The 72089-nt window shown below is 36.4% G+C and overlaps 1 protein-coding gene and 2 non-coding genes across 3 annotated transcripts; 2 read left to right on the top strand and 1 right to left on the bottom strand.

The window, feature by feature from the left end:
* The first annotated feature begins 41338 nt into the window (after positions 1–41338).
* On the top strand, positions 41339–45316 carry LOC119191026. Its single transcript, XM_037444771.1, has 4 exons — positions 41339–42005; positions 43533–43685; positions 44061–44341; positions 44597–45316. The coding sequence occupies exons 1-4, from the start codon at positions 41339–41341 to the stop codon at positions 45314–45316; spliced, it is 1821 nt and encodes a 606-aa protein (XP_037300668.1).
* A 14810-nt stretch (positions 45317–60126) lies between these two features.
* Positions 60127–60208, bottom strand: Trnas-aga. The gene has a single exon. It is a non-coding gene; the product is annotated as a tRNA-Ser (tRNA).
* Positions 60209–60695: 487 nt separating this feature from the next.
* On the top strand, positions 60696–60777 carry Trnas-aga. Its single transcript has one exon. It is a non-coding gene; the product is annotated as a tRNA-Ser (tRNA).
* The last annotated feature ends 11312 nt before the right edge of the window (positions 60778–72089 follow it).

The raw sequence follows: 72089 nt of genomic DNA, 5'->3' as shown, positions 1-72089 counted from the left end.
ATTTTGTCGCCCAAAGGTCGTTGATCTTAACGTAGGATCGAAAATACTAAGCTGAATTGTTTTTGCAAAATGCGTGAAGTGTGAGCTTGCGTCTTATTAAAGGCAATTTCGAGAAAAAGAGAGAGTAGACTTACTTTTTATTAGGGCGACAAATTGCCTTTAATTGATCTTTTACTTTTCACATATATATCAGTGTTTTGTTTTTGTCATTTGTTGAAATTATCTCTTGTTTACTCTCGCTCGGTTCATTGGGCAGTAACTTTTGAGGCCGTACCGGGCGGCACAAATCCCCACTAATTTTAATACTTTTAAATGAAAAAATATTATTCAATCTCGGTATTTAATGGCAATACAAGAGCCCTCAAAATATTCGAGATAGGAAATAAAATGTAGATATTTTTATTATTCACGCGCAGACATTTTCAAAAACCGTCCAAACCTTTTTTATGCCAATTAACTTCAATTAATGGGCAAGAGATTAAACAAGCCGAGATAAACGCTTAATTCACGTTTAATAAACTACGGTTCGGGAAGTTGGGCTTAAAAATAAACTTCCCGACTCGAGAGCCTGTGTGGGACGGGGCCGCGGGATTAACGAGGTTTTTTTTAACAGAACGTTGTGACGAGCAAGTTCACGTAAAAAGTTTGCTGTTGCTGAAGCGATGCCGTCAAGATCTTAGAAATTAAAATACTGCAAGCAGCAGTGCTGACTCCGCGCTCGCCATATGCAATTGCGTAGGCCGGCATAATTGTGCCGACTGTCAAAAGATGTTTCTTTTTTGCTAATCGCCATTATTTTTGGCTATACTGCAGGTAACGCCACCTGAATTAGAGAAAATACTTATATAATAAGTATGTCAGAAGGTATATAAGAGAAGTATGCCAGAATCGTGCAAAAGGCAATCCATAGTCTCTGCCTACCCCTATGGCATAGAGGCGTGATGCTATGTATGTATGCAAATACAATAAGTGTTATGTCTCATCGTCTATTATTTATGTTAGGTACGATGATGTCACCGACCTCTTCTCATCCTTCTAAAAAAAGTAACAAGGATACTGTTATAGCAAACATTCCTGGCTGGAGGCTCACCAGCGGTTACCATCACTTATCTATTAACGAGATAAGCCGGGAAATTCTTGGGTGCTGTGGTTATCTGTGGAACTTTAAAAAAAAAATATCTTGTTAAATTTGTTTTGAATATAGCTGGTCTTTAAAGAAACATATTGGAGATAGAAGTAATAAAAGATACACAAAAACAATACAGAATTGAGTTTCATGACTAGGCTCCAAATGTCTTACGTAGTCAAAGTAATTTGACAATAGGTTTTAACGGTTGGTTATTAGTTAAAAATGTAGCTACCTATTATAATTTACATAATATGTATGTCCGATCTTATTATAAAAGTGTTGTATATGTCAGTAACTACTACTAGTATTCCAGTAACAATTTTACAGTACCGAATTTATTATGTGAGCTGTATAGCGAACAACCTGCTGGAGTATGACATAATGCTTACAATCAACCGAGCGACCTGCTCATCCTGCCATTTAAAACAGATAAAGAACATTTATTTTCAATCGAAACTCAACTCAATTCCAATATCGAATAAAAATGTTTTCTTAACAAACAAAAAGGAGAAAAAAAGTTGGAATAAGTCATCAAATCGACAGGTTAGAGAAGTTTAAAATTTCTCAGTGAAATGTTTGAGCGTTCTCTGGAACTCTCTCTGGCTGTACTCCTTTGATGAATTGGAAACAAGTTATAGATTGGTGCGAGTTATGAGTTAGCGGCGATTATCATAGATTTACTAGCCTAAAAGTTCTCTTAGGTAATGACCACCAACTTCTTATGCTTAAGGTGCCGTCGAATACTAGTTATATAAATAAATTCGGTGGTGCCTTACTCTAAGAGATATTTTGGCAATATTATTCATTCGGCATTAGATTTATGATAAGATTTTAGTGCCAAGGAAATAATGGTTTGTGTAATTAAATGAAACTGCTCTTTTTAATGTCTGACGTAAAAAGCGGGGCTTATAAACGATAATAGAAAAAATAAAAACACTTTTATTCTTGGAACCATATACAGTTACAAATACAATTAATTAATGTGCCCTGAATGGGCTGCTCATGCAACTTATGCTCCTGTAATATGCAGTGCTGATTTTCAATGCGAAACCAAGGGTTGCTCGGATGTCCACTCAGTATACAAACTGGAAGCATAAATAAAAAGATAATAAAAAACACAAACAAAAATAAACTTATAAGTCAAGAACAGAGTTTACAAAATAAAAAAAATAGTATTAATAAAAGCGGCGATAGCCTAGTTGGGTGTGAAACGAACCGCAAGACGAATGTCCGCAGGTTCAAATCCCAAGGGCACACACCTCTGATTTTTCTAAAATCATGTGTGTATTCTTTGTGAATTTATCGTTCGCTTTAACGGTGAAGGAAAACATCGTGAGGAAACCTAAGAATTTCTCTATAGGAATTTCGATGGTGTGTGAAGTCTACCAATCCGCACTAGGTCAACGTGGTGGACTAAGGCCTAATCCCTCTCAGTAGTAGAGGAGGCCCGTGCTCAGCTGTGGGCAAGTATATAATACAGAGCTGACATTATTATTATTTATTAATAATATTCGCTGTACGCTGTTCGCTTGCGCCTCTCGCAATGGTAGCGCGACGCTTCAGCTTAGAAGTTTTCAAGGAGCGCTCTTGTTAGGCTCTTTGAATGTATAAATTAAAAATAGAGTTCAATGAATTTCCTTTGCCGTTTTTCGGTAATTGTTTATGACTTTTGTTTTGAATTGTTTTTATTTATTCCGCCTGCAGCCGGCGCGATAAGTTTCCAACTGTGATTGTTAGGAACTGTTTCCAAGTGAAATACAATTTCTTTTCAGAATTTACTTCAGATCTATTAGTTTGTTTTTGCACTTTGGACCAACATCAGATATAAGTAAATCAAACTGAACATTTTCAAACATCCACAAAATAACAACGAAGAACATAATGCTCTTATGTTCTTTGTACTAACTATTGCTGGAGCCAAAAACACACGCCTCTACGAATCTTTAAAGTTTCGGCTGAAATAAAATAACTCGTTTGCTGGCGATCTAAAAAAAACATCCACAATTTATATATTTTAAATTGTATATTGGTTTGATATTTAATGTTTTGGAACATCAAAAACCTATTACAGAATAAAAATCTATTTCGCAAATCATAGCTCTAAAGCACCTATTTTATTTAGTAATAATGTCTCAACACCTATCAATGTCTCATATTTTAAAATATTTATCAAAATGTATAACAAAATTATCCCGAAATCTCTAAATGAAAAATGTATTGAATGGGCAATATTCGATAAAAGCAATTCTAGTGCGAGGTGGGCCCGTCAGACCGCAGTTTACGGGGCAACAACTTAGCAGGGTTAGATTTATCGCCGGTCCCAAGTACCCCGAAACAAGTGGGGAAAAATTGGCGCCCCACGGCTTACGGGGTGCTGATGCCCGATAGTTTCGCCGTTGCCAAAATGTTTAGTTTATAATCCTGTTACGCGGAATAGTTTTTGCAAAAACAATCTTCGGTTTGGAGAAATATTTTTTTTGAACGGACAGGAAGCGAAATGGTGATAGACAAATTAATATGATGGGTATGTCATTCACATCCTGTGAATAATAATATATAAACAGTTGAAATGGGTCATGTTGAAATGATACAATGCATAAACTTGTTAAAATTAATATATTGAGTCCTAACTTTTGTCTGCATGTCTACGTCGTTCTACCAACGGGGTAGATTATGTTGTTATGTAAGAGCATCATTTTAACCGATCATCAAAAACGGACGAGTTAGAGCCGTATTAATAGATACTCAATTTCGCCCCGAATTGCTACATCAGCTGAATTCTCTAAAATTAATCAGTATCTCAGATTGCCGCTATTCAACAGATATCAACAGTACCTCAAATGATATGACGGATTTTGATACCAAAGTTTTTATTAAAAAGGAGCCTGTGCTGGCAACACGCGCTCAAGTGACAGCACAAGTTTTGTTTATGTCTACTTAAGATCCTACTCAAGATTAAAAAATTAGTGATATCTTGAGTAAACGATAATGAAAGCTTAGTTTTGTTGATTAACAAAGAGCCGTTTGTGATATCAATACGCGCTAAAGTGACAGCACAAGTTTTGTTTATGTTTAAGATTCTAATCAAAAGTGAAATTAGTTTATTAACATGGCCCTTAATTCGTGTGTTTATATTTATTAACCGCTAATTTTTATTGACCGATTTGAGTGTTTTATGTCAATATTACAAGCTCGAGAAGTGCTTCCATTACAATATAACTTTATTTTGAGGTCATGCTTGATAGCTTGAAATAAAAAAAATATTCAGTTTTGACGAGTTGGAGCATTTCTGAACAACACGGTCCAAAAAAACTTTAAACTTAGATGCTAAGTCTCATATTTCCCTGTAGCGTCACTGGCTTCGATATTATATTGTAAATACTATTAATATTAATACGCGAACTCCATTTCCCGCCGTATCTCGAACGTGCGCAATATCTTTTACAGTATTAAGAACGGCATGAAGTGACTTATAAACGAATTCATGTAAGTAATATAAATATCCAACTCTTTGTAACGTTTATCGTTTACACGAAGTTCCGCTTAATACGCTCTTTGATGGACTAGATACAGGCAATTGTAAATTCGTTTACTACGTAAGTAAGGTTAATGTTTGCGAAGTGACAGGTGGCGGGTTTGCTTCCTGTAAAATGGGGTTGTGTGATCCGCAATAATCTGAGAATTGTTTGCTTCTTACGTTTTTGTTACATTTCCTAACCAAACGTACGTCCATACGTTTTTGCTGGTGGAAGGATATATTTTATATCCGCCCGGATAGCGACTACCGTACACAAGGTGTTAAAACCCGCCATAGTGGCCCACGTGAGTGTGTCGCGTTCCGGGTTTAGCCTGTGTATAACCGATCCCGACAGGCCGGCATGATTATGTCGACTGCCGAGGAGTAATTATCTCTCGTCAGTCGACGTTCTATTGGACCCTACTCGACTTACCATAAGGTACAGTGCGGTTGTTTCTTAAGTTTCTCTATGTATACCTTAAAAATAGGTAGATCATTGTATAAGAAATATTTGAATGAAAATAATCAACCTATTTTTAACGAGCAATATGCGAAAGTTTGTGAGATGGATGGGTGTATGTATGTTTGTTCCTCTTTCACGACAAAACTACTAAACAGATTGGGATGAAACTTTACAGTAATATGGGTTACACATCAAAATAACACATAGGCTACAATTTATAATGATTTTGTGTAATTTGGTCATAATATGACATACATATGAAGTTAGTCGAAAAAAAAGTATCTCGGAAAACTTTTTCATGCGGGTGAAGCCGCGAGCAAAAGCTAATAGATTATAAAACAACAGAAGGCATTATCTAATTTTAAAAGGAAATTGCGGATGCCGAAAAAATAAATTAATTTTCGCTTAACCCGAAAACTTTTTTCGTTGTAACCGGGTTTTGCAATACATAAAAAGTATTTCTATGGGAAAAACTCCCTGCAAGATCAAAGGCGGATAGAAAATTATTACCTTTCGTCGAATATCGTTATACATTTGCATTTTTTTAATACATTATAGAGGCTCGTAGATATTAAGTTTATTGAGGAAAGATACGTTGATATAGGCAGCCCTATTCCGTCTAGGTGGCTATATCCGTCTATTTCAATTACGGGTGCTCTTATCGAAGGATAGTTTCTTTTTTCCTTTTTATTTATTTAAAGCGTTGCATTTTTATTGAACTTTTCACAAATTTTACAAACATGAATTAGCATGTTGTTATCGGAAATATCACTAACGGGATTTATTAAGAAACCAACGGCGTTTACAAATAATAAATTCTTCTGTAAATATACATATACAAATTTTAAGGCTAAATGGGTCTCAATCTATATTTTACTAGTACTTGTATATTGTTATACTCAGACAAAATAATTCATAACGGTATTATAAACAATGTTCAATCAAAACGTCTAGAAACATCTATCAAATAATTTGAAAAAATGCTACGTCTTATTTCAAGTTTATTATAATATACATAATGGCATATATTATAGACTTCATTTACTAGTCAAATTTGAAGTAATTTGGACGTTAAAACACATGGAAAAGGTAGTAAATATACCCTAAATAACAATACTAATGGATGTTGAAAACAATAAAAAAATGGAAACGCGCCAAAGAAACTATAAGAGTTAATGTTTCCTTTAAAAATGTCAAAAAACAAGTCCATACCGAAGACTTATTTAAGCAAAAACTTCGCCGGAGTTTGAGAAACATACAATTGTAAGGCAATAACACAACCGAGGATGTTGTATGTAATTTAACCAAGTTTTGCCGTGGCTTCGCTTATAAGGTGCAAAGATATTATAGGTACAAAGTTACGGCTGAATGTACCGCATTTTCTGCGAGAAATATTAAAAATATTTAGTTTTTTTGATGAAGTCTTGTTAGTCGGTCCTTTCTTTTGCCTTCTTAAGACTTTAATGTCTCGCAAAGTTGTTTAACGTCTCAATAACTATTAATAAAAAATCTTCAAAGAAGTGAGGGACTCATTATTTTATGGTTGCTATCTTATAATTTGATATTTAAAATAATTTTATACAGTTTTATGATTAGACCAGCTAGACGCTAGCCTGTTTATAATAGTGTCAATACTACGAAGATCTATAAATTACAATGTCGCTGCGGACTCGGTTATTAACACATTAGATGTTAGGTTATTCTCGATGATTATCGGTAATCGATTATCTCGGTAATGAGCTATTTTAGTCATATTTTTTTATTAAGTTTACCAAAACTTTTCATCATTTAAAATGTAGCATACAAAGGACGAACAAAAACCGTCAAGATATAAGCCTTTTAAGAGGAGACGGAAGGATTAGATGTATGAAAAACGAACAAGAGACGCAATAGCTTTGTGACGTCACGGGGAATTACAATGCGCGCGAAAGAAGAGATGAAACGATTACCCCACTACGCGCCCATTTTTGCAAATCGCAATTTGAAATATGAATAACGGCTAAATTTGTTAACCAATTTTACTGTTTGCACCCAAGAAACCTTTTGCTATTGAGTATAAAATAATTGTTAAAATCGAACTCAGTAAAATATCCTATTGTGTTGCTTAAGAAAACTATTTAAAATGTATTCATAAAGTTTACCCGCTATACGCTATAAAGCAAGTAAAGTTTGCTCACATACAGAGCATACCTTTTCCCTCATCCACATTTCAGACAATAAGCATCATTACTATGGTTTCTATAAAACATTCTATTGTAAATAATACAGACCCCATCCCTGACCCACATAGGTTTGCAATCTCTGTCCAAATCACCGACGAAGCACTGAAACTTAATACGATTCACATAAGGTCCGAATAAAATGGTCTAAATCTAGACTATCCTGGTCAACGCGTCCCACAGGACCGAGAATCCAATGGAGACGGCATAAACGTTATACATAACGCTTGGAATAAAGTGCTAATAGCATTGGGAAAAATTTCTGGACATAGTTTCTTGTAATGGACATTTTATTTGGGCAAAATTGTGTGTTTAGGTCATTGTTGCCAGGATTCAGTATGAATTAGTCCATTAAGCTATTGTCTCACAAAAAGGTTATGAAGTGGGCTTTGGTATTAATGACCAGACACTATGAATTTTGTTTTCCAATAATCCCCTTTCTCTGACTTAATCTCCGTTCTATCTTGTTCGTTCCTTGGCTATGATCACTTAACATCAAGAAACCTTGCATTGTGATTAGCTTGTTCGCTGACCTACTATAATATGTTTTAAAAACCTTTTAATTTAACATACAGTTTAGACTACACAATACTGCTGAGTGACTAGAGCTTACATCGCAGTAGATGCATATTTGATAGCTATTTTGAATAGCCTCTTGAGTGAATATCATCAACTCATGTATAAATTGCAATAAATTATATATAAATTCTATATTCATACCTGTATATAAATTCTAAGAATCCAATATCTGAGTATTGTTACGGCTACGAAGTTATCCGATTTCGAGATTAACCTTTCTCTTGAAATAATTTTTCATCTCGACAACTGTCAGCGCAAAATCTTCACCCGAAAATAAGGAAGTGGGATATGTACGAACCCTCTTGGAATTTCGCGAGGATAAGGAATAAAATTAAATAACAAAGCGAGGAAACACAATGAGTCAAAAATCCGGCACAATTACTACATTTTGATCGCAAACAATTTGCATAACAAAGAGCCACGAGGAACCTCTTAAACAAACGAAAAAAAAAATCAAAATGAAGCAAAATGAGGAAATCCGCTTCTCAAGAAACCGAGTTTTTTTTAATCTACCGAGAATCTAGTGTACCGGCCATGATGCTAGTCTCACGACTACAAATTGGTAGACAAAATTCTTAGGAGATCATCCTGAGGTAAACTAAACCCTATTCTCTGAAACCTTGGGATCATTTTGCTATGGATGTACTGTCCATTCCGAACAGACTCATCATCGTTAAAACCTAATCGTGTACTGGCGCTCATTATGCAAAATCAAGAGATCCCCATTACAGAATCACCGCAACGTAAAAGAACATTTTATACTTTTTCCTTCGATAAATCTTTGTGATGAGATGTATTTGGCGTTTAATGTTTACGAACTACGAGACTTTAGGAGACACAAAACATTTTTATAAGAATTGTAAAATTTCAGGATTTGTAAAAATAAAATCTGCATCGTAGTCAGTTTTGGTGGCAACACTGATAGTTCTACTCGATGAGGATATGACTAAAATCGACGTTAGGTATTTATTGGTCAATAATACTGTACAACAAATTAAAACTATTCAAAAACAACCCACGATTTTTTTGACATTATAATCAGCTGGTGACTTTACTTATTTGCTCATTTGTAAGCTGGCCCCTATGAAAATGGAGATTAACGCTACCAAATATTAAAACTGCCACACACACTGCCCCAAAACATCATATATACATATTATCTAACGCTGGTCATACTGAGAATTGTTTACAAACCAAACACCGTGTGACATTAAAGAGTTTAAATTATTCATGAACAAACATCCGACCATAATTCAAAACGTTTTCCTTAAAATATACACAATAACGCCGCAAGATAAATGGCAATATAAAAATCTCGTAAATCTCACTAAAACATTGCACTGCACCGACAGTAATCCCGTCAGTGTCGACGAAGTAATCTCTCAAATTAAACCATAAATATACGGCCTGTTCGGAGCCTTCCGAACGCCCATAATGAGTTTGCTGTTCAATTTGGCTTGGGAGATTATTGGAATTTGTTTATTCCTAACAACAGAGTTTTGGCTAAGGGTCTTTGAAATGTTTGAAAATATGAATTATTAATTAGGTTTTTTTTACTACCCGTCATTTTAGATTAAAATCGATGAGGTCCCTTAAAAACCAGAACTAATCACTAAGTGATACCAATATACAATGAAAATGTAATATTTAGGTAGGTGTGTTGCAGAAAGAAATACTTATATACATGACCTTATTTGAGCTATAAAACCTGGCCGGTACCCAAAAACACAGAAACTATAATTATAATGAATGTAATACTTAAAATCTATAAATATTTCTTCCATAGTAGATCCAATAAAGAAGAAATAATTTTACATTTATTATAAATCGTTTTCTCGCAGCAGAAGCTTGCCCCCAATGGGTTGAGCGCAGGGTAACTAGAATTTAAATTACGAAATGGCAAGCTTGAGATGGTGCGGAAGCAAAAGGCAATATATAAACTTTATCTAAGTGCTCACGAATTGATCTTGATTAGGTTCTTAATGCAACTCTTCGGTTTCTTAACATCATCAATGATTATTGTAATGATAAAACATTTTAGTATTTGTTCCAGGTATTAAGACGACGTGGGATACTTTTCAGATCCATAACTTCACGCCTTCTTTAACTCGACTTGATATATTTTTGTCTTTGCCATTAAGATGATTAAGGTATCCATCATTCTGCCAGTACACGCATTCCTTTCGATAATCCTGTGACCTTAAAACGAGCTTGAACAAGCAGTTAGGCATGGCATCATTAGAGCGACGTCAATACAAAGTGTCTTGCCATTCGAAAATTGGCCAAGGCTACCTTTTAATGAGGTGCAATTAATGTGCATGGAAAAAAATATCTCAAATGTAGTTGTATGGGTAGTATTTTATTCTTCGTTAACTTTGGAAAAGGAACCCATTCTATGATGCTTAAGCTCTTTCACTACAAGACAGGCTTGACGTAAACCCGTGACGAGGTGCGAACGCGAAAACCGTAAGCGAAAGCGTATATCGGAACTGCTCGCCGCGTAATCGGGAATCTTTCACGCTCAGTTGTCATTCCGGCATAAATCCAAGGTGGGAGGGAATGAGATAAGCCGATTTATTAGAACCGAAGTGAAAGTAACAATTTTATATCGTCCCGGGAGATTTGATGCGGAATCGAATAAAGTATTTTCTACCGATGGTTTCGGCTACCATTTGCAACGGTCGAGACCTGATCGAGTGTGCTTCTTGTTATGGTAATGAAATGTTTTCGGTTCCTTATCCTTGGGTTTGGAGGTTATTCGAAGGTTGAAGCTACTGGTAAAAAATTATGTATACGAAACGAGTACAATGTGATGTTATTTCCAGTTATTTCTTTAGTTAACTACTGTTATCGTTATGTGTCTTTGTATTTATACAATACTAATAAATAAATTTTACAAAAACTCTCAAAAGGAAAATCATTCTTAAACGCTAACTCCGCTGTAAAAGAGATAGTTGAGGTATATATCTCAGCCTTATATGTGTAGCGGAGCTATTCAGCGAGATTAAAATTACAATAGAAAATTTAGATTTTCTATTGTAATTTTAATCTCGCTGAATAAAAGTAGCTCCGCTACACATATATTACCATCTCCGAATAGGAACCGTCGGAGGGGCTGCGGCCGGTCAGGCGCAACATCTGCCTGACTGGGAATCTTCCCCTTCCATAGAGGAACGCAACCATCTGTTCCTCTACAGTGGCGTCTACCTTTACGCCGCTAAATATAGTAACTAGATTATTGTGTGATCCCAAATATTGTTATAGACTAAACTTTACACTAATCGCTTGCTCCGATTGTACGACTGTTTTTAAAAACATAATATTACATTTAATTCTGACACTCTTAGATTCTATTATCCTTTCGTCTCATATTATCTTGTCACTAAAAATTACCTGGAGTGATCGACTTATGTTTCCACAATTGCTAGCTATCCATCTACTATAAACTATACGCTATGTTTGTTATTATACTAGTGGGCCCGGCAGAATTTGCCCTGCGACAGACCGCATTTTAAGAAAATTACTTCTCATCTTTTAAATCTCGTCAACAGCGCCACCTATCGGGTCCAAAATTACCCTATAATTCAAACTGGAACAAACTTAACTCTAAAAAATTTTCATTGACATCTGTTAGGTGATTTTGAAGGTGCGTGTACGAAAAAATTGTGTCATACAAAAATAAAACCCAACTTGACAACTTTTCCCGTCTTGATTTAATTTTTTAATACATACTTGGTCTCGTCTTAATTTGATTTTTCAAATTTATTTTTTAATACATATTATGTCGTACTTATAATTATTTAGGAAGACAAGTAAAAAGGAATTAGCTAAGCCGGTCGATCCGTTCTTAAGTGATGCTCTTACATATACAGTCTGATTTTTATTTACATAGATTTCGAACATTGTAGTAATTGTCTTCATAATATCGGCTAACAATAGCCTATTCTACCTTTATTCTAATAAAATCATTCCAATACTGCTGCGGAATACCGAGCTGGCCCATATTTCATTCGTAAAGGTAGTTTTAGAAATTTATATTCCGGTAATTTATATCCAAATCAGATATATTTAGCCTGTCTTTGTCTTTAATAGCGTTTAGTGTCTAGATAGAATCCTACCCATTGTTTTCCATTTCCCCAGGCTTTTGATAACTTCAGATTTCTTATTTTTTATTTATAATGTAATAATAATAATATCAGCCCTGTATAATATACTTGCCCACTGCTGAGCACGGGCCTCCTCTACTACTTTTATTTAATTTCTTTATAATATCCATTCTGCTCTTTTGAGTTTATAAGATCTTTCTTATACTACTACTGTTTCAAATCTCTTTTATCTAGTGCAAGTCCGACAGGTTATCATCTAATTATACTTTTAGTCTTTCTCTGATATATTAAAGTTGTGTTTCTTTTCTTTGAAACTTTCTTGTAAAACAATATCAGAATCTGTATTAACGATACGCCGTAAGTAGTTATATTTATGGCATAAAGTAATCGATTTACCCAAGATTAATTATGTTAAGCAAAGGGACACCATGCATTATGATCTTCAAAACTTCAGTCCATGCAACCAAAATTAATAACCATATTTCCCCTGGCTTTATATACTATGTTCCCTGACCTTGGTTATCTCGTACTGCAAGATGGCGTACCATCTTTAATCAGAACCCTCTTTATAAAATCCCCTTCATCTATATCTTTTTTAATTCTTACTATTTCCATTTGGTTCTATATCTCAAACTATTAAAAACTATATTCGAGTTGCAACAGTAGCGGCGGCCGGCACACCTCGTAAAATACGTTTTTACGACAAATTTCGTACGTAACGCGATTTTGAAATGGTGTATTTATATTTTTTTATCGGTTCAATAGTTGGGCTGCTTGTCTTACTTCTTATTAGATTGAACAATTGAAACAAAAAATATTCATATTTGGCGTTTTTATGTTCTTGAGGAAGTGATTTGCGGTATTAAGCCACCCTTGCGATTTCGACCTTAGAATCTAGCACCACATTGCCAGGGACCAGGGCCAGGACAACGCCAGAGGAATTCCCCTGGCGTTATCTATTATGCATCAGTATCCTTACCCTAATCATTATTAGCTCCTTAGTTCTTCTCCCTAGAACAATTCCCTAATATTTCCAAATTCCAAATTAAACACATTCACAAAGACTGCCGTCAAATTATTATCACACAGCATAGTTAAGCGCAAGCACGCACACACGCCAATCATGTTAAACTCGAGCAAAAACGCTGTTCGTAACATTTAATTAAACCTCTACAAACAGCGGTTCCATTAAAAAACGCCACGCTTCCTAAGCGCGTAAATAAGTTACAGGCCACAAAAACCGCTCAACGTTCTACAGCCGGTTATCAGTGACAGGCTTAGACGTACACGCCACTGGCCACTGTTATAAATCCGAGAGTTTTCCAAAGTATTTTAACCACGCCACCCTGCTGCTTACAAGGGTCCAACGACAATGAAATTTATATGGGACCACACGAGAAACACCAGCTTTAAGGAAAGAATCATAAAAATCGGTTCACCCAGTCAAAAGTTCTCAGGTAACAAATATAAAAAAAAATACAGTTGAATTGAGAAACTGCTCCTTTTTTTGAAATCGGTTAAATTTAGAAATGTACGCGCTCCCTTTTTCTTCAATGCAAGGAAAATGAATCCAGGGAAATCACCAAGTATCCTAACTAATAGTATTAAAGTGAGTTTGTTTATTTGTAACGCTTTCACCGCTTTACTACTCTACCCAATAATCACGAAATTTTGCATCTACGTTATCAGGTCATAATATTATGCTATCTTTCATCTAAAAAAAAGGAATGTTCTCGAAGGATAAAAATTGCTTTACAGAACATAAATGCCCTCCTTTACATATTGTCACGTCTTCTTAGGGGGGCGCAATCCTACTTTGAAAACCAATGTTTTAAATGATAAATTTGTTCTTGTTGAATGCTGAGAAACTTCTGTTAGTATTGAACGAATGCAATAAATATATTTATCACGTATAGTCTTGACCTTATGCGCCACATGAGGCCCTTTTCCTTTTCAGTAGTAGAGAGGGGTGCTATCAAACTAACAGTTCGTTAGGTATGTTATGTTGTATGTGATAGGAAGACAGTTACCTAAGAGAAGTAAAAAAATACTTTTATAAATGTTCTAAAATTAAATTTCGAAATAAACTGTTTTACTACATTACAAACACGTACCAAATTTGGAACCAAATGAAGTTTCAATTGCAGAGTTAAAACAAACACACAGACTATCATCAATTGAAATTGATGTGTGAAAATGTTAAAAGGAAATAGTAAATATTGGTTATTTAATTAGGTTTTGTAATATAGGATAAGCCTGTCACAGGGATAATATGTCGTCCCATAGCGTTAAAGATTAATGGGCAACTTATATTCCTTCAGTTCTATACAACTGTAGCGGCGTAAAGGTAGACACCCCTGTAGAGGAACAGATGGTTACGTTCCTCTATGGAAGGGGAAGATTTCCAGTCAGGCAGTTGTTGCGCCTGGTCGGACAAGATGGTGGTATATGCACTAACTGTACCGCCACACAACTAAAAGAATGATGTTAAAAATTCAAGGTGCATGTTCCACTGCTATGAATCTGTGACGTTTTCGTCAGCATTCCCTTCCACACACCACTAGTCGCTTTCCATAAAAAATAAAAGAGAAAATATTTTGCATAGTTCATTTTAAAATCTGAATATGATACGATGACATCACGACGGTGTAATTATAGGATCGACAGATTAATAAGCCCAACCAGACGGAAATATTAAACATTTTAACCCCAGGGAAATTATCGCGTATGCATATTATTTTTAATTAAATTAAAAAAAGTGATATAAGGACGTTGACCGCGCCAGCGTGGATATCCTGAATCTCCCTTGGGATAATTCTCTTCGATGCAACAATCACGTAGTCTAATACTGCAATAAAAAATACAATTTCATAGTCACATTATAATAGAATCATTATTATAGAAATTAAAAAAAACAACGTTTAGTTTGGAATGAATAACATTTATTTGAAATAGGAAATCTGCAGAACGAAAATGCAAAGTTTAAAGTTAACATTGTTGGAACTTTACTAATGTATTGACAATTGTCCCCATACTAGGCAAGTCTGTACTCTGTATCGTCGAGTCTAATATTAATACAAAAATGATGCAAATCACGATACAATTTACGCAGAAAAAATACATAATTTCAACAAAAAAAATTATAAATATCTTCAAGATGCCTTTGCGTATTCTCTTCGTCTAATGACTAACTCGGAGTTTAACATAAAAATTGTAATCAACATTTGTATTATAAAAAATATCCGCGACACAGTAAACCACTATAAATGCAAATAGCACGATAAGTACAAACGTACTCGATGACTTTGCCGTGGTCTGCAAAGAGTTTTTATGCTGGGGAATTGTAAATTCGCTCGCGTGATGGATTTTTTGATGGCGTCATTCAAGTGTATGAACTGCTACGTTGTTTATAGAAAATAATGTGAATAGAGACATTTGTGATAGTGTTTATATGAGATAGTACATTTTCGGTCATATCTCGTTCTCTATATTTATTCTTTGTTCCGAGATATTTTAGTTAGACACATAAGTACAACAAATTCAAAGTTTCAAACGGGCTTTAAATCGTTCTTTCTACATTAAAATAAACTTCAAATTACTTATTTTTTGGCAAAGAAAAAAGAACCATTGAAGTTAATATGCAGAAGTGTTTTGTAATAATCGATAAGTTTAATATACATTTTGTCGACGATTTCAGGAAATCCTCCTTTACAGGTATTATCGTCTCTTACAGACGAAGAACTAAGGAACGCTACTAATCAATTAATTTTCGCAATTAATTTTGCATATAGTCCAACTCAAATTCTCCGCCTTAAAGGTGGAAATAACCACAATTTCCTTGACAGTTTGGATACAGGCAGTACTAATAACTTATTATCAGTTGACTTACCTGCTTCTGCTTTAAACGCAAAATTTAGAGACATAAAAAACATACGGATGAATTTACATACTGCGTCATACGCCAATGAACTCACAGTCGCATCATCTTATATATCTCGAAGGGGTTGTACGAGACGAGGTCTGATAGTAACCATTACTCTAGTTAGACCACCCAAAACTTCTAATTTCACAAAGAAATGCAACGTACTGTATCTAGTTACTATAAATTATAAGACAACTTCTCCTTCTTTTCCCCGCCGCCCACCTATGAAGTTCCCTTCCTCTTCTCTTTCTTCCCAAGTTTTGTTCTCCACTCGCCATTGGGAACGCTGTAGTTGCTAATTTGATGATCGCGCGTATAGCGTTCGCAGAGCCCCGTAGATATCCGCAGCGGTTCAAAAATCCTAAGACATTTTCATCTATATATTATCATTCTCATGTAGTGAGAACTCTAATTATTAGGAACAGAAACTTTTATCATGATGCTACGTCTCGGGTATCAGTTGTATAAAAAAATGTTGTAAATCTTCCCTGTGCTACAGCGCAGTGGTAGCTATGCACCGATCTGCATATGAATATCCAAAAGCCATCTCAAATTACAATACATCAATACAGTTGGAATTCTATTCGACAAAAGTCAATATGGAACACTCGACAGACGATATTTGAAAAAGCCTGGGAAATGAAACAAAAGCGTGCTGGCTTCGATTGTTTGAATAGCCGAATGGTATCGGCGACCGACAGGCGACTGCTGAGCGACTCAGCGTCGATACCAGAATGCTTCGAGATGACACTTGTAAAAAAACATTGTGGTATTTAAAACACTATAAAAATTACGAAAGCAAGACTTTTTTATTGGTAAGATGAAATCCAGGGTTGACTGCTTCTATCTCTAAGCATTGCTGCTTCATCACCTATTTCCTAATTAATCTTCGTTAGGATCTTAATCAAAGATTTATGCCCTCAATCACAGATATAAAAAAATATTTTATGTTAATTCAACTACATAATGTTGTTCTAGAAATCAATTACATCATTCAAATCCAAGACAACCGCATCTTATTCTTTCTAATGGCTAATCATATGCAGTTTTCTTTATATTATACGTTCATTTGAATTTCTATGCATTGTTGAGTAAGTAATACGTCGATTCTTTTAAATTTTGTCTCTACATGTTGAAACAAAGAAATCACAGTACCAAAATTCTTTTGTAGATTGCTAGAATATTCTACGTGCGTGGAACTTTTATTTCTTAGAATTTAGTTACACTTAATAACGTTAAAAAGAATAGATGTTTTATCTAATGGTAAAAACTAAAAAGTAATGACCAATAAGGCACTTAAATTTCGATTGGATACGATTTATTTGAGTTCAGTAAATTCGTCATTGATTCAGCAACTTAATTTAGACGAATTGAATACTCAATTTGCAATTGCGTAATATCAGACAAGCACGTTCACAAAACTTCAACCAAATTGAAACAAAAGAAAATCCCAATCAGTACTGAACTGTCATAGAATGTTCCGAACATATTTCTTTCCCGAGTCGATATGTTATTCCGATCGCGGAGGAACTCCAACAGTCACGTATTAATGATTCAGTCCAATATTATTTCTATGGACGATAAATCCAGAGTGACGGTGTTGGCACCGCAGCGAGTATCGTCTTGGGTTCTTTGACATGCCTCATTGGATATCATCAAGACTTTAGAGAAGGGAAAGGGTGGGTAGGATTTATTTATTTATTGCACTTCATACAAAACATGTAGAGGCGGACTTAATGCCAGAGGCATTCTCTACCAGTCAACCTGAGGTGGTGCAGAGATAGAACATAGTAGATGCACGTCAATAAAACTGTAGATTGTGGATTATGTATTATAAAAAAACTAAATGATTAGTGATTCTGATACAATTATTGATACTGCCTTGTATTGAATGTGTGTTTTATGTTACAATATAATTATTGTAAACATAATATATTAAAATTATTATTTTCAGTTATTATATAATTTCTTCCATTAATCATAAATTCGCCGAATTTAAATATACAATTGAGGTAAATACACATGAAAATGGCAAAGCATTACCTGGAATTTTAAATTTGGATGGATAACTGACACCTTTTCCAGTAATCATAATATATTTAAAGCTAAATGTGTATTCAGAAATTCATAAAAAATATCTACTGTACCGTTGTTTACGTGATATTTTCCAGGTTTTTTTGGAACTTTGCTTCAGCAATAATATTATCATGGTGAATATTTATTTTATAAAATGTATTAACTTTATGAGTAGGACATTTGTCCGATGATTAACGCAGTGATTGTATAAATAATGGCAAAGCGTCTTCAAGAATTTGAATTATAAAAATCTGCTTGTATTTTGCACATAACCTGTATGATGATCGCGATCTCTTCCCAGTTAAAATTTTTTCACCCATCATACAAGGTCATTTTGACATTGCGTTAATAAATTACCACAAACTTATCTTGAAAATAACACTTTACAATACTCAAGCCCTTATAAAATAAAAAAAGTCTAAAATTCGACGAAATTCGATTATTTATTTTTATAAAAATATATTTTCTTTTTTCACGTCCTAATGCCACTACTACAGAGGCTGTATCACACGGTCAGAAATAAATTGACGCAAGCGCCATATTCGCATTATAGTACAAACTGATTAAAAAAAGGAAAACGAAACTGGGTTTTAGGTGTTTTAGGTGAAAATAACCGTTATTTGTGGATGATTTTTGGCAAACTGTTAGCAGAAAGACGAGTATGTGGTTTCATTTATTAACGCAATGTCAAGATTACCCTGTGGACAGACAAAACAATTGTCTCCTTAAATCAAAACAAAACTACTAAGCAAGTTAGTTTCCTCTATAATTGAGCACACGAAGAATAACCTCTTAAAATTCTGTCGTATAAAAATCTGTACCAATTCCTACCACTGAATATTATATTCCAACTTTATTTTACTAAGGCGTGGAAATCTTTGAAATCACTCGGTGAAATTCTCAAGTGAATTTTAAAGCGAGCACTTGATACGCGCGGATCGCTTGAGGAGAGAAGTCGGCGAGCCGTGCAGTGGTGACACGTGACGGAACTGGAGACCTTGGGATTGTTTTTTATATTGAGGAATTCATGTGGAGGCATACTGGATTGTTTAATCTTTTTAGTTAGAAAGAAAAATACCTTATTGAAAAAGGGATAACTTAAGAACTATAATATGGAACATATATGATGGCCTATACTTGACTTAAAAAAAAATTGAGAATTGAGTTGATACTTAGTTTTTAATTAACTGAAAATAATAGTATACTTTAAAATATACGTAATCGCAAATTGGTTTAAGCCGTTATTTGTCGCTTATCAAATATATTGTTTAGGTAGAAGTATGCGATATTTTGCTTCAATTCCAAATAAAATGAAAACTAAAAATATATTTAAATGAGACCTATATTGTGTATAACAGTCCCGTGAACTCAGACTTCCTCTACATTTCCGAGAAGCTATGTCTTTGTCCATTATGTCATCCTAATGCGAGTTGTTAAACTTTGCATATGTACCTTTGTATTCTGAGAAGTCTCTTTTATATAAGTTACTTCACGATGTTTCACAATTGAAGGGTCTCAATAAAGGCATATATGACTTCGAAAAAGTATGGACACTGAACAAGAAGTGAGGTCGGCATAATATGTTTAAGCTAATATTTTTGGCGTATAGCTCCCGACCCTCCCCCTAGAAAGTAACTAGCTACCCAATCGGTTAAAATATACTTCGTCACCCAAACAGTTTTTCTATACTAAGTCTGGTAGACCACGAAAAATCGAAGTTTTTATTCAATCTGCTTCGAGTGAGGAAGACGTTTGATAAATAGACATGTCAAGATCCAGATGTGGATGTTGTTGATATTTTTCTGGAACTAGAATTGAAATGATATTAGAATAGATGTTGAAATTTAGTAGACTATGAAGACTGCAGTTTCGCTTATATTTTCATCATAAAGCAATTGTGTACATGATCAGTTAGGTTTAGTTCTCTCGAAGACATCCACTATGAGTAAATTGTATAAAAAACTATATTACAAGTTATCATTAAACAAATATTTTGGGTTTTTTTGTGTCTCTTGTTCTTGGTTATTCCTGATATTTTGTTCATACCTGCAAAAATAAGAGATCATTCAGCGAATGTATAAAAAATAAAAATAAAAGTGGTCTTTTAGTTTCTAGACCATCACACATAACCTTTCATTTTGAAGGCGTTTATTTCTAAGGAACCAAAAGACCTGGCAATAGAGCTATGGCAAGTTATTATAAATCGGTTCAATTGAGTTATGTTAACGAACTGCCGGCCACTCTCATTAAAACTAATGAGAGGCGTTTGACGCGCGCGTCATTTGAGCGCCGCGTTTGAGAGATTAACGAACTGGCCGTCTGGAATATTGAATTATGGATAGTCGTGCGAACAATACTGAAGAATTAGTACTTCGATAAACCAATCCAAAAGTAGTATTGATATTTTTTTAATTTGGACGAAGATTCCGTATCGCTAGTCGTGTCAACTACCTAAAATATTCAGTAGATGATTGAACCAATCCAAAAAGAGAACTGATAGCAGCAGGGTAAGGTCTAGTATATTTCAATAGTCCTGCCAGTAATAGAATGAATAAAATAAATTAGAACACTAATCTAAAAGATACATTTATTGAAGATCATTCTTAGCTACGTTCGTAAAAGCTATCGCATTGATGAATCTCTGTATAGTAGCGATGATAAGTATTGACAAGACTGCCTCAGTGGCGTAAAAGTTGTATTACGGTACGACTGCAGTGCTAAGGTCTCGGGTTCGACCCCCGGGTCGGGCAAAGTGATAATGGATTTTTCTACTCAGTATCAGCCTGGGATCTCTAATTTGTGCCTGACATGGTAATAGGCTCGCTTCTGATCACATTATGGGACGGAAAATACGGCGGAAAGTAGGTGCACCAGTTTCGCTTCTGTCTACCTCTTCGGGAATGAAAGGCGTGAGTGTGTGTGTGACTAGAAGGTTTCTAATTGTGCCATTAATTAGCTCTCAATCTTCTCTTGGTGCCAGTCGCTCAACACTATATTGGTTGCATTATTGCCACAAATCCGTTCTCCAACAATACACAATATAGCGTTAGGCTAGTTTAATCACACTATACAAAGGAATTAAGGTCAGCAAACCGTTACACTACTTGCACCCAATATACTTATGCTTATAAATACATGTAAGTTTCTCTATCTGGGGAATATAATATATACAAAATAAGGATTCTGTATGACATTTTAAACGCGTAACGCGGCTGTGTCATGTTATCTTCATGAAATTTGCGTGGAATGGTATTCTGTATGCTCATTTCCTTTCTCTTAAACATGACTTAGTGCGATACGAACTCGTTACGCACTTTCAAAATAACGTGTGGCATAGAAAATAAGGCCCCTGAAGGCCTATCCACCTTTAATGTAATCCGCACGAGTCGGTCAATTCGAAACGTCCATTTTTCTTACATGGTACGCGTGTTATTTTCAATGCCACTCATACGCCATTCGGACCTTCTTTGTGTTCATGAACGTGTTCTGGTATAGTCGATTGTGTTAGTTTTGTTTTTGCCAGAATCTAAGACATGAAAAGAAAATGCACGATTGTGACACTAATTGCTTTTAGATAAATACTAAGACTAAGATCGGTGAAGATGTACCGAGTGCAAATTAAGTATAGCTGTATTATGATCCCATAATATTATGAACAATGAAATCCTGTCCGACAAATCAAACGCTTTTGTAGTTACACAAAGTATTGATTCAGAATGGAACTCACATTAATTGTTAACTCTACTTACATTTACATAGAGCACAAAAGTATCAAAACCGTAAAATCCAACATCACCTAAATCCAATCCGCTTCACCTAAAAATAAATTAACCAAGTTTAAACAATAACACAGGCATAATCCAGATATGACCAATTTAAATTGGGCCCGCCGGCCCGTCCGTAAAGCCGGATCCCATTGCTCATCTCGCCACTCTGTGAAAAAAATAAAATCCTTTTTCCCATCCAACGTGGCTGATGGCCTGTAATTGGCGCGGCCGGCGGGTGGTTTTCGTTTACGCTTCGTCTAATAATCGAATCTGTAACTTTTTTGTACTGCAAACTGTACTAAGAGTGTATTGGTGTATTTGAAATTAGAACACGAAAAATAATATTTGAAAAATATAAAAGAAACTTCTTCGTAAAATAATTCAGCCAGGGTCAAACAAAAATTCCTAAAGTTATATAAAAGATTCAGACATATGTCAGCTTCTAGTATGAATAAGTTTGTATAATCTCGGTGTAACTTCAACTATTTTTGTTTTTAATTCTTTGAATGACGAGACGAGTTTGCCGTTCGCGTGATAGTAAGCAATACGACCACCTATAAACAATAGAAACACCATCCAACACCTTAATTTACAAAGTATTATTTGGTTTTCCACTGCGCTTCTACTCTATCCTGAGACGTGAGATGTTGTCTCATTATGTCCACTAGTTACACTGGCTACAATGACCTTCGAACCGGAACACAACAGTGACTACACATTGCTGCCTGGCTGCAGACTCTCACATATGAGAGCTACCACCCGTGAAACACTACTTACTATAAACTAATTAATTGCTTACCATATTTTAGAAACAAACGTGAAGCGTGTATCTTGTGCGTGTAAAATTATTACAAGACTCTAAGATCAGACGTTATTTCTTAACTACTGTATACGCAGTAATACATATACTATTACAAATTGGTGACTAAAATATATCTCGCACATTTTCAGCAAGTTTCAAACCACAATTCCTTCTTTTATGAGCGTCTATTTATTTGTAGGTATTGAAAAATAACGTCACCGAATTCACCGTTAACAAAAATTACAAAAAGATGTCAATCTCTTTGTAAAAACCGCTACCGCTTAGGGAATTTCAAGCCCCAGGGCATGCTTTTGAAAGGTATCGATGATGCAGCAAACAAAAAATGTATAACAGAATTCCACCTAACGAAGGGAGATCAGATTTTCCTCCCAAGAGACGATGGTGTCAAAAGGGAACTCTTAATGCGACTTCCTGCCCTCATTTGGCAGTTTTTCCTCTCTGCATATGAATTATTTATAAAGGAATACATAAGCACATTAATTTAAGGCTACGTAATGAGCTTACAGAATATGGTTAGGAAAATCTTTGTGTCCGACAACCATCAACGTTCGTGTAACACGCACACATTTTAACGTACGCCGGCATAATTAATAGGCATAATAGTCAATTTGCGTTGAAAAGTTTCCGAGATGCCATCACATTCATTATCAAATGAGCAAATTTTATTCAGTATTAGTTCTAAATTTCTAAAAGTAAAAATTAAACAGCAAAATCTCGTGAGGTCGTGTTTTTTTACATTAATTACCGAACCGACTCGATCAATTAGCAGGCGACATGAAATTATTGCGAAAGTTTAAAATCTACACAGCCATTATTTAATGTGTTTGAGTTGGTTTTATAAATGACCCAAGTTGGTGCGAGGTATTTTACGAGCTGCCAATACCGTTTGAAATATGTTTTTCTTTTTAAATTATGGATACTGGCTATTTGGATTTTCAAAATAATCGCTGAACAAGGATTATGCGGGTTTTATGAAAGTATGTGAGAGCCAGTCTAAAATTCCTTGACAGAAATTTATTTATTACCGTTGTTGAATGGAGAACGAATCGTGTTACTTAAGTAATTCAATTTATTTTCTTATGTAGAATGTAATCAATTATGAAATGGACATTGATTCTTGTTTTTTTTTTGTCGAGACTCGGCAACGGGGCTGCACTGCATCTGATTTTATCAGATTTAGAACGGAAGTCACATAGGGTACGGCTTAAAAGACCATCAGCCAGATACATGTAGTCACTAGAACAGTTATTTTTTTTTATTTTAATTATTAAGTATACAAGTTTAATAGCCATTTCATCAAGAATTGCATGTTTCAAACAAAACATATTTTTTTTTTCAAGAACGAAACACCAAAAACTTTGTAATAGGAATTACAAACATCACATTAAATAAAAACCACAGACCTACTTTTTCTAAAACAACAATAAGATTAACTAAAAATTTATCAAGTCAAAATCGATTCATAGATCAAGTTTTCGAATTCACAAAACACAGACTAATTCCATAATCTGAAACGAGTCAAAAGGTATGTCAATACACCGGCAAAGATTTATCAGCGCATTTCCCATCGACACTTCCATCTCTATCACGGGAAGCTGAGTTAATTTCACGCTCAAATTGTCCAAATTTGTTCTCGAATGAACGAGGAAAAGATTCCATGACCACTTATCCATATGGGAAAAAGATGTTTGGCTGTTTCTTTGTATGATTGGGCTATTAACCAGTTGTCCTGCGAATAAGATATTCTTTTGATGGAGAATTTATGTATTGATGACCAATAAGATTAATACCCGAGGCTACAATATAAGTATACTTTTTTTGCGAATGTTGACATCGAAATAAAATATTTTTTTGGATTTCATCGCGGTTTTTTGCATTGTAATTTTCTCTCGACGTTCCGAACGCTGCAACCTGCAGTTTTCCCCGTGACCGTGAAGGCTGCAAGGTCTTCGAAACGTCGGCTTAAAATTATAAAAGAAAACACGACGATAAAATCCAAAAATTTGGTACATTTTTAGTTTGATTTTACTAGGCTTCCTACTCGACCTAAATAATTTGAAAAGATGCATTGTTTTGAGTGTACCACGGACTGAATGCATGCCCATTGTGTTAAATACGAGAATTCACCGAAATCCGAGTCCAATTAAGCCATTCGTCAAATAATATCGAATGGGAAGGTGAAAGCGCGTGAGTACACGCTGTGACGGCGCCTCCATTATTGTATCAAATGCTAAGTGGGAATTCCGTGACGCGCCTTATTACGGATTTTTGGAGTAATGTTAGTATATTTTTGTTCAATCCTAAATCTTGTAAATTAAATTAATATCATAAAATAAAATATACAACGAGATTTTTATTCTTTGGTTAATTTAATAATTATTGCCACTCAGTTAATTAAAATGATCATTATACAGTTTTTGTGATTCGATTATTTCTACATTCTGAGCGTGTTAACGCCTAATAAATTATTTTTACTAAATATAGAAACATTTTATAAAAAACCTGGCTCACGATTTTTTTTAAATGACTGACCTTTTTGAGCTTATTATAAACGAATTAAAATAAATGGCTTATAATGATTTAAATTTAGTGATGTATCTTGAGTGCGGCAGTAAGGCGTGCGAGTCACTCATCTGATCGTGACCACCAAGACAGTTTTTAAACAGTAGTAAAATATATATATTTTTTGTGCATTAATAGATTTTTGCCCAGTAATATAAACAATTTAAACAACAAGCCTCTTATTTTATTAAATCCAATAAACCCCGAAAATAATGTCTGCCAAATGAATTGAAGTAATTTCTAAAAATATTTTTAAAAAATATGAAAAAGTTACCATGTTAAAACTCTCTTTAAACAATGGGACAGTAATGGGGATTTTTCTTTCATAATAACCAGTATTTAAATAAATTTTAATGTCCTGTCTTTTTTGTTTTAGTCGTATGATAAGATGAGCTTGTCGCTCTCCTGATGGTAAGCAATACGACTGCCCATTAATAGTAGCAACACTAATAATCCAGTACTTTAAATTACAAAGTAGTGCGTAGCACTCCTCTATTCTTCTTTAAAGGCTTGTATGTTATATATTTAATTGTATGTACTATATGTTACACTGTCATCATCTCAATAATATTATTTTTTCCCGTTTTATATTGTAAAGGTGTCTCTCTGTCACCAGAATAGAGATGTTCGTCGAAACTCGAACCAATCCGTCGAACATTCTTCTTAATTAATGAGAACGCCCGCGAACAGCCATTTTAATTATTGACTCTCACCTCCCATTGTGTTCGTCGGATTCATTTTTAACTGGATTTTGTCGCGTGTTTTTTATATAAAAAGTCGATTAACGAGTTTTACATGTAAGTTATTACCATTGTTGAATAATAAAGGAATGCGTGATGCAGATATATGTTTGAGAGAAGAGTTTAAAAATTGCATTTTATGATTTTTACAATAGTGGTAAACGATATCAATTGTGTGTTATATCGTATTGTTACTAGAAAGGCAACGTTTATAAATAAAGAATTTACGCTTTTGCCTACAATGCTGTTGTCATTTAGTTTGGTAACTACTATTATTATAATATATATATTTTTTATCTACATCTTTTAGGTGTTCAGATCTAGTTTTACTTAAAAAACAAACACACATCACGCTTCTCCCCGAAGGACTAGGCAAAGGTGCAACCAGGGCACCCTCTTTTCGGCAAGTATGTTCCGTCCCATCATATGATAGAGGGCGAGATTATCACCATATCGGGCACAAATTCCAGACTTCAATCTGTTAGTAGGAAAAACGCAAATATCACTTTAACCGGGATTCGAATCCTGGACCTCAGATCAGTGGTAGTACCGCGCATGTAATACAACTACGCCATTGAAGCAATTTGGTATAACATTTTCGTATACTTTCAGATATTTACACAAATTTAAAGAATTCAAACCCGGTACATCGTAACAGCGGTTTTAGTGCGTACACAATACAACTACGCTATAGAAGCAATTTGGTGTAACATTTTCCTTCTCACCAAACCTCATCTTCTTTCAGCTTTGTACCCTCTACCTGGGTTTGTCCTAATTAGGAACGACCGACTTGATAGGAGGGGCGGTGGTGTTGCTATTTATCTCCGTAGTGATTTTAAATATATGCAATTAACTACTCTGTAACATTTGTACACCAATTGAATTTTGTAACATTTGTCTCTTTTTAATACAAATAATTTTTTTTTTTTTTTTTTTTTAATATAGCATTATCGCCTCTTCTTCTGGTCTGGATTCTGCTTCGGTGGAATATCTTTTTCTCGAGGTTTGGGTCAAGGGAGTGAAGTCCTTACTCGGTGTAGTCTACTGTCCCCCTTCCCTTGACTATTTCTCCAGTCTGGAAACAGTCCTGGAATCTTTAGGATCACAATATGCACATCACATCGTCATGGGCGATTTTAATACCGATCTCCTGGCCCTCCAATCCTCCCGGTCCTGCAAACTCCTTTCTATCTTTGAATCTGTCGGCCTTCATGTATTACCTCTGCAAGCCACTCACCATAACATCGATGGCCATGATACTTGGCTCGACATTATCCTTACCTCTGTTCCCTCCCTTGCTTCCTGCCATGGTCAATTTCCTGCCCCTGGATTCTCTCGCCACGACCTCATCTACATTTGTTATTCCCTAAAGCCCCCCAAACTTCCCTCTAAGGTAGTGCGCATTCGCTGTTTTGGTCAAATGGATAGGGTCAAACTTGATAGGGACGCTGAAAATTTAAACTGGGACGATATGTTCAAAGCCAACTCGGTTGATGAAAAAGTAGACATTTTAACACAAATATTCGATCACTTTTTGATATTCACGCCCCTATTAAGAAAATTAAATTGAAGCGCCCTGCTGCGCCGTGGATGACACCTGGAGTTCGGATGGCGATGAGACGAAGGGACCGTATTTTTCGCAAATATAAAAGGGATCGTTCAGAGGCAAACTGGTGCCTTTTTAAGGCTGCAAGGAATCGGTGCAATCAGATGGTACGTAACGCTAAACGCCGTCATATTCTTAATAATATCTCATCATCATCCCCAGCCAGTATCTGGAAGTTTCTCGGGACTTTGGGTATTGGCAAGGGCAAAACTTCGATTTCCATGGTGCGATCATTGGATTGGATGATATTAATCTTCATTTCTCCACTACTTCTCTGATAGATCACCAAATCAAGCGTCGTACCTTGGATTTCATAGCTGGTCTTCCGATCCCTTCTGTTGATCCTTTTCAGTTTTCTCCGGTTCCACCGGGTGAGATCAAGAAAGTAATCCTTGCGATTAAATCTAATGCGACTGGATATGACAACATTTGCCGTCGCATGATAATCGCGATCCTCGATCATCTTCTCCATTCCATCTCACATATTATCAACTTTTCCCTTAGTACTGGTGTCTTCCCGTCCCTATGGCGGAAAGCAATTGTTATTCCTCTTCCCAAAATCCCTAATCCCTCCCTCGTGAATCACTTCCGTCCTATATCAATTCTCCCTTTCCTCTCCAAGGTGCTAGAGGCTTGTGCGCACAAGCAATTAACTAGATTTGTGCACTTAAATAACTTGCTGTGCCCACTTCAATCTGGCTTTAGGCCTGGCCACAGCACCGTTACCGCGCTCCTCAAAGTGACTGGCGATATTAGAGCGGGCATGGAGAACGGCAAAGTCACTGTACTGGCTTTGGTTGATTTTTCTAATGCCTTCAATACCGTTAGTTACGACATCCTCCTAGCAATTCTCTCCCATCTTCTGTTCTCTCCCGGTGCACTGGGTTGGATCTCATCCTATCTTCAGGGACGCCAGCAGTCGGTGCGTTTAAATGACTCCTCGTCAAATTGGTGCAACATCGACGCTGGAGTCCCTCAAGGCGGTATACTTTCCCCATTGCTATTTTCTATATTCATTAATCTCTTAACTCAAAACCTTCATTGTTCGTATCATCTGTATGCTGATGACTTGCAGTTATATTCGCAGGCTGGCGTTGATTGTGTGTCTGCTGCTATAATGAGGGTGAACGAGGACCTGGCATTTATCAAAAGTTGGTCAGATAGTTTCGGTCTTTCTGTGAATCCCACGAAATGTCAGGCTATAATAATAGGCAGCCCTAGAATGATCGGGAGATTAGACTTCTCGCTTATTCCTGCTATTCAATTTGATGGTACCATCATTCCTTGGTGCTCCAGTGTGAAGGACCTCGGACTACACATTGATGCCACCCTGAGCTGGCGGTCCCACGTTACCTCTGTTAGTCAGAGAGTTATCGGCACACTTCGTTCTCTTTATCGTCTGAAGAATCTCTTGCCATCCAAGACCAAGACTATGCTTGTGCAAACCTTAATCCTCCCAATAATCGACTATGGCGATGTATGCTATTTTGATCTGAATGCAGACCTGCTCAATAAACTCGACCGCCTTCTTAATAACTGCATTCGATTCGTTTTTAATCTCCGCAAGTACGATCACATTTCTTCTTTCCGTTCGCAGTTAAATTGGCTCCCCATCCGCCAGCGCCGCTCGTTACGCGCGCTTACTCTCTATTCTCTCCTTAGGTCTCCTATACCTCCTACTTATCTATCTTCCAATTTTAGTTACCTTTGCGATGGGCATGATAGGAATTTGCGTTCGTCTACCAATCTTCTCCTGAAGTGTCCTTCGCACAGTTCTGATTTTGTTCACTCTTCCTTCGCTATCCAATCTATCCTTCTTTGGAACGCACTCCCGCTCGAAATCAGGTCGTCCTCAACACGGCTGGCTTTTAAAATGAGAGTTCGTCGATTGTTGCTGGCAGAAGTAGCAGATTCCTCTAATTGACTTATTAGTGTATTTATATATTTTTATATATGTATATATATGTATTTTTTTTTATTTTTATATATATCTATATATTTATATATACGAGTATGTTTTAATTACATTTGTTTACTATTTCTCTTCTTATTTGTTTTTCACTTCTTTTATTATACACCTACCTCCGTCTTCTCTACACCACCCCAAGGTTGACTGGGAGAGAATGCCCATGGCATTAAGTCCGCCTGTATACCATGTGTACAAAGTGTTAATAAATAAATAAATAAATTTTCGTATAATTTTACAAATATAATAATATCAGCCCTGTATTATATACTTGCCCACTGCTAAGCATGGGCCTCCTCTACTACTGAGAGGGATTAGGCCTTAGTCCACCACGCTGGCCTAGTGCGGATTGGTAGACTTCACACACCTTCGAAATTCCTATAGAGAACTTCTCAGATGTGCAGGTTTCCTCACGATGTTTTCCTTCACCGTTAAAGCGAACGATAAATTCACAAAGAATACACACATGATTTTAGAAAAGTCAGAGGTGTGTGCCCTTGGGATTTGAACCTGCGGACATTCGTCTTAGCAGTCCGTTCCACACCCAACTAGGCTATAGCCGCTCAAATATAAGTAGCCTGCAAGTTCTAGCAAAGACATTAATTCCGTCTACTTCGCTTCATACATTACTTCCGCAAAATAAACAAGCTTGGTACAGTGCACTATCCAACTAGACTGGAAGGTGAAAGGCTAAACTGACTATGTAAGATTACATAACCCACTACCTAAAATGTTCGTCGAAGCATGAAACAGCTTTTAGGCGCTTGCCAAATGAGTTCGAAGGCCCATTAAGGATATGGGTACAGAAAATTAAGCTAATACGCTAAGCAATACTTATTCTCACATAAGAGTAAACACTCTAGTAACAGTGTTGGCGAATTACGATGTCTTGGATCAGATTTCTGGGTTATAGAGGTTTTTGAAGTCAAACTTCTTGGAATCGTTGTGATTTGAAACTCGATGAAACGATAATGAGTCACGATATTTGAAAAAGGAACAGCCTATATACATTTGGCATTCTTTTATTCTTTTTTTAGTATGTGTTCAACATATGTGTTTGCGCCTGCGTATTACAAAGCTCTAGTATAAAACGAGCGGGTTGTATTATTTGTGTATTTTTATTTATGTAAATATTTTAATCTCATTTATACAATGCACTTGCGTTTCACATCGTTTATAATATATATCATATTAACTATAACCTGCCGGTTTACCTATACATTTATGATATGACTTCGTGGCGTTAGGATTGGCGGCCGGTGTTACATTTAAGGCGAAGAAGGAGCTAATTTGATACTATAATTTTAGCATTTAGCCTCATTTAGATAGAGCAATTTTTGCTGGCAAGAATCGTATATATAAGTAATCGTAATGTATAAGTGTAAAATGTAGGTAGATATTGTAACTATGATTTTTTGAACAACCTCAGTCCGTCCCGTGACCATGAACACTGCAAAATCTTAGACACGTCGGGATAAAATTTAAATACGATCTGATAAAATCCGAAAACTATTTTAATTTTGATGTCCCAATTTGCGCAAACATAATAAATCTTTATAATACAAATGCCCTGGAGGGAAGTGGACAATTAATATTTCCAACTCCTCCCTATCTTTCTATTTGATTCATTTCGTTGCGGGATAATAACATATTAATTTTCCCTGAGACTCGCCGAGCTTCACTGCTCAGTGTCATAAAATGCGTGCCACAGCTGATCCTGGCTTACAGGAGTTGTAGTGGTGGGTGTGAGGGCGGGAAAGTCTCTAATATAAATACCTGATTGGATTGGATTCTTTTTGAGTATTAATGTCCTAAACTTCTTTCCTGTTGCTTACAAAGTGGGCATGGCTGTGGGGATAGACTGGAATGTATATTACCTGAGTTGTCAGTTCAAGCTTGGCATCGACAGTATTAAGAACTTTATACGACGATTCAAATGAAGGTATTCTTATAAGTACAATATAAGAATCCCTACGTTTGAAATCCACGCAGAACTAACCATCACAAACGTTTTAAATCTCCTTAACCCGCCAGCAGCGTCAAGTCTCTCACTGGCGGCCGGTGTTTAAAATTATGGCGGGCATTTGTCAAAGTCCACGCTGCAGATAGTACCAGAGCGCTGTTTTATCTTGAAATATGTTAAAACGCTACTATCGACGTTTTTAGAGCGTATTTTTTATAGTTTTGCTTTTGTTCGAATCTTGATTAATGAAAATCTGATTCTTAGTATAAAGCTTCTTTTATGTGCATAAAGTTATAGCCTGGAAGGATAGGCAGCGAAAAAACTCGACTAAAATTAGGTTATGTGGATTTATTAGTAACGCAATATCAAAATGACCTTGTATTATATGGTTATGCTCCTACTACTGGTATCGTCATAGACTGATAATACCAGAATGTTACATATTATGTTATCCTCCACTAAAGTTAGGTTATGTGGATTTATTTAGTAACGTTACGTTATAATGACCTTGTATTATATGACTATGCTCCTACTACTCGCATCATCATAGATTGATAATACCAGAATGTTACATATTATGTTATCAATAAACATGTACGTGACGGCTGTACGTGCTCCTCGAATCCGTCTGCGAAAAAATTACGTGATATCATAATGTGATAGTAGATAGACCGTGAAAAGGGTTGGTAGGTTTGTTATATTGTGGGAATTATTGAGAAAATAAATAATATTATTTTTATTGTACCAATATTATAAATGCGGTGTGTGAAATGGTTGGTTGTTTGCTTGAAGTGAAAGGAAAATGTGAACGGATATAAATGAAATTTGGAAACCTAGTAGACTATATCCTAGATAGGGATAGGGCAAGTTTACATCTCGAGATAAGCGAGTCGTTTTTAGACTTCAATGTTACCTATATTATAATATATACTAGCTTTTGATGATTTTGGCTGATTAAAGTCCCGCTATATATTTTCCCGGGTATTAAATTATCTCCATACCAAATTTCATAAAAATCCGTTCAGTACAATTTTATAAATTCGATAACATACAGAAGGGGACTTTGTTTTATTCGGATGTGATTCATCTTATTAATATGAATCGCATTTTTAGAATAACAATGACGCAAGTGCAAACAACAATTAATTTCGGTAATTACGCGAAAGTCGATGTTGCATCGATAGTTTGTCGCTATTGAAATGTTATGGATTATAAAGACATAGATATTTAATGTTTTTTTGCACTTGCGTCATTGTAATTCTAAAGGTGCAAAATATATGAATAGCCCAAACTCGCGCACAGAAAACTTCACATTATTAATAGCCTACTACAGTATTTACATTGTCGGTGAAGTCGTTTGGCATCGGGACATAAACTACCTGCAGAGGGCGTTTACCACACACCGCCAGGGTTTATTAAGCCCTTATTTTATAATTCATTGGGGTTAAATTTCGTCGTGTCGCTTAAGAGAATGAGTCAGGGCTGTATTTAGTTGATTTGGTGGGGATCAAAATGTTTAGATTATTATGTTTTTTTTATACGGGTAAAGGGATGTCACTACTCTTAAGTAAGGGGTAGTGGTGTCTAAATGTTGACTGACGACAGGTACTGCATCTATGGATGAAATAATTAGGGTTTTTATGTAATTCTAAATTAATGTTGCTATAGTAATCGAAATATAATATAAATATAACTATTTTCGCCTACCTTCATCTTACTGCATAATATAAAGGTGTCTAATGTCCATTTGTTAAAGCGGGTAGATGACTCAACGCATATAAACCAGAAGTAGTTTTCGTCTAAAGTATGTCAATTTTTAGTATTCTCCTCAGATCATTTCACAGGAACAGTTAACGCCCTTCAATCAGGAAATTGGAACCTAATCCTATTTTATGTAGTTTCAGAAGCTGTCTATCTGAATTTAGTTAAATACTCAAGGCCCCAGGCTGGTGAGCCCAAGCGCAGGAACGAGAACCGTTGCTGCAGTGCGCCCAGTCCTCGCCCAGTGGATTGATAGGCGTCACGGTGCACCTACATTCCGCCTGACACAGGTGCTATCTGATCACGGCTGTTTTGGTTCATACCTGTGTCGGATTGGGAAGGAAGAGACTGCCGTGTACCATCATTGTGGTAACTGTCGCGAGGATACGGCTCAGCACACACTTGCAGAATGTCCAGCCTGGGATGAAGAACGCAGTGCTCTCTGCTTAGTCGTCGGGGGAGACCTCTCGCTGCCGACTTTGGTTGCCACCATGGTTGACAGTAGGAGATCATGGAAGGCGATGGTCTTCTTCTGCGAGCGTGTCATGTCAGATCGAGAGCGAACGGATCCCGTCCGCCGCCAACTAAGCAGAAGGAGGCGCCGAGGTGATGACATCTGACCCGGCGCCACAGCCCTGTGGACGAGGGCCTGAAAGAATATCGCCACGGTTAACCCCTGCCTGTCGTACAAGGCGACTAATGGGGATCCCATCAGGGCATTGGACATACATTCGAGCCTGTAAGTCGGTCCTGAAATGGGATGAATTAGTGCGCTAATCCTCGCCGCTGTTGTAAACGCTAGCCGGGTTCAATGTACCGACGGACTGTTTGCACAGTACACCGCAGAGGTTGTTCCGGTAGAGATCTGAGGTAATGCCTTATGGTACCCCGGAGCCGCCTCTAATGCGTCGATGATGGATACCGCGGGGTTTTATTCGGTACGCCGACGTGCATAGCGTGCTGGCAACCCCGACATACCCGCCTTGGTTCCTTGGACTAATGCGGGATCTTAAAGTGATTTCCCCGCGAAAAAAAAAAAAAAATACTCAAGACCATTTGCTCGAAGCGGTGCCTTAATTCGGTGTAAAGTAAGTAGTATTGAGCGAAGTCTTAATCTATTTAAAATTTTAATAATTTAACAAGTACTTACCTATACTACTTTATTTGTATCATGTATCATTTTAAAAAATTGGTCACATATAATTACTACGTTCCATAGCAAACAATATCAAACTCAAGCTATTAGTTACTATGCAATGGGGGCCAGCGTCCATTGTTGTCCTTATCCGGCCCTGGAGCAGGTGAACCAGGCCTCATAATGCCTACTGTTCATACAAACTCGAAGTAATTAAAACTTTCTGTTCACGGGTAATATTGTTTTTTTCTCTCATATTCATGGTTCACATTAGCCGTTATTAATGTATTAGCCTTACAAATAGGGGCAGCGAGGCGAGTTTTCTTGTTTATAGATCTTATGTACAGAGGGGTAAGGTTCATAATTGTAGAAAATTGATGTAAGATAATGCTTCATAATATTATTATTCGATAATTAGTGTATTATGAGACTGTATTGACTCATAATACTTATGCTTGCTAGTTTAGTTGCTGCATAATGTAGAGCATGGCGTATCAGAGTTCTATAACTATACTGCTTAATGTTTTTGAGGCTTATTCATTTCTATGAGTTAAATATTGCACTGTTTACAGTTTCTACTATGTACATAGATTTATCACAAGGGAAGATATCATAATATTATGTTTAATTTATTGCTGCAAGTAGACTTATAAAAACATACTAATATATTTAAAAAAATCATAACACGACAGTCCTTTGTATATTTATTATTAGCGATGCAAATGATCCATTTAGGGCTCAAATTGAACTATTAACCACAAACCATTCCATTTTATTTCTCCTAATTGAAGACCGTGCCAGGAAATAAATTATAAATTAAACAATTATGTAATAAAAATACATGAACTTCCTTATTTCGCTTGTATTTTATAACTAGTACGTTTTACGTAAGACGGTTCCGCGTGTTAAAACTCACCACTCACGACCTAACTTGTTCGATATGATTTTTATTTAATACTAGCTTTTGCTCGCGGCTTCGCCCGCGTGAAGGTGTTTTCCAGGATAAAATTCCACTGTTTGATAAAAGTCTTGCTACATATTTTCCCGGTACTTATAGGTTCAAACTAATTTTATCCCCAATCTATAATTTCAGTTCAATCAGTCGAAAATCTAAGAACATTTATACAAACTTTCATCCCCTATTTTATCCCCTTAAGGGTAGAATTTATCAAAATCCTTTCTTAGGGGATGCCTACGTCATAGTAGCTTTATGCATGTAAAGTCTTAGCCCGATCCGTCCAATGGTTTGGGCTGTTCCTTGATATATCACTGTCAGTGACCTTTGAGTTATATATTATATTAACAACTGAAGTTAGCTAAAATTGAGTTTCTCGAAGCCGACCACTATTTATGTACTATGTATTTTGAGACTATGCAATTTTGTCGCGTTCGCGATTCACTTTCACTTTTGTTGAGTTTCAGAACGCGATATTAGATCCTCCAACGCGCACGCGAATTTGAACTTTATGCAGCGGTAATAAATTACAAATTGACTCTCCATTTTATTTAGAAAACGTTTGTATGGGAAATAGAAAAATGCTGTTTTGAGGATTTTCCCGGCAATTTTTCGAATTTTTCTCACCTTTTAAACCTTCCCTAGACCTCCACGAATAATTCAAGACCAAAGATAAGATAAATCCGTTCAGCCGTTCTCGAGTTTTAGCGAGACTAACGAACAGCAATTCATTTTTATATATATAGATTGTACAGACTGCCTCGGTGGCGTAGTTGTACTGCACGCGCGAAACGGCAGCACTCTGAGCTCCTAGGTTAGATTCCCAGGTGGGACAAGTTATATTTGGGTTTTTCAGTATCAGCCTGGATTCTGGAATTATTGCACGATATGGCGATAGGCTCGCATCCTATCACTTCATGGGACGGATCACACTTGGCGAAAAGTAGGTGCGTCTGTATACCTCTTCGGGGATAAATGCGTGATGTGCGTGCTTACGTACGTGCGTGCGTGCATGTAAATATCGTATTGTAACTAATATTTTCGATTTGACTAAAGTTAGTACACGCTTTGATCGTGAACGCGTTAGATAGCAAAAAATATACATAACGCATATTTTTTCTTGATTAATGTATACGAGAGCATCATTGATGTGGAAAACGATCCGTAACCTCAAATCAGATAATATTAAATAGATATTTTAATATTATCTGATTTGAGCTTACGAACACTGCTGAATTTTTACATGACATAGTCAGTAGTACCAAAGAAAAGTGAAGACTAAAATAAATTCAGAGGCTAATCACTTAAGAATCGTACACTAAAATAATGCTTTTCTGTAAACCAACATATCAGTGCATCAATAGCCCGCCCACGTAGGTGTTGTAAAACTATAAACGTACCTCCAGAAGCTACATTAAGCGGCTTAAACACTCGCTCGAGTGTAACGTATGGAATTAAATCGTAAAACAGCGTACATTGTATTTTAGTGACGTCCCGCCACACCCCGGCACACCCCGGTACACCCCGGCACACCCCGCGGCGCCCCGGCAACTCCCGCGCGGTTTATTAACAGAAATTATTGATGGCAGGTTAATGGCGCGCTTTATTTGTATTGCTAAGGTATTTTCAAACATTTGCGGTTTGGTGAGGCTGTGGGTAGGCAATTCTCCATAAGCTCATTATATTATCTTAGACAGATACTCACTACACGCCTGTAGGGCATCCATGTATTGCTGAGTCTGCAAGCCGATATATGCAGGTCGTTTCTAACAGGTTAGTTTTGAAAAAAATATGGAGAAGCCTATGTTCATTAGTAGACTTCCAAAGGCTGAAGAAGAAGTCATTTTTCGGAAGGGAAAAAACTGTCGCCATATCTGCCACAAATTCCAAACCCGAGATGTGTTTTCGAATTGGGGAACTAATAATATTCTGGCTTCTTAACTATCAAACCCAATGCCAAGGTAGAATACATACCGTCCTACTAATATTACAAATGCGAAAGTTTGTGAGGATGGATGGATGGATGTATGTATGTTCATTCCTCTTCCACGAAAAAACTACTGAACGGATTTACATGAAACTTAGTAATATTGGTTATACATCAGAATACACATAGGCTACAATTTATAATGATTTTGTGTAATTTGGTCATATTATAACGATACATATCAAGTAAGTCGGAAAAAAATTATCCCGGAAAACTCCTTCACGCGGGTGAAGCCGCGAGCAAAATCTAGTATTCTATATTCATACTAAACGCAGTGGTTACTATCATGTATCGAGCGTCCTATTTTCCCATGCCTACTTTAAAAAATACTTAATAAAACGTCGACAAAACGCAACTACAACTAGAGAATGTCATTAGAGTCGTGACGTCACGGGCTGATATATAACCGTCCATTTGAGAGGTCCCGGAGGGGCAATGCCTCAGCCGCTGTCCTCGGGGCTCGCTTGTGTTATCGCGAACTTTTGGATGGGGTCTACATACGTTTTCGAGATAGTATGTCAGTGTATGATTTATGTATGTAGTTCACGCGTGTCTTGAAAAGGGTAGGCAGGTGTAACTAATACAACTCGACAAGACTTTGTTGGACTTGTTTTTGTGTCAAAGTATCATGCACGCACGCCTTGAGGATTCTGACTGGTATCCAGCTGACTGCTATCCAGGGCAACTTACAAGTCCCCGACTCTATAGCTTCAAAAGGCACACTATGACGATCCTATCTGCCATCTAGGCCAACCTACAAACGGCCAAGTCTGTAGCATCATAAGTTTCACAGCCAAAGTATACAGCTAAGAGACTAACTTTACATCAATTTCCAACTCATAGTGAAACTTCAAAAGCACAACTATTCGAGTAAAGGTTCCTAGGGCATTACCAGCTCCGGAGCTGAACTACGTACCAATCCATCCATTGACAGTAGAATTTCCAACTCAACAAAATATCTAAGTCAGTAAGCATACTTGAAACTAGACGATAGTAGCAAAGGGCCCTAACGACATATTACATAGTTATTAATTACTGTGTGTGCTTAGGGTCTGTTTACACTAACAACTAAAGCGCTGTATTGCTAACGTCAGCTCGGTCTATGTAAACGATTATGGATGGACATTACAAGATCAGGGTTAGATGACGTTAACATGCTTACGTAATGGGTTATTGACGAAGGACTTTTGGATACGAAACCGTTGTGGTAGGGAGTAGTAAAATAGGTCATTAAACCTTAGCATAGTTTTATTTTTTTGTAAATTTATCGATCGCTTTAACGGTGAAGGAAAACATCGTGAGGAAACCTGCAAATCTGAGAAGTTCTTTATAGAAATTTCAAAGGTGTGTGAAGTCTACCAATCCGCACTAGGTCAGCGTGGTGGAATAAGGCCTAATCCCTCTCAGTAGTAGAGGAGGCCCGTGCTCAGCAGTGGGCCAGTATATAATACAGGGCTTATATTATTATTATTATAGTTTTAATATGGGACTATAAGGCTAATGGTAGAATTTTTTTTTTTCAAGGGTTTTTATGTTTTCGTACACGTGCACTACAAAGTGACCCGAGTGAGAGTAAATGGACTGGGGCCCAATAGAATGTCGACTGACGAGAGATAATAACCCCTCGGCAATCGACACAATTATGCCGGCCTGTTGGAATCGGATATACACAGGCTGATCCCGGAACGCGACACACACGTGGACTACTATCTCGGTTTCTAACACCTTGTGTACGGTGGTCGCTATCCGGACGAATATAACACACCAGCAAATTTGCCAGTCATTTTGAATTTATATTGAATGGAATAAAGCTGATACGCAACTGTTAAATCTTTAAGAATTATAATTGCGTGTTGCTGACACGCAACCAAAATCCATACAATTTCTTAAAAACGTTGAAGCTTACAATTTGCCAACGTCATCTGTAGTCTGTACATGTATGAATATCAGAATTCACACATTCTTATCAGAAGCATTTCAAAAGAGGATTTTCGCATAAATTCCAAAACAAAAACACACTGCCCATTAAAAAGTTTTCGACAACAATATTAAAATGTAATTCCATCAACAAAGGCAACTTAACATCACAAAAACGTAGGTAATAAACTATTTGCGACTCATTCGCAAAGCGTGTGTAACGTTTTATTCATATTCGAGCAAAACACACATGAAACGAATTCAGTGGAACTTGCGACGCGAAATTGGGGCCATCCCATTCGCTCCCGCGGCACTCGCCGCCGGTGTTGCGCGGGACTGGGAACGGGTTCCTGGAATTCCTTTTTTATTCCATAAGGTTAGCTTGAAACAAATTTGAACCGATTCACCGTAGACCAGTGGAAACCTTGTAAATGTAAAAAAAAATATTCTTATTTTTTTATAGTGTTGCCCTTGAAATATTTTTATATGTTATGCGTTGGACATTATTTAGTCGGTAGTTAATGATGGGATTAAAACTAGATACTGTTACAAATCCAAAGTTTTTATTGCCAAAACTGCCGAACGGTCATTTTGATAGAACACAAAATTACTTAGACTTTGCTACTTAGCGGCAGCTAGCAGTAAAACTACCTTGTGTAAGCTTGAGATTTTAGTAAGCTACTTCCAAGAATTCCTTACAGTGTTGCTACATTCACAAATTCCACATCCTCACGCTGGCAATACTCGGACGAACTTCACGAAACTTAATCTCGGTAGTTTACAGCAGATAAAACTTGCTGTGTGGAGAGAACGCTGCCCTGAATTTGTTCCTTACAAACTTTTGTCTCTATTAATTTCATTGGACTACGTACATTTCTCGTACATTTCGTTTACGCAAAGAAATTCTAGATGACTTGTAATGGAGTTCTGATGTAACAAGATGGTTGGAAGCTAATGCGCTTTAGATGTTTGCAGTAAGGTTTGTTTTACGTGTAGTTTTTGCATCATTCATCTAGTTATAATGTTGTTTAAGAAGTCTGTTCTCGGTGATTATTGGGGGCCTGGTTCCGATTTTTAAGTCGAAGACCAAATTTATCTAACATAGACCTAAAACATACGTATAGTAGTCGGTTATATACCTGTGATTGTGTCTCCATGCTTGCTTTAATATTTTAATTACGTTTATGAGTGCTATTTTTTTTGTTAATCAGATCCCGCAATCAACACCGGAGGAAACCTTCGAATGGGATACTGGAATACCCGGCTTAGCAACTGCAGGGGCTTGCAAAAAAGTTCGGAAGGGATACCTCCTTAAGAGAAGTGTTAGGGAAGAAAAAGGAATAAGAGGTTATGATAGGCAGAGCAGAGAAAGCCAGGAAATGTTCGCGAGTCCTCATAGCCCTCATAGGCCATGTGTTGACAATCATGAGTTATATACTAACTGTGTGCCTAGGGCCGCGGCAAATATCTCGCCGTGCATGGGCGTGTATTTGGTGTGAATACCGAGCGCACAAGAATTGCCTCGGGGGATACTAGCGCTAATTATCAACCATTAGCTATAAAATATTCCATCAGATAATTTATAGTATTCCGCGGCATAAATTTCGTGGTACTTCAATTAAACTTTTCCATTTTCTTGTCGATGTGCGAATTCCTAGTAACAAATATTGGTATATTTCAATCTTTGAATGGCGTTTATATTCGGGCGTGAAATAGGCCCTTAATTGTATATGGCTTATGTTTTTTGTTGTAGTTATATCAACAATGTTTTATGCACTATGATTTAGTCTATTTTTGACCTGTTGCGTATCTTGTTGTTTATGTTGTTTTATTTGATATAAAACAAATTATTTTGTTCGATGTCACTAAACACGTCATAAAATATCTCAGTCTTAATGTGTATTTCTTGCTTTTTGTTTTTTCAATAATTCTATGTTAGTTGTGTCAGTGACTAATAACATTTTTCTTCCTTCCTTTTGTAATGTATGTTATCTATAGCTCATTATATGTAGTGTTTGTAGGTACTTGTAAAATAATATTTTCAATACTACCGGCATGTTACATAAATAAAACAGTCCATTCTATACCGCGTTTCATTGTGCATCTCGTATTTACATTGGCGACGATTTTTTGGATTTAAACAAAATGCCATACGGTAAATTGTCTGAATTTTGCTTCGACGAAAACAAAAACTGGTCCGCGTACGTTAGGTTGGTGAAGCAGTTCATTTTGTTAAATGATATTAAAACCGAGTTACACGTGGCCACGTTGTTAACGCATGTCGGCGCACAGACTTATCAACTTATGTGCGACTTGTGCGCGCCTGATTTTCCCGAAGATAAAACGTTCGAACAATTGATCGAGTTAGTGGCTGGCCATCTGGAACCCAAGCGATCGGAAATAGCGGAGAGGCACACCTTTCGCCAACGACGTCAAGTAGAGGGCGAATCGATTGGCGCATTTCTGCAGAGCCTCAAACACCTTGCCACTCATTGTAACTTCAAAGCTACGCTGGAGGTGAATATTCGTGATCAGTTCGTGTCTGGACTCCGAAGCGAAGAAATGCGCTCGAGATTGTTCGCTGAGCCGTCGTTGGATTACAAGAAAGCGGTGGAGTTGGCGCTTGCGCTGGAGGCGGCCGAGCGGCATGCGGTGGAGGCCGCGGCCGGTGGCGCGCCGGAGGCAAGCGGCTCGCTCGCTGGACTCACGCCGGCTGCGCTGGCCGCGCCGATGCATCGGTTAGTGGCCGGGCAACAGCTGACCCGACGCACCTGTTGGCGCTGCGGGAAAGGAGCTCACGCGCCGAACAAGTGTAAATATAAATCATATGTGTGTGATAAGTGCAGTGGTAAAGGGCACCTATCAGTGATGTGTACCAAAAGTGACAAGGAAGTCAGAAAGTCCAGGTACCAAAATTGCATTATAAAAAATTCCGATTCAGGAAGTGATTCAAGTGACGACTTGTATAACGTTATTTCCGTTAAAAAACATTGTAAAGATAGCCCATATTATTACGAATTGCTAGTAAACAACAAGAAAGTAATGTTTGAAATAGACACGGGTAGCAAGATATCGGCCGTCAATAAGTCATTTTACGATAATTATCTGTCTAATTTATCTATTAATAAAGACGATAATAAGTTCCATTCGTATACGGGCGACGCGATCATCCCGCTAGGCTATGTGAATGTAAATGTCCGCTGCGGTGACGTCACAGCTACATCATTACCGCTTTATGTCATAGATAACGGAGGACCACCGTTACTCGGTCGCCGCTGGCTTCGTAAATTAAACCTTACTTTAATTCGCTTACATCATTTGTCCGCGCAGGACGACGCTATGATTTCACAACTTAAGTCAGAATTTCCGGAGGTGTTTAAAGACGGCTTAGGTAGTTGTACTACTAAAATTAAATTATATTTAAAAGACGAAACGCCGATATTTTGCAAAGCCCGCCCGCTACCTCTTGCATTACACTCCGCTGTCGAACATGAGTTGGAGCGTTTGCAGCGCGATCAGGTGATTTATAAAGTCGAACGTTCGGACTATGGGACGCCGATAGTACCGGTTATCAAGCGCGACGGGACCATAAGAATATGTGGCGATTATAAAATCACAATAAATAGAGTTTTAAAGGACTTTCACTACCCGCTGCCACGCATCGAGCAATTGTTCGCAGCACTAAGCGGGGGTCAGCAGTATTCTAAGTTAGACCTTAAGCATGCTTATCTTCAATGTATCCTTGATGAAAGCTCACAACCGCTGACTGCAATAACCACTCATGTGGGTACTTTTGTTTATCGTAGGGCCCCATTCGGTTTGAAATGCCTGCCAGAAATGTTTCAAAAATTAATTGAAGAGACTTTGAGCGGTTTGAATTGCAACGGGGTTGTAGCATTTCAAGATGATATATGCGTAACTGGGCTTAACAAATCATCGCATTTATCCAATTTAAAAACTGTATTATCACGTCTTCAACGTGCAGGTTTAACAATTAAATTTGAGAAATGTGAATTCTTTAAAGACGAAGTCTGTTATCTAGGCTATAAAATCAATAAACATGGTTTGCATACTGATAGCAATAAAATAGATGCCATAGTTAATGCACCTGTGCCACAGGACGTATCCCAACTGCGGGCCGCCCTGGGCCTTATAAATTATTATGCGCGTTTTATTCCGAACATGAGTTCGATTCTGCAACCTTTATACTCACTTCTGAAAAAGGGAATGCACTGGAAGTGGACCTGCGCATGTGACGAAGCCTTTCATGCCATTAAAGATGTATTATCTCGAGAGCCGGTGTTGGCGCATTATGACCCATCGCTTCCACTTGTCTTAGCTGTAGACAGTAGCTCGTACGGTCTAGGCGCCGTGCTTTCGCAGCTATATTCGGACAACACCGAACGCATCGTGTGTTGTGCGTCACGTACTCTTAATGAGGCTGAGCGTCGCTACAGTCAAATCGACAAGGAGGCGCTGGCGATTGTGTACGGTGTGACGCGTCACCATCAATATTTGTACGGCCGTCATTTTACTCTTAAAACAGATCACATGGCGCTCAGTTACATATTCGGACCAAAAAAAGGAATACCGCAGACTGCAGCCAGTCGCTTACAGCGTTATGCAGTTAGGCTAGCCGCATATGATTTTGACATTAAATTCGTAGCGACAGAACGTAACAGTAATGCAGACGCACTCTCGCGGCTACCATTACAAAATAAGCGTCATGATTCGCATTCCGATGACGCTGCGTTTCTACACTTCGTTGAAGATTCATTTCCATTAAGCCATCGAGACATCGCTAAAGAACTACGAAAAGACGTTATATTATGCAAAATCTTTGGATATATAATGAGCGGTTGGCCAGAAAACAGTGAAATTGAAAATGAAAAGCCGTACTTTAATAGAAAAGATAGTCTACATCTGGATCACGGATGCATTGTTTGGGGGTACAGGATCGTTATTCCAAGAACACTGCGTTCACAAATCTTGGATGAGCTACATGCTGGACACGTGGGTGTAGTGCGCATGAAACAAATAGCGCGCAACTACGTGTGGTGGCCGAACATTGACGCAGATATCGAGGCGAGAGCGCGCGCTTGCATTCCCTGTACCAGTGTACTCGATGCTCCACCGGCAGCTGCACCGGTACCTTATGTTTGGCCGACCAGTCCGTGGTCTAGACTTCATGCCGATTTTTTACACCACGATGGAAAATATTACCTGTTAATCATAGACGCTCATTCTAAGTGGCTTGAAGTTTTTCTTATGGCAAGTGGGACTACAGCTGTTCGTGTTATTTCTGAATTAAGAAAATGTTTCGCTAGATTTGGTATACCTAAGCAAATCGTCACGGATGGCGGCCCACCATTTACGTCTGAGCTATTTGAAAAATTTCTACAGAGAAATGGTGTAAAACATATCCTCACGGCGCCTTATCATCCTTCCAGCAACGGAGCTGCAGAGAATGCTGTGAAAAATGTTAAGAAGGTCCTTAAGAAAGCAGCTTTGGAAGGGGAGGACACTGAAAGAGCGTTGTGTAAATTTTTACTACAGTACCGAAACACTGAGCATACAATTACTAAACGAGAACCGGCCGTCGCTATGTTCGGCCGCACTCTTCGAACACGTTTTGATTTATTACGAGGTTGTACCGCCGACCACGTTGAGGAGGCTCAAAAGACACAAGTCAGATTGGCTAAAACTAGTGCAGAAAGACAGGTTGTCGAGGGGGACAATGTACTGGTCAGGAATTACAGTAAAAGCAACACTAGTAAATGGCAGCCTGGAATTGTAGTCGAGCGCACGGGAGCGGTTACATACAAAATACAAACAGGTGATACTATAAGTACTAAACATATTGACCAAATACTCCCTTTACGCAAGAGTAATAGGTTCTCCCTACCTGGTCCCATCGAAAATGATAATAGTTCAATGGCGAAGCCGGAGATTGATAATTTGGAGGACACCAGCAACTCAACTCCAGCTGAGAGTGAAACAAAAGAAGCTGAGCCTGCTGGAAGCAATGCCCAAAGCATACCTGCCACTCATGAGCGTTCCCCACCTAGAGTCAAGACATACAATTTACGTCCCCGTCCGATTAGGACTAATCGTGACATTTAGTAAGATATTTGCCATGAGTATGCAAACTAAATATGAATACAATAATTTGTGTGGTAGTATTCTCCCGGTTTAAGTCTCTTATTACATCAGTATGCTTAGGCCACAATATTAATTCTCATTCCTGTTCGTAATACAACTCTCTCAATAGCATTAATTTAATTGTGCTTGTACGCAAAATGCTTGTGTGCTATTTATCTTAGAGGAGGAAATTGTAATGTATGTTATCTATAGCTCATTATATGTAGTGTTTGTAGGTACTTGTAAAATAATATTTTCAATACTACCGGCATGTTACATAAATAAAACAGTCCATTCTATACCGCGTTTCATTGTGCATCTCGTATTTACACCTTTCTAATATATTTGAGTTTTAAAATAAACCTTTACAAGCACAATTTGCAATTGATGACGTCAATGATTTTTACCTAAAATATTCCGTGTAAAGTTGCCTCATAAATATGCGAAGACTTATCGACGGCGAGTCAAATATTAAAGTGTTTCACGCTCCATGGACTTTCACTTATGCATGTTTGCATGCTGACGGAAAAACATGCAAGTGAAGTGAAAATTTTGCAGACATACGTCTGTAAAGTTTTGCCTTGAAACTTGTAATGGTATTTATGTTGAAGTTTGGTTGTAATTCGATATGCGTTTATGTTTAGTACCGAATTAAATCTAAAAGGAGATAACATAGTTTATAACATTTAAAAATTTTACAAAAAATTTATTTAAGTTTAACAAGCAAGAAAAAAGTTGGTATTGTAGCAACCAAAAAATAAGTATCGCAATTACTAAGTTCGAAGGATACAAAAATAATTTAGCCGCATAAAGGTCTTGTGTCTAAAAAGTGAGACATTTTAATATAATAATAAATTTCTTATCATCTGTCATCAATTTATGGATTTCATTTCCAACAGTTTCTGTGTCAATAAGACGGGATGTTACATGTCCTACATTTTAAAATCGATCATAGATATTACGTAGTGACAAGCCACCCGTCAGAGAAATTCTGGAGCGTATTGCAAATTCAATCCGCTTGCGCTTCAAATATTAAAATCGATTTGAAATATCGCGTAAGTTATGAATAGGTCTAGGGTAAAACTAACCTTCACCTGATCGCAGGCTTCTTCTACGAATACATTAGGCTTGTCTGAATGAAATACTACTATCAATATTTAAAATTTTACTTCCATAAATATTTTGTTTTTCGATCTGTCTCGAACACTATTCTGAGATTACCTTGTGACTTGTGTGTGTGTTTGCTTGAACATCAGCGATAGCCTAGTTGGGTGTGGAACGGACTGCCTAGACAAATGTCCGCAGGTTCAAATCCCAAGGGTACACACCTCTGACTTTTCTAAAATCATGTGTGTATTCTTTGTGAATTTATCGTTCGCTTTAACGGTGAAGGAAAACATCATGAGGAAATTTGCACATCTGAGAAGTTCTCTATAGGAATTTCGAAGGTGTGTGAAGTCTGCCAATCCGCACTAGGTCAGCGTGGTGGACTAAGGTCTAATCCCTCTCAGTAGTAGAGGAGGCTCGTGCTCAGCAGTGCGCAAGTATATAATACAGAGCTGATATTATTATTATTATTGTGTGTGTGTGTGTGTGTGTGTGTGTTTACATGTAATTATGCGTTTGTAATGTTTCAGTTCTGCACCCAGATCTAGTTCATTATCATAATCATCAACTGTAGGATGTCCATTGCTGAACATGGGCCTCCCCCAAAGATTTCCAGATCAACCTATTGGAAGTAGATTTAGTGACCATTCCACAATTCGAAACGCCGCCATCGCTAGAGGAGTATGCACAGGTGCAAGTAGTAATTTATTTTTCGCCAAGATTTCAGTTACACGTTGGTATAGAGTGAATCTAATCCTCGTGGGTTTGAAACGAAAACCTTAACCATGAACATTAATTATTGAATGTCTTGCCGAACAAGCAGACCCCAGGTGGCACCCAAGAAAAATACTGAAATTGTATAAATCTCAAGTTAAAAGACTCAAAAATGAATATAAAATTCTTTTACAAGAAGTCACTTAAATAAATGAATGAAATATGCAAGATGGAACAGAAATCAAGTTTCAAATGGCAAAACGAATTATTAAATTCAATACGAGTTGAAATACAGTATGCAGTGAATTGAAGATACTCAGAAATTGACGAAGCTCAAATTTTTCATAGGAAGCAGTTAAGAAGTTTTTTTCTCATAAACTTTGATAAAACTTCCATAACATGCAATACTTGACTACACTTTTAAAATTTGCATTACATTGATTACTAAACCAAAGGGTGAACAGGCCCTTTAGTGATAATCATGGCCATATGGAATTCTGTACAGAAACATAAGTAGATTGATCTACGTACTTCAGAATTATACAGCAATTATCGCATCGTCGAAAATATTCACTAAACAGAAGCAAAAGTAAATATAGTGGCACCTACCAAGACGGATATTTACACCACATGTACCTAGTTATAAGCAACATGCATCGAAGTCGTTAACATCGAATCTATTTTGATTCCACGTTATCGACAATCCATTTAACCCATCCTAATCAAATCAAAACATAGTTCCAAGACCTGCCTACAACAACTTGGGTGCCTTTGGTGTCCGTGACCCGTTTACGCCATTCACGTTCCATTTGTCATGCAGAGCGGGTTCAAACGGCGACAAATGGAGCGTATGATGACGCGCTGTTGCGGTGGACGGGCCGATACCTGCGCGGAATGTCTAAACATCGGCATAGTTAACACGTAATAGAGAACGATGTTTTAAAATACTTAATAATAGACTGTGCCTGGACGAGTCAATATTGTGTACCGTAAATCTTGAATAAAATCGAGGAAAGTATGGCGGATACACAGCGCTGTGGAATATCTGACGTAATGGTTACTAGTAAGTTAGCTAAAGTTAGCAACTTCGTTAACCTTTTATATTATTGTGTAACTAAATGACACTCGTTTATCTAATTATTATATTTTAACCAAGTTACTACTCAATGTCAGCTGCAGCTTACCCTTGATGACACACAGACTTTCACACACACTTTTTGTTACCTAAGCGGTAAAGACAGATGTGCAACTAGTCCTCCTATCTATCTAATGTATTCCGTCTCATGATATGATAGTGCTCGAGACTTTATACCCTCATATGCCACGGTAAAAAAAAAACAACTAAATAAAAAGGTGGACGCTGAAATTGAACAAAGCTGTTGTTATCGTTACAATTAATTGATTAACGTAACACAAAGTAAAATAAAATATTACAAATGAAAAATAGAAGGAAAATCTGCGAAACATTACACGCTGGGCTGTTAAAAACATAATAAGACTGTAATGTCCAACTAATTAAGTAGTCTCTAAGGAAAGTTAAAACTAATTGATACAAATCGAGATCTGGGACAATGGTCTCCTCTTTTTCAAGTTTATTACCCTGTGTTGAGGTCGATGCTCGATGTAATAGCGATTAGCGAGGAAAGGAGAAAGCAAACTTATGTTCTATAATGTCTTTTTTCTAATCAAAAACCAAATTTGTCTGCAAAAGAAATAGCCGAGAGTCGGCAATGTTGTTATAGCAAAAGATCTTACAGATGATAATGAAGGTATAAATAAAGCAAAGAAAAAAAAGCATAATTTTTTTCTAGGCGCTATTCTTCCGCTGATCGCTCGCCTCATGGTCCACGATCTTTGTTTTCCTTTACTAATAGTTTTGTTTTTATTACCACGTTAATTTTATGTAATCAAATGAAATAGCGGGATGTTCGGTGTCCTTTTCAAGATGTCTGACATGATTTACAGAGCTGTAGTTCAATCAAAGACAAAACTTACAATTTTGCGAAGTTATATTAGGATGGTTCTTAAGCTATAGTGGGGGATTTATCTTGTATAGTAGTTGAATGCTTTTGCTTTCAAGACATTATATGCATTTTTACCAGAATTCAAGTTGATGTTTAAAGCGTCTTTGCCAAAGCCAGAGGAAACTGATAAGTAGATTAAAAAAAATATCAAATTGCTTATGATTTGGATTTTATACAGCAAATAAACAAAAACGCTGCTATACCAAACTAATATGTATTATATAGATTAAGTAAAAATCAAGGAATGGTATTACAAGAGCTTTTGTAAGGCGTCGGCTACACTCCATAATTGAATTCCTCGCTCAGGGAAACTCCTAACGAATTTGATTGGGCTAATAGAAAAATACGTTTGGAAACTTCTTGCTGAAGTAATGTCTTGTTTGCTATTTAGGATTCTCCACTAATTAGTTTTTACGTTTATGTCTAGAATTCTTAGAATATTGAAGTGGGTTGTATGAATTTAATATTAAGAAAAGATTTTTCGACCGTTGCCATTTTATCTTGGACTTCAGATTAGTAATATCAGTCAATGGATATTATAATAAACGATATCTTATTTCATTTCTTATTTATTTTTTATTTATCGACCTTTATAAATGTAAGAAAAGTTTTAGTTTTTTGAATTCCGATGGATATTATATTAAAAAAAATTCGGATTTAATTGCTAATTTATTCGACTAAATGTAGTAAACATTTTTTTTCGATTTCGTTCCACATTTCATTTTTTTGGTGCATTGTTATAAAAGATACCCAGTGATATGGGACTTCTATTGCGTGACGTGATATACCCAATAGTGGACAAAGGCTCGTTTTCCGTAGATTGTCGTGTCCACTGCACGATATTAAGTTTCATCAAGCCTCTAACGGCACCTATACATTGGAAAATTCTGATTATTTATATCCTTCGTATGCAGCTTGTATGGGCTGGCACTGGCTGGAATTCGACTGTATCTCAAAAATTGATAAGCCAGCGAGTAGTTCTGAGTTTGAAACAATCAGCGAGATTGTTGGAGATGCAAAAAGGGTTTTCAATCGAACCTATCGATTCGTGGTTGGACAAAATAATGTTAAACTTAATTTGCCCATATATTATTAATCTACCGTCAAGGCTAAGTATGGACTTAACTAAGAATGTTCGTAAACATTGAAGCAGATGTTAATTATTGTATTTAATTTTATTTTATATTTAGGTCATTAGGAACTTCTTTATTTAATCTAGAAAATTATATTTATTATTTACTGTATTTCTATATCAACTTCTTCCTATATAGTTAGGTTTGCAAAACTGTTACTTCTAACATTCCTTCATCTTTTTTGCGTTCATATAACTTTTGGAACATTTCATTATAAGTTTTTTTGAATTTTTAGAATATTTATGAAAATAAAACTATATTTCTTCAAATTCAGTACCACGCTAGTGTATAAACTCCGCTGAATCTACAATCGAATGCTGCAACCTCTTTGACAACGCATTTGGCCTCCAATTGCGTCGGTCATGAGAGACAGGACTGATCCTTCATTGAAATGTGACATTCCATTTAATTAATCGCACTACAGCAGGCCTTCTGGAACAGTACACTGACTTCCGTTTTAATTCAAAAATAGAATTCGAAATTTGACAGACGCATTTCTTTTTTGTTATAACATATATTTAGGGCCGAAGATGATTCTGGTTTTCCACTCACTTAGAAAATAGAGTATTTTTACTGGTCTGAACATACTAGGGTGGTGTTCGTCAATACGAAACAACGTTCTTAAAAGGAAATAAGCCCTTATAGACTACTCCCCATTGCAATTAATTTATTTAGCAGAAGGAAGGCAAAGCAGGTGAATCTCTGGATGGGAATTATTCACCATCATTAATAAACGGGTCACAGCTCGAGAATAATGAGTCCGTAACTGACGATGAAGAGGTAGAACAAGCTAACCAGATGCTTAAACAATTGTTCAAAATTATTTTCTATTATATAACCGGCGATAAAAATCCCAACCAGAACATCGAAGCCAGAACCTCACAATCCAACTCCAAAAGACTAATGAATTTCTTCAATGAATAATGAATCATTTAAATGGCCAAGTTCAAGGTGTACGGGTGATCACTTTGCTTTATTACTTCACACGAAGGAAACTCTCAAAGAAAACTAAAGAAAGTTACGCGTGTAGGGGATGCGCTAATATATTTCGCAGAGCCGAGCTCAGCCCCACTCCACCGATTAATTGGGCTGTTACCCTTCCTACAGTGTTTACGTTTTTGTTTCAATATGTGTTTTGGTCATATTGAGTTCGTTGAACTGGGGGAGTTTACAAGTTTAATGTAGTTTCCACTCTCCGTGGTACGGGCTGTTCCTAGAACGCGACTTCGGAATAAGCCTATCTACTACAGTGGTTGTAGAAGTGTGTGGACTACATATATTCAATATTATTGAACAAGCTCGAGTGCTGATAGTATATTTTATTTTGGCTTCTGAAAACAATTAATGAATACCAAATGCAATTGCGGCGATAGCCTAATTGGGTGTGTCTTGGCAGACCAAGACGAATGTCCGCAGGTTCAAATCCCAAGGGCACAAACTTCTGACTTTTCTAAAAAAAAAAATCACGTGTGTATTCTTTGTGTATTTATCGTTCGTTTTAACGGTGAAGGATAACATTGTGAGGAAACCTGCACATCCGAGAAGTTCTCTATAGGAATTTCGAAGGTGTGTGAAGTCTACCAATCCGCACTAGGCCAGCGTAGTGGACTAAGGCCTAATCCCTCTCAGTAGTAGAGGAGGCCCGTGCTCAGCAGTGGGCGAGTATATAATACAGGGCTGATATTATTATTATTATTACATGCAATTGATTTTTTTTCAAGTCAGTTTTTTAAACTCCAATTACCAAAATTAAGAAGTCTCATGTCAAGTAACAAGCTCGATTCGTGAAAACCGGCTGCTAGCTCGGCGCTGATAAGTGATAACGTGAGGTTAAACCGCCCGTCTTCTGTGACCTACTTACCGGGGGCGAGAGGTTCGTCAGCTTCCCCATACAAATTTACTGCCTCCCTGGCAGGGATGAAGGAGAGGCGTCGGCGGATTTTTATTGTTTTTCTTTGCAATAGAAAGATATGATTAGACAATATTTCAGTCATAATATCGTGTCTCGCAATGCTTTACATGACTTGTACCCTTGAATTCAGATAAAGAAGAAGAGAAGAATTGTAAAAATAAAACCCACTTAATAAATAAAAAAAAAATACTTTATTCATCACGTAGGCGGACATAGTTGCACTTATGATAAATCAAGGTACATGAGGATATTTAATTATTACTTAAATAACGTCGTTTATATAACTTAAGACTAAGGTAGTTTCTAATATATGCGCAAATAATTGATAAACATATATTGTGTTAAAATTAGAGTAAGATAAGAACAGAAGGGATTTATAAGGTGTTCGCGAACCGAAAATATGTTTTTTTTTCAGGCATCTGAAACATGTTACGGCATATCGCGGCATATTTATAGGGGATTCCACTGTTCCTGCATGCAAAAAAAGCGGGTATTATACAAAAATATTTAACAATAATGTTAGCATGATATTTTTTCTAAGCAAACTTTCTAGGTACGAAGCCTATGTATTTTTTTTTATTCTTTTTTATTGCTTTAATGACGAGATGAGCTTGCCGTTCGCCTGATGGTTAGCGATACGACCGCCCATAAACAGTAGAAATACCAGCCAACGCCTTGAATTACAAAGTGTTGTTTGGTACTCCACTTGACACGTCATCCTACGATTTGAGATGTTAAGTTTTATGTCTTAAGATGTCTATCTGTGATAAATAAATCATTGTTTGCTTATGTTTTCTTCCTTAGTATCCGTTAATTTCGAGGGTGTGTGAAGTCTACCAATTTGCACTAGGCCAGCGTGGTGGACTAAGGCCTAATCCCTCTCAGTAGTAGAGGAGGCCCGTGCCCAACAGTGGGACAGTGTATAATACAGGGCTGATGATGATGATCCGTTGGAAGAATCCAATCCGCTAGTACCTTCCATCTTGCGACACAATAGAGCGGTACCTTAATCGATTGTCGATAGTTGCTTTACATAAACGCCGCCCTGTGTTTTATTCACACGGTAATGACCTGCGATCCATCTTGTTATATGTTACGTCTTAGCACGACTTAATGAACATAATATTATAGTAAAATATTCTTAACAATAAAGTATGTTTTTTTCTCATCTGCAGTTTTAATTTTTAGTAGATAAATCCTAGATGACGAGAGGAAGAAAAATAGAATTAGTGTTTTATTATGTCTTGATATTGTCTTCCTTACATGCAATATAATTGTTCATTGTTCTCATAACATGGGAAAAACAGGTGAAGATAGTATAACCTTAAAGACGTTCCAATAAAGCTGTGGAAATCTAATACATACTTATAATTAATAATATTTGTTTTGTAAAAGAAATGGTACTAGTTAACAAGAGCCATCTTTAGGTAAGTAATAACCTCTAAACATCCACTACAGCATAGCCATCGTTAATTTCCTTGAAGGTACATCTAACTACAGTTGAAAACAAACGTCATAATTTTTTTATCTGAAAACTTATACAATTCCTAATCATTGTCCCCAGCTGATATCAATACTAATATACTTACATATATGACCCTAAACGCAGTACATGAAAGTAGTTAACTGACCCTCCGCATAACAAGCTGCTGATTAAGCTCTCCCACCCTGGTCAGGTAAACTATGTAGGATACGATTACCGCTACTTGTATGAGAGTGGGTTCACTGTGATGGGAGAAGCGATTTGTGAACGCAGTTTTATAGAAGAACAATATTAAGATAATTAAGGCGATACCTCAAGGTCCATTTTCATACATTTTGTTTCACCTTTAATCTGGGTAACTAAACAAGTAAAAAAAAAATTTAATATGACGAAATTTTAAAGGCAGAAATATCCATGATTATTAATTATTTTTACGTTTTTCTTTCAACTGCGAGAACTAATCACTAACTAGACGTGAATTTAAATTCTTTACTTGCCAATACTTGTTTAGTTACCCAGATTAAAGGTGAAACAAAATGTATGAAAATGGACCTTGAGGTATCGCCTTAACGTTCTTTATTGGTTTATTAATACAGTCTATATTTCAAGACACCTTAAATTTTATTTTATTGGTCGGATTGGCTGCGGATGAGGACTGCCGTTGCCGCTGAAGGAAGGCCGCAGCCGTCCTTAATGTGCCGAAGAGGGCCTCTGTGGAGTTTTAGTTCGTATGCCGTGCGTTGTATATATAGACTTATGGACTTAGCCCAGCGATCGCTGAAGGTCAACAACAAATCCAGGCTCAACTGTTGTTCGTAAGACATGGTGACCCCAACATACCCGCTCTGTTGCCCTCCACGAAAGCTGGGCGGTAGTTATAAAGCACTTTCTCCACGAAATCAAAAAAGGGTCGAATAGCTACCACAATGTTTAAAAACAGCTATAGTGCCTCACGTAAGCTGTTACATCCCGGGATCAGGCTGTGCATGTGTGCTGTGTATTTGAACACGCAGATAATTGTATCGACTGGCGAGGAAAAGTTAACGTTCGTGTCGACTGTATCTTCTCTTCTTTATCGTCTAACTATCTCTTCATGACGTCACTCCACTCGCGATCAAATGTGGTGTAGACTCTTCACTGTGCTAGTAAAAAAAAAATAACGCGAATGCATTTGTCGTATTTCCGTTTTTGGATTTTGTTACATGATTAGTTCTTTATATCGTAGGTCGGCATTATTGTGTCGAATGGCATGAGATAGCCATCTGTTGCCAATTGATACTTTATCTAGACGGTATTGTGCTTACCATTAGGTGCCAAAATAAATAAAATTGAAATATTAATTAACCAAATCGCTGTTCGACCATCACAATGTTACCAAAACAGCTTTTACAGCTAATAACCGGCCATATCGGAGACGCTACACCAGGTTTTATGTTCTCGCTGTTTACGCACACACATAAGTGGCTACGTTGCGGTTTAGGACCCATAAAATTTGTAGGCTCCAAGAATTTACAAGGTATAAATATGCTTATAAAACTATATTTGGTGAATATAAACGCTCAATGGTAACAGAGGCTGTAAACTAGAGTTATTATCTTACTAATAATGTAAATGTTAGATTATATGTTAGAATTAAACACCGAAACTTCTGACAGAGTTTGGACACGAATGTGGTATATAGGCAGACAGTACCGGAGATTATTAACATGTAAGCAATTTTTTAACCTAGAATAGTATGACTTATACTGAGGAAAGTAATATACGACAGGGTCGCAAAAATGTTAGCGTATAAAATAAATATGAGTCGTATATAGGCAGAGAAGTACGTCCATGATTTCTAGCGTAGTAAAGTATTTTTAAAGTTTCTTTGAAGGAGACCGATGTTCAGCAATGGACTTCCAAAGGTTTAAAGAATACCAAAAGTCTACGTTCAGTGTCCAAAGGCTGAAGAAGAGGAAGTATTTTTTGAGATACGTAATAACACGTTTTCTGAATTTTACACAAACTACTTCAGCGACAAGATGAATTTTTGCAAGTTATTCGATTAAAACAACACACCTGAAAACTAATGGTGTAATTGTATGTACGTGGAATAGAATGGGCATAATCTCATCACAGAGGGTATAGTGAAATGTCCAACTTCAATCTCTATCCTCGAAGGATGAAAAATGTGATTATATCGGCCAATCTAAACCAAAACACGCTTTCTCTTTAATTTATTCCCATTTCATTGACTATATAGGCATTTTCAATTTGTTACAAAGTTTTCGAAAACTCATAAAGACCGATAGATTCTTACGAGGTGTGCTATCGACTAAACTTTAGGTGTACTAAAACTGACTCTACGATTTATTGAACCCTAAAAGAACTGTTGCGAAGTTTTACTACCAGGGAAGCCTCTTAGGGGTAGGAGAGTTTTTTTAACTAGCAAATAGTTCGCCTCGTGGTAAGTACCACTGCTGTCTGTTAACAACAGAAAAATATATTTTAATTTATATATACTGAGTAGAAAAACCTTATATCAGTTTGTCTCATCCGGGGATCGAACGGGAGACAGCACTGCAGTCGTATCACATTACTATAACACCGAGGCAGTCCTTTTATACGTTCATGAAATTTACTAAAATTCTATTTGTCTATTTCGTTTTAAAAGGCGTATTGCATCCAGTCACTGCATGAATACTTGCTTTATAAAAAATACAAATATTTTCAAAAGCTCAAAGAGCATCAATATTGTGTAGTGGATGGTAACGTTTTTATGAATTCTGTTATGAATATCACACATTTTCTATACAAATGTTAAGAATTTTTAATTCTAGCTGTTATTCGTGACTGTATAAATTATATTGAAGAGTGAAATATAGCTTAGGTCCTTTCAGGGCTTCTAGTAATAATAACATTATATGAATATCTATATAATAATATAATGTTAGTTTGACAGGAAGGGGACGAGTGAAACGACTGATTGCGGAATGCACACTGATTTATTGAGCGTAATCCGCGGATCATTAGCCAGTGGTGGGCGCAGCCACGCACACATACACAACATATAATTATTCCAAATATAACCCCTAGGATAGTTATTACAGGGTTTTAATATCACAAACAATAGGGCATTAATTACAAGTGACACAATGCACCAAAATATCTGAAATTAATGGACGAATGTTTTTATCAAACACCAAAACAGACGGTCAAATAAGGATTGTTTCGCATTCCTCAAACAGCGTCTTCAACAATACCAAATCAGGAAAGAACAATCCATGGAAATATTTTAACATCGTAAACCTTAAGTGTACAATTAAGCATTTCCTCTATTTGTGCTAAACGACCGTGGTCTTCCGTCCTTTTCCCTCTTTAGTAAAAAGGGATATTGCCATTTCTCTCTAATTCGCGCCACTCAATACCCTCGGAGGTTCGACAAGGAACTAGAACATCAAAGAAATATGACAGTTTAATTGTTGTGGCTGTTTGTACAGACTGTCGTGGATCGAATTTGTTACTATTATTGAGAAGAAAAAAGAATTGTCTCCAAAATGATTTCTTATGTTTACGCGAATGTCAGAAATTGAAATAAAATTATTAATCGAATTTTATCACGGTTTTTATATTTTATTTTCACCCGACGTTTCGAACACTTTGGTGCCTTCGAGATTGCAGGTGGGACTGAGATGTTGGTTATTCGAAAAGTCACAATTACAATACCTACCTACATTTTACAATTATGCAATTTTTCACTAGTAAAACCTTATAATAGTAAAACTTTTGGTTCCGAGTATGCGCTAATATCTTGAACAATGGCTTCTTTTCTGAAAATTCTTTCCTTCATTGGAAGTTGCATCATAATTGAAAGCTGCTTTTATGGACTTTAATCCATTGCTGGCTTGCAGAACCACAGCTTGATGTCTTCCATCTGGGCCCAACTACCTTATAAAAACTATTATAACAACTATTTAGTTATTATGGATTTTCTAATTCAAATCAATACTTTAAATCGCTTTACTCAAAAGTTTACTTGTTTTAGACATAATTGCCTTTCAATCCTACTAATATGATAAATGCGAAAGATTGTGAGGACGGATGTGTGAATGTATGGATGTAGTATGTTTCTTCCTCTTTTACGAAAAAAATTACTGAACGGATTTTGATGAAACTATACAGTAATATTGGTTATATATCAAAATAACATAAGGCTACAATTTATAATGATTTTGTGTAATTTGGTCATAATATAACTATACATGTATCAAGTAAGTCGGAAAAAAAACCCGGAAAACCCCATCACGCGGGCGAAGCCGCGAAAAAAAGCTAGTCATAGATATATAGGAAATAAAGTTTCACTATACTGCACTGCTTATCATCTTCCATGTATATCGCCGGTAGAAAGCGGGAGCGTCGTATCTCGAAAATTGGCAAAAATGAGTTATTACTACAATATTATATATAACAGAATTCGCGTCCAATTACTAATATGTATATCAAATTTTATTACTCGACTACAGTAATATTATTTACATAACAAAGTATTATCGCCTAGTAATACCATAACTGGACCTTTACGCCTCTGTAAGGAGCTCTGGGCGGTTATTCGCATCGACGATCGTTATGGTTATCTATACATGTAGATTAACGTGTATCGACTTCACTTATCTCTACAATTACATGTGCATTTAAGTGTATATTGATTAAAAACCACACAATATTGATTATAGCTTCCTTAAAAAAAATGCTATTTCAGTTATTTTTAGTGCTTTGAATGACGAGATGAGCTTGCTGTTTGCCTGATGGTAAGCTATATGACCGCCCATAAACAGTAGAAACATCTTCCAATACCTCCAATTACAAAGTATTGATCCGTGATCGGTGTTGCACTGCGCTCGCCATCCTGAGACATGAGATGTTAAGTCTTATTATGTCCAGTAGTTACACTGGCTGCAATGTTCTTCAAACTGGAATAGAACAGTGACTACACACTGCTGCTTGGCGGCAGAATTAGATATTACGGTGGTACCTAGTACCTATCCAGACTAACTCTCAAATTCGTTTTTATTTATTCAATTATATAGGTAATATATTATTTAAGCCATTTCCTATTTCGTTGTACTTTATGTTGAAATATTATATTTTATAATTTCTATGATAAATAATTGATGTATATGAAATCATGTTTACTTCTCGAAAGACATCAAAAGATAAGCTTCCCTAAATAATTTTGATTCAATCGAGTCCAAGCAAAACCCAACTTCAGTGTAAAAGCAATAAACGTCAAACTCATCACTCAAAGCCAGTAATTGATCGAGGCAAGTGCTCGCGAGCGAAAAACTCCAAAAATTTCCACTACCAGTCTTAATATTTCACAGCCACTTCCTTATCAATAAAGACACGTCAGAATTTGAAGGTTACTGAGATAGCTCCACGGCCCATTACTCTCAGGGCATAAGCTTTATGGGTGACATTTCATTTTTATAACAAACAAAAACACGCATCGATTTTCAACTCTATATGGTTATTGTAGAGTTTGTTATTGATCAGCGTGCGTTAGAATGAATATTTATTTAGATCAGGGGGTGTATTTTTACGACATGTTTTTATAATCTTGCTAGATAGTTACGATGTCGTACGAAAGTAATGTGTATGTTCGATCGGGACCAGTTGTTGTGATTTACTTCGTATAACAATCTGTCGCTAAGTTATAAATTACATGAAATGGTATTAGCTTTTAGGTAGCATGAATTTGTCAGTTTTATCGGACAAAAGGGATAGTAGGTATAATAAGTTTTATTGAAAAATTACATAATGTTGTTTACTCACTTGTAATTTATATTGTTGAAATGCTTACAGTGGTTAGACAAAACTAACTTCTAGAAACAAAAATATTTACGAGTGGTATCCAAACTAGGCTATGCCTGTACCTTGGAATGCTATTGAAAATTTAATATCGTATATAATTTGTAATTGCTTGAATTTAAGAAAACATAACTATGGACAACGTAACTTAGAAAATTAATAATAGTATGCAATGTTTCTTTCCTCTTTCCGGCTTAAGAAAAAATATAACTACTGGCCGAGACGCTTTGTTACAATTGATGAAGCGAATGTAGAAAAAAATATAGGTATAGGTATGACATATTCTTACGTTAAGTTGATCGCTTAAATAACTTTTTCTCATACAAAACGTTAGCGTTAACGATTGTAAAAGGGAAACGACCTCTGATCCTTATAGATAGAACTTGTAAGTATATTTTTAATTAATTTTTGATATATCATATTTGTGAGTAAAATGCACTCATTTGTAATTAAAATCACAGGCGGATATGCAATATAAGTATATAATATGTACTGAAGAACTGTAGCTCGGTATTCCAATGATTATTGTTGTAGGTTATATAGAATAAATTCAAATCTACCACAAAAAGATACGCAGTCGGTAGGATTCGAACCTACGCTCCCAGAGGGAATCTGATTTCTAGTCAGACGCCTTAACCGCTCGGCCACGACTGCCTTATGATGACACCTCACAATTCACTATACGATACCAAAGCTTAGAATCATAATTGGTTACTAAAACTAGCCAAGTTACTAAGCTAACCATTTTTTCCACTAAACGTTTTTTCTGTTCCTTGATATTTTTTAGTTTTTGAATTCTTAAATCAACGAAACTATAAAGTAAGTTCGATGTAAGTACTTCAAGAAGGCCGTGAAAAGGAGCCACCAATGTTTTTGGCTTTTAATAGGATAGGCATTACAAATTTCTTAAAAAAAATCTCTCACATCTCAATTTGGTCAGGGTAAAATAAAGTTGACACCCCATCAGTGTAAAACTGATACTTTTTTCTATAATGAGATTACATTTTAGTGTCTAAATAATATTTTTAACAGAAACTATTGACATATCACTTCTATAAGAAGATAAATTTTTAATCAATGTATTGATGATATAGTTGGTTAGCTAAACTTATTACATAGTAAATTGTAATGTTGGCATGAAGCAGTCGTGGCCGAGCGGTTAAGGCGTCTGACTAGAAATCAGATTCCCTCTGGGAGCGTAGGTTCGAATCCTACCGACTGCGAATTTTCAAAACATTAAATGTTTTGTTTTAATTTGGACCCGATATTTTTTATTAAAATGTATGCCTGTATATCATATACCTTACTGTATATCACGAATGATGAGGATTATGTTCCTAAGAGAAGAAAAGTACATGGCGCTGTTTGCAGCTGTTCAAGAGGCATTATGGCTGAAGCAGTTAAATGAGGAGTTGTGGCCTTCAACTGTGGCTACAGCTATAACTTTGTTTTACGATAATCAGAGTGCAATTAAACTTACAGGTACCACTGCTTATTATGCTAGGAGGATGCACATTGATGTTCGTCATCATTATGTCCGGGACAAAGTGGCAACTGGTGACATAGTTGTCAAGTACGTCAGCACAAACTTAATGTTAACAGCCTCAAGCCGAAGCTGCACAACTTTCTGAAAGGACTGGGCTTGCGTTCAGGAGAGGATGAAGAAATATGAACGCAACCTCCTTGTTAATGTCATTTATTGTGACTGCATAGGTTTCTTCTAAAAACAAAAAAACTGTACGTTCTGTCTTTTTTCACGCTTCACTCGTGTAATTTCGTAATAAAAACTAACTCCGTTTATATACGATGATTTATTATTTTATCACTACTTTCCTGATGATATGGGTAAAGGCACACTTAAAGAACCTTCTACTGTTTATTTCTGTCTAGAATGATAGGGGCGAGCGTTACACTACGCCTGGGAAAACATGACAATTCTAATTTGGATGTCGTTTTCTTTAAAAAATACTGAAACAAATAAAATGATTACCCGCCCTGAAATTCTAATCCAAAATGATAAAATGTAGCGATCATGTATTAATACTTTTATCCTAGTAACGTGCTTCCGTAGGAAATAATTGAGTATCTAATTTTCTAAATAGATAGTGTTAATGGAGGTACACAGTGATATAGAGAATATTGGAGGAAAGGCTTTTAACGCAGGTAAAGCCGCAAGCCACTTAGTAATAGACATCAAAGATCTAGACCCGTTTCCTTTCCTATCCCATATGATTTCTCAGGATTTTTGGTAGACATATTTGTTATGTTTATCTAAGATTGTCCTATAGAAAACAAACGTCTGATATCAACTTGGTATTGCATTTAGTATAGTAAGACAGTAATAACACCTAGCCTGGATATTTTTTCTTCTTCTTCGGCCTTTGGAAGTCCACTGCTGAAAATTCTGGCATCCCCTTACAATTTCCAAGCCAACCTGGATATTATATACAGTACGATGCTAAAATCATTACCTCTGTAAGCTGGCCGTAGTCGGTTAAAAATTAACAATCAACTGCAATAGTTATGAAGATGTATTCTGTAGTAGCTCTGCGGGGCATATTTAAGTAGGCCACTCTTCAAACAACCCGAGTGGGGTAATATGTATCTGCTATGCTATACATGTTTTTGATGGGATCCGATATGCGTGACACACGGTCATATAGGATGGATAGCAAGAATTCTTCATTAATTTTGTGTATGTTTTGTGTGCATGATTTAAATTCAATAATTACTGGTGGTAGGTCTCTCATATGTGAGAGTCCGCCTGTTGTGTTCCGATTAGAAGAACATTGTAGCCAGTGTAAGTACTGGACATAATAAGACTTAGCATCTCATGTCTGAGGATGGCGAGCGCGGTGGAATACCAAACAATACTTTGTCGTTCAAGGTGTTGAATGGTGATTCTACTGTTTATGGGCCGTCGAATAGCTTAACATCAGGCGAACGGGCAGCTTGTCTCATCATTCAAAGCATTTTTTTTATTATCAATACAATAGCTACACACATGATAAACGAATATAAAAAAAATCAAATATCTTAACGAACCAAAATACGATGCACAGTAAACGGTCCTATCGCTTTAAGCGATCTCTTCCAGACAACCGTAGGGAATAGGGATACATTATATTATTGGTTGAAATTTAAAAAACGGTAGTTCAACTACTGCATACCCTAATATACACTCAACAGATTTTGAAAATTGTTTCACTAACATTAAGCTACGTTACTTCTGAGTGCTATATTTTACTTATTTTAGAGAACAGGCGCTCACGCGAGTGAAGCCGCGAGTTAAAGTTAGTAATATAAAAATTGTTTCTGAATATAGAGAGTATGTGATCTTTGGATCTTTTAAACTCATTCTAAAATTCGTACAATTATAGAAAGCTGTATTATCTGTATAGCCTATATTGTATGTTAATATTGTTACTCTGCAATCTATTTTAACGAGACCGAGAGGGAAGGCCAAAAAAAAAAATTGTGTGAAATAATAAAAAAAAAAATATTCAAGACCATAAAACCACTTTAAAATTCACCCAACACGCTGTTACTCCGCGATATCAATGTGTATCATTAATATTCATTTGCTTAATCAATTAATAGCATCTCAGAATTATTATTGATCTTGGAAACTCTCTGGAGGCAAGCTAATGCAGCCTCCATATTCATCAGCGGTTCACATCTAATAGATTGTAGATCGGCATTATGTTCAGGACCATCTGTGTGTACATTTTGTGTCTTGTCTGATTAGGTTGGTTCTAGAAACTTCGATAGGGACGTAGGTAAAGTTACTTAGTTTTAGTATCATAAATTAGGAGTTAATGTTAGTGAAATATAAGACGGTTAAATTTAAAAGACGTATGTCAATTATGTCTCATATAAATGGTACACAAAAGAGTACTAGAAAGTACCTAATACATATAGCATATATTACATTAACGTATATTAATATTTTTTTACAATCTTGTATTTGAATGTACACGGAGTTTAGGAGGCGATGGGGGCAGAGAGGGGGGAGATTCCCCTGTTTGATACATAGCTTTCCCCTTATGTAATTATTAGGTATATAACATAGATTATCACGTTTATTATAATTGGCAGATAGTATTGACTTGAAATTTTTTAAACGGTTACCTGAATCTACCGCATAGGTAAATAATTAAAAAAATAATAATTAGAATTAAAACAATTAATACCTCAAATTTTCACAGAGTATATTTACATAGTTAGAAAGGAATATATTTATGAAATACGATTAGGGCCACTGTTGAATTGATAACATTACAAAATCTAAACGTGCCTAAAAAATTTGGTTTCTTAATTGTTCTACTCTGAGTTCGAATATGTATTTATTTAAATTTAATTTAACACTTAAACACATTTAGAAGAATAAAATAAAAAATTAGAAAATGTTTGATGACGTCATACATATGGTTGAAAGAAATAATTTTCTTTGCCCACCTTACTATTCATTTAAAAAAACGAACACACGCTCATTTGTCATTATCACAATAGTGTACGTCACAACTGTCACTTTTTTTTACTGCAAAACAAAGGCCATTACGTCTTTAGCCGTATATATGACGTCATTTGGTGCTTACGACTTTTTAAGATAAAACAAAGTCAAAATTAAAATCATGAATCAAAATATTGGAGATTTGAAAAAAGAAAAGGATCTAGTTTCATAAAATATAAACATTTGACTATGTAAAAAAAAAATGAAATATTGTCAATTATGTCGTGTCATGATAAAAAAGGGTTATTTCCTTTGATAGTTATCGAATAAGGGCAATACACTGTTGATTATACATTTACTTCCTTTCTGGACATACGTATAAATTCATTCCAAGATCACATAAAAGTACGAAAATATCTTTTTATGTAAGATGCGTGCAGATATACGGAACGGCCATGTTGGGGAACAGGAGTTGACACCTTGCCAACTCAGCGAAAAAACACGCTTTCATATTCAGTGCCAAAAGAGCATTTGGCGACACAGCTCTAACTTACTGGTATGTTTAATTAACAGAAACTATCGTTGATTATTAGGGTTGACTGGTATTTTGTATACTGGTGGTAGGTCTCTCATATGTGAGAGTCCGCCTGGGTAGGTACCACCGCAATGTCTGTTTTTTTCGCCAAGCAGCAGTGTGTAGTTACTGTTGTGTTCCGCTTTGAAGGACATTGTAGCCAGTGTAACTACTGGACATAATGAGAGTTAATATCTCATGTCTCAGTATGGCGAGCGCAGTGGAGTACCAAACAATACTTTATAATTCAAGGTGTTGGATGTTGTTTCTACTGTTTATACGCGGTCGTATGGCTTACCATCAGGCAAAGGGCAAGCTCGTCACATCATTCAAAGCAATAAAAGAAAAAAAGAAATTGTACCATATGTATAAAAATCACATCATACGAATTACTCTGTCTAAAAATGTCTATCTTGTAAAAATATTAACATACAAAAGGTCAAGTTTTGATCTGGATTTTGGCCCATGTAAGCGTGTCGCGTTCCGGGATCAACCTGTGTATATTCAGTTCCAACAGGTCGACACAACTGTGTCGACTGCTGAGGAGTAATTATCTCTCGTCAGTCGACATTCTACAGGACCACCCTCCAAATACCATCAGGTGGGGTCATTTTTTAAAATTTCTTAAGGTGAAGACAGGCATATTACTGTATTAATTTTTTTTTGTCATGCGAAAAATTCTCCAAGATCACCGTCGCGCTTATGCAAGTTATGTAAGGTTCATTCTAACCGACTAAAAACCCTATAGTGATCTCTATCAGAACATTAGAATGACTCTCCATCAGTGCTTTAGAATGACTACAAGGCCTCGAACTTAGTACACACACGCACTTGGTTTAATTAACTAATCTTGTTTCAATTCTTTTAAAACTTTCTCTCAAATATAAAGTGATATGTGGGAATCCTAAGAAGCGATGGCTTATAGAGTTCAGACTCCAGCGTCAACCACACCGTCCATCAATATCCATCACATTATAAAACACAGGATACCAACCAAAAAACACGTACCTACAATCGTTTTATATTCCGGCGACGAAAGGACCCGAAAACTTTTGTTCAAAAAGGATTGTTCGTACTTAACATAACACCGGGCCGGACGTGAAGGGTCCAAGGGCTGTTTAGGGCTTATTTATCTAATTCAGACCTTTGGATTAGACGCCAGGTGTCTACGACGCGAGGTCTAGACTTGGCTGTCTTTTTCTATGATGAATTATCTGTATTATTTGTTAACGTAAACGTAAATTTGCATGATCTTGTATGGTAAAATTCTTATTATAATGATTACTGCACCAACGACTTGAATAAAGTAGTATATAAATATTCTAATATTACAAATATAACACAATGATTTGAAGAATTATAAGTAGGTAGTTATGGATCTTCTTATAATAAGAAAATAGTTCTTATACTGCGATACATAAGTAATCACCAAGTATTATAATATTGTACTAGCGGCTTTATTAGAAAGTGGTTCGGTAAGGAGAAAACTGAGAAAGGCACAAGGCCTGCTGTGTATAAAGAACGACTAACAACTATTGTAGGATTGATATTGCTTTATGACTGTTGATCCTTACTAATAAGAAGCTAGACTTCGGTCTAACACTATTTTCGCAAACATTTTCCGCTAGAAAGAACTGCTAGAACAAAATTTAATCTACAGCGTGGTTCTTCCTATTATATAACAGGATCACAATTAAGTGCCAATTGATGAATACAATTTAAATTGATTTTCATTTTAAAAATATACTATCGAAGCGTGCAATAAATTCACCTATTAAACATTGTTTTGTCTCTGACTTGGCAAGAATGGAACTCTGAAAGCGCTCGTTTTTTCCAAACGTCCCTCCATTATTATTATAAAATTTCAATAACCATCTGCAAAATTGGCTTTAGTAACGACGTTTAATTAAAAATCCATCAGCACGTTTATACAGAGCATACAAAATGAACAAGAAGCAAAAGGTAGCTATTATGAAATGAAGCATTTCTATAAGTCACAAATATTCAAAATCACTATTGCGTCAACTTTTCTTTTTCTTGCAATGTCTTTTGGTGAATATATTTTGACTGCAATATATTTAACGTCAACACTATTGTAGTCTTATATAATTAACCACGAACTACATTCAAGTACGAACAAATATACGCGTTGACTGATATTTTGAGTGATTTACAAAAGTTAAGGAATGAATGCGCGCGCAGCATTATTTTTAGTGTTTTTTTTTTCGTATGCGAAATGACACCAAAAAGAGTGTTTGGTGTATACTTCCAACATCTTTGAGATTTAAGCTAATCTTATATACAATTGGTGTCCTTTGGGTAGCAGAGGAGGTTCTAGCGTTACATTATCATCTTTCTTCTAAGTTATAATCTACCCTCTATAATTATAATTTTAACTACCTGTGAAATATATAATAATAAATAATATCAGCCCTATATTTTATAATATCCCACTGCTGGGCACAGGCCTCCTCTGCTACTGTAAGGGATTAGGCCTTAGTCCAGGCCGTCTTGTGGTTAGCCTGTTTCAGGCCGTCCGCTGGTTAACATCAGTTTATTTATTTATAAAACTTTATTGTACACTAGTGTACTTTTAAGTAAAAATAGTGCAAAAAAAACGTACAAATGTCAGTACCATGGTATTCTGTAAGAGATTATCTTGAGCAATAAGACCAATCCGCTTCGTTGGCAACACTGTCTTCTCTTATACCAATGCCATGGGATTGATATACGAGAAGACAGTGTTGCCAACTTAGCGGATTTACCACTAAAACTGGTGATTGATGTTTGGTGCTATATGTTTCTTGTTTACTTTTTAAGGCAGTTACTTTTTACAGGTTCGGCAAGAAAGGAGTTGTCAACACTGGTTAATAATAAAACATACTCCTGCTTCTTCAATTCAAGAGCTCAAAATATAATTAAGCGTTTAGCCTGTTATATTATACCTACAGTCTTGTAATCGAGAGTTAGTTTAATTATAATGAACAATTATCCGCAATATGTAATAATTGCTTCATAATAACAATCTACGTTTAGTTTGTAATTAGGTACAAAGCTGTTCTACTCTGAGCGTTTAATAGAGCATTTGACTAATGTTTGTTCTTTGTGTTTATCAAATATTTACCTCATATACATTTTAGCACAGAAAGATTAATTAAAATCCAGTCATAATCAACAAGTTATGTCTTTGAATATTGGCAGAAGGAGTAAGTGTCAAGAAATGAGAAAAGAGGCGTAATACAAGCATGTGACGTCATAGGGAATTACAATGCGTGCGTAAGAATGAGATGGAACGAGATCTCCATACGCGCTTACACATCAATATGTGACCTATGAATTACTGCCTCATTGAGTAACCATTTTAAATACAGTCTTGCATCCAACAAATTGTCGCGATCTTTATGCGGTCAACGGTTCGTTGTCTTTCAAAATATTCATATATCTATATATATATATATATATATATATATATATATATATAAGGGAAATAGGGATATATATATATATATATATATCCCTATTTCCCTTAGTCACGCCATCACGCGTGAACGGTTGGACCGATTTCACTATTTTTTTTTTGTTGTGTTTGTTATTGTCAGGAGAAGGATCTTATGAAAAAAAAATTAAGGAAGTTGAGCGGAACGTTAGAAAATTTAAGAAAAGTTAATTTCAGCGATTGACCGAATACGCGCTGCAAATTCATAGTTAAGACGGTACAACATCAGTAGGGTCAACTAGTTAATCATAACTTAAAATGAGTGGACTAACCCCCTTATTCATAGAAGGTTTTTATTTAGATACAACAATATTATCTAATCACAACGGCCCTACGGCTACGCACTGCCAAGACTGCCATGCTGTCAGCACTGAGAAACAGACTTGTTATCACAGCTTTACTCCATCCTTAGATAAACGTCTATGAATAAGGGGGTAAGAGTGTAACAGTGAACTAACCCTAGTGTAATGCAAACTTAACCCGGCAATCGCGTGTCGGCACACATGGGGCCGATCGTAAACCGGCATGTGGTACCATTAAAGCAGATTACGCGGCGACCTTGCCCAATATTGTTGATTTATGAGCTGGATAATGAAGAAACGCAGTTTTAAGGTCATGTCACGGTGTGCTGTAACTTTTTGCTTCATTGAGTTTGTTTGATGACGAAAGAAGGATTTTGTTCATCACAGTCGAGTGTGGTTAGTTGAGAATTTTAATATAAGTATACAGATGGTTATTGGTGGTAGGTATATGTGAGAGTCCGCCTGGGTAAGTACCACCGCAAAGTCTATTTCTGCTAAACAGCAGTGTGTAGGCACTGTTCCGGTTTGAAGAACATTGTAGCCAGTGTAACCACTGGACATAATACGACTTAACATGTCATGTGTCAGGATGGCGAGCGCAGTGGAATACCAAACAATACTTTGTGATTTAAGGTGTTGGAAGGTATTTCAATGCATATGGGCGGTCGTATCGCTTACCATCTGGCGAACGGCAAGCTCGTCTTATTATTAAAAGCAATAATTAAAAAAAACAGATCGTTAACTACGTATGAGCATATTACATGATGGTAGTTGGTAAGAACTACTCTCCTAAAGATGTTCATAAGGATCAATCAAAAGCGGCCTGCATTCAGCTTGTTACTTCGACTTTTGTTAAGTCGTCTTTCCACCTTGCAGGTGGACGTCGAACTAAAATAGCGACGTTGGACGGGGATACGTACGAACAGTATCCATGTGATCGAGAAATGGTGTATACATTCGGTGCAAGTCATGTCATAAACCCAAACACAGTTTTCCCGATCGAGGAACCGAACCCAAGACGTCTCGCTACGCCACATACTCTACCACTACGAAATGGTACTATTTATCAAAACGGTGAGGTAATTGTAATATTAATACATAGCTTTACCAAATTAGTTACGAATACCTACCTACAACAGAATTAAAATTCCTCGAAATGCGTCGGCACCCAAATGTAACGTCGAAATTAAAGGCAACAAAAGAAGCATTCTAAATTGGCGAAACACTGGCACGCACACGTTTAGCGTAAAATGAGTAAACATACTGCTTTATGTTGGTGTAATTTATTTCTTTTGTCAACTCTGTATGAATATTTATTGTGGAAGGTTTTGCATTTCGTGTGATAACACGGTTTGAAATGAGTTATGTGATTGTGTGGCCTGGATGAATGTAAGATTTGGAGGTTTTTGGGTGGGTAATTTATAGAACTAAATTATATGAAACGCTACTATACTTTGAAGTAAAACTATTTTGCGAATATTATTGTGGTTTTTATATTATTATATAATTTTCTCCTGACGTTTCAAAGACTTTGCAGACTTTGTAGTCACGGGGCATCCTAATTATAATATCCAGCTACACGAATACAACATTCTTGTTCAGTAGTAACTTTTATGCATGAGCTAAAATGGATAATAATATTTTGACCACATAGATAATCCATATCGGTGAAAATCTCGACATAGTAAAATAGTAAGTAGATTGTAAGAGCATCGTAACACGTATAGATTATAATCATGTTTTTAATATGTTTATTAGTTTTAAAAGAACTCAGAAACTATAACAGTGTTCCATTACATGCGCATCAGATAGGGGAATATTATGCGGTAATTTCACTACTTTTTCGATCATTAATTATATTTTTGCGGTTCATAATTTAATAATATTTAAAGAGACAATCGCCGCGTTAACTGAATGTAATTATTGAACTCTATTCGTTTAATTATCATGGGATGTAGCGTAATGGCCTCTCGATTTATGTTTGTTTTAATTTCATTCGTATTGCGGTATATTATGATCGTAATTTAATTACAATGTTTTTCCACCTCGCTGATGCGGGTAGTAATTCGGATTGCAGACATACAAATAAGCTATATTTTAACTATAGATATGTTGGACAATTAACGCAAAACTAAAATAGTATTTAGTACTTATTTATAACAAAAACTTAACTTATTGACTAAAAAACAACAATTTTAATCAAATTATTTAACAAATAAACAAAAGAGCAAGAATATAAAAATATAGCTAGCGAAACGCAACGATTGAGAGGATCCGTCCGATCTTAAGCAAAATGCAAGCAAAAGTGTATCGCTAACGCAGTGGTCCGCTGGCCAGGCGGTTCAGTTTCGGGCCATTTTTCTTTCGTCTTTTTTTCGCACGACTGACCACGTCACCTTGCTCATTCTAAATTATTTTCGCTTTACTCGCAAAGCTAAAGAGATTACATACTTATAATAGCATGTCATAATTATTTGTATAAGATAGTCATGAGAGCTCTAAGTAGAGGGACCAGTATGATTTTTTAATATGTGCACGTCAAAGTGATCCCACCACACTTAATGATTAGTCGAGTAGGGCTAAGGAATACATTCACTAATGAGAGATGATTACCCTTGATAGTCGATACAATTATGCCGGCCTGTAAGACCTGAAACTGGATATACTTAGGCTGATGCCAGACCCCTACACACTTGCATGGGTTACTACGGCGGGTTTTATACTTTGTGTACGGTGGTTGCTATCCGGGCGCATACAAATATTCTGCCAGCAAAGCACCTTATTACCAACGAGTGGGTTTGCTGCTATTTATGGGCAGTATCTAGAGATGCTTCCCGTCCCAATGAATTAGTATTTATTATGAAGTCGGTTAAAAACTTGGCGTACACCGGTCGACGTCAAAATGCGAAATCTTAATGAACCATTTGGTACCTAAACCATGTCCACCCATGTTTACAAAGGTTGTTAAATTATCGAATAGAAACTTATTTCTTTCATTAGGTTATTTATCTAATTCATAGTATATTGTATTTTTAGATCGGTTCTACGTTGGAAAATATAAAAACACATTGTGAAAATAACCGATTTCTTGTTTTCATTGGGTGACCATCCAAACGAATTGATTTGTTCCGAATAAAAATGTTGAAACTTCGTGTTTTATGTTTATTTATCAGTTTATACCACTAGAATATTTAATATAGCAAATAAATTTTCCACAAGATTTTAAGTGCTCGATATTGTCATCACCGCCCCAAGTCCGTATAGAATGAAACGCAATATTATACAGTTTGCTAGTCCACGCACACACACCTACGCCTTTTATATCAGAAGGGGCAGATTAAGGTGCAAATGGTGGACCCACATGTCCCAGTCCATATTTCGTCCTATGATCTGATGATCCTATGATCTGATGAACCTATGATCTGGGGCATATCGCCATATTCGCACGAATTCTAGCCTCCTTGCTGATACTGAGTAGAAAAACCCAATATTGCCCGACTCGGGGTCGAACCTGAGACCTCAGCACTGCAGTCGTAACGTAATAGTTAGGCAACGGCGTAAGGCAGTAGTTAGATTAAAAATCCCGCGTTAATCTTTAGAGATAAAAAAACTTCATCAAACACTTAAAAGTTCTGACTCCGCACTAAAAGTGTAGTGCGTTCCAACTATAGGTGAAATGATTCTTACAAAGCACAAACAAACAAATTGTT

Source organism: Manduca sexta, chromosome 28, assembly GCF_014839805.1.
Source record: "Manduca sexta isolate Smith_Timp_Sample1 chromosome 28, JHU_Msex_v1.0, whole genome shotgun sequence".
In the NCBI taxonomy this organism is placed as follows: Eukaryota; Metazoa; Arthropoda; class Insecta; order Lepidoptera; family Sphingidae; genus Manduca; species Manduca sexta.
This window is presented reverse-complemented; position numbering and strand designations above follow the sequence as displayed.

What these genes read in the sequence shown, in the direction of transcription:
- LOC119191026 (XM_037444771.1), top strand. Translation starts at nt 41,339, where the DNA reads ATGCCATACGGTAAATTGTCTGAATTTTGCTTCGACGAAAACAAAAAC. An exon ending in AGCTCACGCGCCGAACAAGT is followed by an intron (nt 42,006 to 43,532) that starts GTAAATATAAAT and finishes CACTTGTCTTAG; the next exon opens with CTGTAGACAGTAGCTCGTAC. An exon ending in CTCCACCGGCAGCTGCACCG is followed by an intron (nt 44,342 to 44,596) that starts GTACCTTATGTT and finishes AAATTTCTACAG; the next exon opens with AGAAATGGTGTAAAACATAT.